General features: G+C 36.7%; 5 protein-coding genes, 1 long non-coding RNA gene and 2 pseudogenes across 8 annotated transcripts; 3 read left to right on the top strand and 5 right to left on the bottom strand.

Moving 5' to 3' along the window:
• Window positions 1–15,428: 15,428 nt before the first annotated feature.
• LOC136071498 (uncharacterized) lies at window positions 15,429–17,399 on the bottom strand. Its single transcript, XM_065782876.1, has 2 exons — window positions 15,986–17,399; window positions 15,429–15,454 (listed from the first exon to the last, which is right to left on the bottom strand). Exons 1-2 carry the CDS (start codon window positions 17,397–17,399, stop codon window positions 15,429–15,431), a joined length of 1,440 nt encoding a protein of 479 aa, XP_065638948.1.
• A 4,790-nt stretch (window positions 17,400–22,189) lies between these two features.
• Window positions 22,190–27,114, bottom strand: LOC112010463 (nitrogen regulatory protein P-II homolog). Its single transcript, XM_024042803.2, has 8 exons — window positions 26,764–27,114; window positions 26,597–26,642; window positions 26,354–26,381; window positions 24,695–24,782; window positions 24,248–24,315; window positions 24,011–24,080; window positions 22,548–22,583; window positions 22,190–22,439 (listed from the first exon to the last, which is right to left on the bottom strand). Exons 1-8 carry the CDS (start codon window positions 26,978–26,980, stop codon window positions 22,375–22,377), a joined length of 618 nt encoding a protein of 205 aa, XP_023898571.2. The 5' UTR covers window positions 26,981–27,114; the 3' UTR covers window positions 22,190–22,374.
• An 8,360-nt stretch (window positions 27,115–35,474) lies between these two features.
• On the bottom strand, window positions 35,475–36,897 carry LOC112010508 (uncharacterized). Its single transcript, XM_065782870.1, has 3 exons — window positions 36,727–36,897; window positions 35,818–35,977; window positions 35,475–35,586 (listed from the first exon to the last, which is right to left on the bottom strand). The coding sequence occupies exons 2-3, from the start codon at window positions 35,968–35,970 to the stop codon at window positions 35,494–35,496; spliced, it is 246 nt and encodes an 81-aa protein (XP_065638942.1). The 5' UTR covers window positions 35,971–35,977; window positions 36,727–36,897; the 3' UTR covers window positions 35,475–35,493.
• Window positions 36,898–38,720: 1,823 nt separating this feature from the next.
• On the bottom strand, window positions 38,721–40,293 carry LOC136071492 (uncharacterized). The gene is made up of 2 exons (XR_010632787.1): window positions 40,202–40,293; window positions 38,721–39,087 (listed from the first exon to the last, which is right to left on the bottom strand). It is a non-coding gene; the product is annotated as an uncharacterized LOC136071492 (long non-coding RNA).
• Window positions 40,294–41,192: 899 nt separating this feature from the next.
• Window positions 41,193–43,404, bottom strand: LOC112010483 (aquaporin TIP4-1-like; annotated as a pseudogene).
• Window positions 43,405–44,031: 627 nt separating this feature from the next.
• On the top strand, window positions 44,032–47,845 carry LOC112010501 (serine racemase). Of its 3 annotated transcripts, none has more exons than XM_024042848.2 (7): window positions 44,032–44,159; window positions 45,679–45,854; window positions 45,997–46,083; window positions 46,176–46,406; window positions 46,901–46,974; window positions 47,073–47,259; window positions 47,456–47,845. In XM_024042848.2, exons 2-7 carry the CDS (start codon window positions 45,679–45,681, stop codon window positions 47,700–47,702), a joined length of 1,002 nt encoding a protein of 333 aa, XP_023898616.2. In that variant the 5' UTR covers window positions 44,032–44,159; the 3' UTR covers window positions 47,703–47,845. The 3 variants fall into 3 exon arrangements, with proteins under 3 accessions (XP_023898616.2, XP_023898617.2, XP_023898618.1); XM_024042849.2 differs by having other exon boundaries at window positions 44,056–44,159; window positions 45,610–45,854; XM_024042850.2 differs by lacking the exon at window positions 44,032–44,159 and having other exon boundaries at window positions 45,696–45,879.
• A 3,009-nt stretch (window positions 47,846–50,854) lies between these two features.
• On the top strand, window positions 50,855–52,937 carry LOC112010484 (protein P21-like; annotated as a pseudogene).
• Window positions 52,938–55,869: 2,932 nt separating this feature from the next.
• On the top strand, window positions 55,870–57,154 carry LOC112010473 (protein P21). The gene has a single exon (XM_024042816.2). The coding sequence runs from the start codon at window positions 56,008–56,010 to the stop codon at window positions 56,689–56,691; it is 684 nt and encodes a 227-aa protein (XP_023898584.1). The 5' UTR covers window positions 55,870–56,007; the 3' UTR covers window positions 56,692–57,154.
• Window positions 57,155–71,525: the final 14,371 nt, after the last annotated feature.

The raw sequence follows: 71,525 nt of genomic DNA, 5'->3' as shown, positions 1-71,525 counted from the left end.
AAACATGGTTCTACTCGCAAAGCTCACAAAAGGAAACATCAAGAACTTTCTAATTACACTGCAAATTATCTTTAGGGGGCAAAATATTCTGGCAAGCTCTCCAAGCAAAGATCTTGACTTTATTCGGACTTGGAGAAATTTTCTTTTAAAATAGTTTTATATATATATATATATTGCCGTGTATATTAAACAATTGTTTTAAAAGACAAACCATTAATGAAAAGTTGATATGAACTATATATTTAATCATTTATTAAGAAACTTTTAATAAAAAAAATTAATAATATAAAGAATTTTTTTTTTTTTGGAGAGAAAGAGAGTTTCAACCTATGCTGTCCGTTTCTAGTGACGTCCGTTTCTGATGATAGTTTTTTTATTATCAGACCAAAACACCAATCGGTTTTTTTTGTAGGCGGAAATTGAACTCTAGATCTCTTATTTAACTATCAAAGGCTTTACCAATTAACCTAACTAGAACCCATATATAATAAAAAATTATATTAAATGAATAATTCAAAAAGGTAATCAAGTTAGGCTTTTTAATCAATTTAGAAGATATAGGAGAATGAGCGAAGAACAAAAAAAATCATATGTAACCATGTACACAAAACTGTATAGATAACATAGTTAATATATAATGTGTGTATAAAATTTTGCTACACGTATAATTGCCACCATGACAACCAAAATAAAAAATTTAAAACCATTCTCATGGATTACATACACAAAAAGAAAGCCATGTGAATTAAACAATGTGTTTTTATATTAGCTAATAGGTCATCTACAGAAGAAAAAGAGTAAGCCCTATTACAACGCTTTTAAAAGCACTATAATAGGCCACTAATAAAAGGAAAATAGTAACCTGTATTACAGTGCTAGGCCATTAATAGAAGGAAAATAGTAACCCCTAATGATAACCCATAGCAATCTGTCATTTAAGATTTATTATGAAAGTGTTGTAAAAATATTGTGAACATAGCATTTTCCAAAAATTACTTCAAGAAAATGGAAAGATTGAAAGTTGTAAAGAGGCTCAATTGATAGTCTGGTTCTTTTTCTTCTAAAAAATGATAATTTAACATAATTGATGTAATGACCATTACTTTAAAAAAATATAATTAAAAAAAAACATATATATTTAGAGAAAATTTGATGTAATCATGAATTAAAGTGACTTAAAAGCCATTAACTTAAAATTTTTTTTTTTTTTTTGAGAAAGTAAAAATATATTTTTTTACTACAAAATATTTAATATAGAAGACACATGGCAGTCTATTATAAAGATACTATATATTTTTTATAAGTTTTTTTTTTATTAATTAGTGGTTTAGTAACCATTCTCTCCTTTTGGATGTTTTTTATTTTTCCTTTAATTATTGGGTAGCCAAGGGACATATATGACATTTATGGGTCATATGCATGGTTATCAATATCCAGATCTGGATCTTAAGATCCCACATACCTAAAACGTCTTCGATCTCACAAGGATCTCTACTAAAGTGAAAATCCATGTGGGATCTCATTTAACACAACCCGATTAATTTATATAACAAATAAATATTCATTTTATTTTAGATTTGTTAAATACCTTTTATATCCAACCTATATTCTAAACTTTATTAAAAAATTATAAATAAAAAAAAGTGAGTAATTTCAAAAGCTTATAAGTGATATAATTTTAAGTTGAAACTTTACAAACACTAAATCTCCAAATTTTAAAATAAATATTTCATTTCCTTTTCTTTTTCTTTTTCTTTTTCTTTTTAATTTCAGCCCATCCTCACTCCATCTCACTCTCAAACCCCAAACCATCACTCTCACTCTTGATGGATGGTACAACATTATGGACATAATATTTATTAAATACTTTGATGTAATTTTGAAACTTTTGGATGATATGTTATAAGTATTTGATGTCATTATTAACTTTCAAATTATATGCTTAATAGGTATTATGATGTTATGAATTTGTATTAAATTTATAACAATATTAATCAAGTGCTTTTTTTGAAGTGGGTTAAATGAATTGAATTTTGGTCAACCCAACCTGTTTAATATTAAGCGGGTTGAAATAAGCCAAGTCACATTCATATCAACACATCACAACCTATTTATTAAGCATGTCAAGTGGGTCATGTCGTGCTGTGTTAACCTACTTCAATAACAGGTCGTGATAGGGATGAAGAGTCATGACATAATTATTAAATGAGTCTAGTTCAGGGTTGAGATATTTAGCCGCATACCCCTATTTCGACACAACACTACCATGACATGCTAACCTGTGTCTTTGTACCTTGTCTGTGCTTGTCCGACCCTTTGGTGCTCCGTTGTTGTGTCCCCTTCTTACCGTCGTTAGCGCCACCCTAGGTGTAGAGTGAATTCCCAGAACCTAACTGTAAGGCCCGTTTGAGCCAAGAGAGGGCGTGTAGGGCATGTGTGTGGTATAGGATTGCTTAGGGTATGTGTTACGAAATGCAACGGTTGTGAGAAAAACATGATAACTGAGTGTTAAAACTAGGATAGTATGGATAAGATGTGGAGATCCAATTCCTCTATCAGCTCCAGGACTGGTTGTCCTCCTGATATTGTAAATGAAGAAGATCACACTGTTGAAGATAATGAGCTTCCTGATTTCTCAAAATGGAACATTCCCAAAGTTGATACAAAAACTGTTTACAAAACTAGTTGGGCTGAAACCACTTTTCATCCCATTTACAAAGTGAGAACTGTTGAACAAACATTTTCTATTTCAAAAATTCATGAAAAATGTTGCTTGTTTTCCAAAAGAAATATTAACGAATTTATTGCTAAAAAACAAAGTTATTTGCATATTGGTATGGTTCAAGTTGCTATTAAACCACTCACCCGAAAGGGTATCAATGCTTCTGTTCTCATGTGTTTACGTAATGCTAGATTTAAGGTGTTTAAAGACAGCATTCTCGGTATGATTACTGCTTCTCTGTATGATGGTCCTGTTTATTTTAATTGTTATCCTGATGTTACTCTTGCTCTGGATGATCCTAATATTATTAAAGCCTTGACTCTGAATATTGCTTCTTCTGGTTATATCATGGATAAAGGTAGTAAACCTTTTGCTTTGATTTATCGCATTTATTACAGATTGTTGGGTACTCAGTTAAATCCTGGTTGTTTAAATCACAGAGGACCTTCTGGAAAAACTATGTTAATCCAATGTTCTACTTCTGATGCTAAAGTTCAAGTTCCAAAAATGATTCAATGGCAAGATGTCAAGCTTCCCAATGAATGGTTGTTGGAACAAGAATCCCCTATTCCAAAACCTGTTTTTGATGAGCTAGATCTCACAAATATTCAACAATATCTTGATGGTACTGTTAAAATAAGTTTTCAGCATATTCAACCACCTTTGAGGATCAACGAAGGAAGACATTCCTTTGCTGGATCTGAAAGTATTTCAAAAAGAGATCAAGATCTCAATGATTTTTTGCAAAACAATTTTGAAAAACCTTCTGATTTAAAATTAAAAGGTATTTCAAGTGATAAATCCCAAATCAGCTCTGTTTACTATTCTACTAAACCAGAATCTTCCTCTCCATATGGCAAACTTGCCAATGAAGACGACGAAGATGCTGGATCTATTTCTCCATCTGGTTCTGATTTTCCTCCTATTGACAACAATAATGTTAACCGTTTGAGAGTGTTGACTGTTTTAAATGAAAATTTTGAAATTGATATGGTTTCTTTGTTCAATGAATTCATGCTTCCAAAAAATAGACCCAAAAGGAAATATTTTCAAAATAATTTTGCTTAGTCTGAAAAAGACCGTGTTAAAAGGAAATGGAAAGAAAAAATGCTTCAATTGAAAAAGCATATTTTGTTTTTTGATTTCCTTGAAAATTATTATGTTTCAAAAGATGAAGTTACAAAAAACTATTTGAATGTGATAAAGAAATCAAATGTTGTTAAAGATGACAAAACCATTGTCAGGTCCAGTCATCCACCTCTTAATACTATTTTGATAACTGCTGAAAAAACTGATGTTAAAGCTACTCCTTTCAAAATTGCTGATGATAAAACTCCTATTGTTAGTATTATTGAACAAAACAATTTTACTAATGAATCTTTGCATATTATTGGTCAACAGCTTGACCGTATTGAAGAAAAAATTGTTGAAAAATCTGCTTCTGTTGAAAAACCTGTTTCAGTAAAAACTGAGAAACCTTTGATTAATCTACCCACTTTTGATAACAAATTCAAGTTTAAAACTTCTCAATCCAAAACTTTGGATACTGTTGAAAAAATGCTTGATTCTTTAAAATCATGAATATGTTGAAGATTTCTTCACAAGATGATTGATTTCTCTATTTGTCTGGCCTGCACAATGGCTAAAATGTTACAATATTCACGTGTTCCTGTTGAGAAATTGCTGAATATTCCCTTGCGTCTGCAGCAATTCACTGTGTTTTCCCATGCTCTTACTATGATATTCCTGTACAAGGCCATGCGTCTGACAAAAATATGATGATTGGTGTTCTTCCCACTTTGGCTAGACAAGGACATCATGCCCCAGGCATACCATATTCCTTACCTATGCTCCTACATGCAACACTAATAATTCTTTTTGCTTTTTGTCACCTCCAAGTCAAAAGCATTTCTATCAACTATGCCAAATTTGCTGAAGACTTCAAGTCAAAAAGTGAGAAAAATCACTGTTCACAAATTACTGTTCACAGATTACTGTTCACGGACTACTGTTCATGGATTACTATTCACGGATTACTGTTCATGACACTGTTCACTCCGAATTTTGCCTATTTAAGGGGGCTGTCCCTTAAGTTAGAATCAGAAGTTTTTGGTAGAACTTTTTGTTAGAATTCTTTCTAGAGAGAGTTTTCCTCCTTAGAAGCCTTCTTTGAGAGAATTCTTTGTTATCTACCTTCTTCACCTACCTTGTTCACCTACTACTACCTTGTTCCTACAAACCTTGTAACTAGGACTAGTTCAAGCTTTGTAACTGTTGATCTGTTCTGAGATCTTGTATTCACTACTACTACTGTAAGTGTTTAACTCTACTTTCAATAAAGAAGTATTTTCAGTTAACTTTATGTTCATTATGTTCATTATACTACTTGTTGCTACCGCCACCTTGGACGGATTACCGCCATACCGGACGGTTTTAAATTGATTTCATTTACTTTGAATTACTTTGTTATATACTGCTTGGCTGGTTCTACCGCCTTATTATTGCTTTCATCTATTTTGCTAACACTACTTTCACCATATATATTACTGTGCTTTCATCTTGTTGGTGCTCCATCTAATGTTTCATCTCGAATTTCTGATTTGCTGAATAATTTAAGATGTCCTACTATGTCTGATTATAGATGGTATCAAGATGTTTTTCTTTCCAGAGTAATGCAGCGGAAAGACTGTTACAAGCCTTATTGGAAAGAAAAGTTTATTGACGGTCTGCCTCCTATCTTTGCTCATAAGGTAAAACAAGAATTAATTGATAAAAATGATTCTATTGACTATGATAATTTAACCTATGGTGATATTTTAAGCACTATTAAAAAACTTGGTATTAATATGTGCAATGATGAAAAACTGTTAAAACACCAATTAAAAAATAAAAGAAAACCTAAATATGAAATGGGTAATTTTTGTGAACAATATGGTTTACCCCCAATTGCTCATTCTCAGCAAAAGGTAAAAACATGATAAAAGTCACAAAAATTATAAAAAACACAAAACTAATTTTGATAATTTTTATAAAAAGAAAAATGTTTCAAAAAAATATGTTAACCAAAAATCTGGAAAAGGTAAATGTTTCAACTGTGGAAAACCTGGTCATTTTAGTAAAGATTGTAAACAAAAACCTGGTAAGTTGAAAAACAAGTTTAACATGTTAAACATTGGAAATAATGATCAAGAAGAATTATTCAAAATCCTTGAATCAAACAATTCGTCTGATCCCTTGGAAGATGATTTTTCTTCTTCAACTGATTTTGTTATCAATCTGTTGATGAATCTTCTGATTCTCTTAATATTAAACTTGGTTGTGGAAGCTCATGTTGTAATGCTACTAAAACTATTAATGTTCTCACTAAATGTGAAGAAAAAACTTTGTAAAGACTTAATAAAAAGAAACCGAAAGATTTAACTGTTAATGATTTCCAACATGAAATTAATGTTGTTAAACAAGAGATAAGTGAATTAAAACATGTATTTAAAAATGGTGAGAAAAATAAGTCTGATAATGAACAAGATGAGCACAAGGATAGAGCTGAATCCAGTCAACAGACTCTTCTTTCTGATAAAGGTAATATTGATAATTCTCAACTTGCTCTTATTAATAAAACACTTCCTCCAAAATGGTTTACTAAGGTGAAAGTTGTTGTTTCTCATGATTATCATTTCTTTGTTATTGCTATGATTGATTCTGGTGCGGATATAAACTGTATCCAAGAAGGATTGATTCCTTCAAAATATTTTGAAAAATCAACTGAGAAATTGGTTTCTGCTAATGGTTCTCACATGAAGATTAAATACGAATTGAATAATGCTTATGTTTGCCATGATAATATATGTTTCAAGATTCCTTCTGTTTTAGTCAAAAATATGACTGATAAAGTGATTATTGTTTGCCTTTTATAAATGCTTTGTATCCTTTTTTGTTGAACATGATGGCATTACTACTGACCCTTTTGGTCAAAAAGTAAAATTCAAATTTGTTTCAAAATCTGAGATTGATACTGATAATGCTTCCAATCTGCTTTATGCTAAAATCAAACATCTTAACTTCCTTCAACAAGAAGTTTTTGGTAGAAGTTTTTTGTTAGAATTCTTTCTAGAGAGAGTTTCCTTTCCTAGAAGCCTTCTTTGAGAGAGTTCTCTATTATCTACTACTACCTTGTTCACCTTGTTCCTACTATTACCTTGTTCCTACAAACCTTGTAACTAGGACTAGTTCAAGCTTTGTAACTGTTGATCTGTTCTGAGATCTTGTATTCACTACTACTACTGTAAGTGTTTAACTCTACTTTCAATAAAGAAGTATTTTCAGTTAACTTTATGTTCATTATACTACTTGTTGCTACCGCCACCTTGGACGGATTACCGCCATACCGGACGGTTCTAAATTGCTTTCATTTACTTTGAATTATTTTGTTATATACTGCTTGGCTAGTTCTACCGCCTTATTATTGCTTTCATCTATTTTGCTAACACTACTTTCACCATATATATTACTGTGCTTCCATCTCCATCTCTGTCTCTTCCCTTCAGCTGTGCGTCTCCTCCCCCTTTATGGTATCAGAGCCACTCTTTTCTGGTCGGTGGTAGTGTTGTTGTGTCTTTGTAGCTTGTCTGTACTTGTCCGAACCTTTGGTGCTCCGTTGTTGTGTCCCCTTCTTACCATCGTTGGCGCCACTCTAGGTGTAAAGTGAATTCCCAGAACCTGACTGTAAGGCCCGTTTGAGCCAAGAGAGGGCGTGTAGGCATGTGTGTGTTACAGGGTTGCTTAGGGTATGTGTTACGAAATGCAACGGTTGTGAGAAAAACATGATAACTGAGTGTTAAAACTAGGATAGTATGGATAAGTTGTGGAGATCCAACTCCACTATCAGCTCCAGGACTGGTTGTCCTCCTGATATTGTAAATAAAGAAGGTCACACTGTTGAAGATAATGAGTTTCATGCTAGATCTAATCACTGTATGGATACTACTTCTGTGAATCATTTTAACTGTTCTCCTGATATTACTCTTACTTTGGATGATTCTAATGTTGCTAAGACTTTGGCCTTGAATACTACTTCATTTGGTTATCATATGAAAGAAGATGATACTAAAATTGTTTCTGATTTTCCTCATGTTGATAATAATGTTAAACGATTAAGAGTCTTGACTGTTTTAAATGAAAATTTTGAAATTGATATGGTTTCTTTGTTCAATGAGTTCATGCTTTCAAAAAATAGACCTAAAAGGAAATATTTCCAAAATAATTTTGCTCAGTCTGAAAAAGACCGTGTTAAAAGAAAATGGAAAGAAAAAATGCTTCAATTGAAAAAGCATATTTTGTTTTTTGATTTCCTTGAAAATTATTATGTTTCAAAAGATGAAGTTACAAAAAATCATTTGAATGTCATAAAGAAATCAAATTTTGTTAAAGATGACAAAACCATTGTCAGGTCTAGTCATCCACCTCTTGACACTATTTTGGTAACTGTTGACAAAACTGATGTTAAAGCTACTCCTTTCAAAATTGCTGATGATAAAACTCCTATTGTTAGTCTTATTGAACAAAACAATTTTACTAATGAGTCTTTGCATATTATTGGTCAACAGCTTGACCGTATTGAAGAATTTTTTTTTGAAAAAACTGTTTCTATTGAAAAGCCTGCTTCTGTTGAAAAATCTATTTCTGTTAAGACTCAGAAGCCTTTGATTAATTTGCCCAGTTTTAATAACAAATTCAAGTTTAAAACTTCTCAATCCAAAACTCTGGACACTGTTGAAAAAATGCTTACTGATTTAAAAGTTAAAACTGAGGGTACTTCCACAAGTACTCATGCTGCTTGCACTATTTCAACAAATGACAAAGAAATTGTTTCTGATGAAAATACAGATTTTGATATTGTTTCTTCTGTTTATGCTAAAAAGGTTTTTGATAATGATTTTCCAGAAATTAAAAGATTTGTTGGAAGTTCTTCCAAACCCATGTTTCTTACAAAAAATTGGTATTCAAAACCTACTCCTCCTGATATTCAGTTTGAAGAAAGACCTTTTCAAACTCAATTTTTTGTTTCTGCTGATAAAATTTATGAATGGAATATTAATAGTTTTTCTGAACAAGAAATTATTAACAAAATGAGACATATGTCCATGGTTGGTATTGCTTATCAAAATAATCATGATTTTGATCAGCCTGAAATTGTTGACTTGCTTGCTACTGGTTTTTCTGGTACTCTTCGTGGTTGGTGGGATTCATATCTCACAGAAGATTCTAGAGACTCTATTAAACATGCTGTTAAAAAGAATGATGAAGGTTTGCCTATTTTTGATGATCATATTGGTCGAGGTATTCCTGATGGTGTTAATACCTTGATTTATACTATTATCAAACATTTTGTTGGTGCTCCATCTAATGTTTCATCTCGAATTTCTAATTTGCTGAATAATTTAGGATGTCCTACTATGTCTGAGTATTGATGGTATCAAGATGTTTTCTTTCCAGAGTAATGCAGCGGAAAGACTGTTACAAGCCTTATTGGAAAGAAAAGTTTATTGACGGTCTGCCTCCTATCTTTGCTCATAAGGTAAAACAAGAATTAATTGGTAAAAATGATTCTATTGACTATGATAATTTAACCTATGGTGTACTTCTAATATATATATATATATATTATAAGTGTTGAAAGAAATATTGAGTTGTTAAAATTAATTCACACAGACCTTAGAGAAAATTTTAAACCGTGAATAAAATAATTTTTATATAATTTTTATTGATAATCTTTTAAAGTATACGTATGTTTATTTAATAAAAAAAAAAATGAAAGTGATTCTTTTCAAAATTTCAAAGAGCTTTTTTTTTTTTGATAAGTTTAAAATCATTTCGGTAGAAAAATGAAAAGATTTATGTGGAATTCAAAAAACTTGTAATAGGAAGTTATTTATAAGAGTGTGAAGTTAGCCGCTTCTAAGAAAGTTTCACGACTAAATTCTTTAAAGCACTTCATGAAAATTCAAGTTGTTCAAGGCCAAAATGAAGACAATCATAAGAATAAATTGCATGAAACTTCTTCAGTGGCTGACTTGCTAGTTAAGACAATCATAAGAATAAAATCGCAATAGCCCTAGAATTTGCTTTGTAAATTGGGATTACACAAGCTATACTTGAAGGTGATTCTGAGATGATTATACATGCACTTGCAGATGAAGCTTTGTCCTTGGCTGGTTTTGGGAATATCGTATGCTAGAGTTTTTTCTAATTCTTTTACTTGGTTAAGTTTTTCTCATAACAGAAGAGAGGGTCATAAGTTAGCTCATAATTTGGCCAAAAATTCTATAAATGTCCCAGATATGTTAGTTTGAATAGAAGATGTTCCATCATAACTCCATATTTTTTAGTCTTATATAGCCAATTTATCTTAATAAAAGTCCTTGTTTTCTTCTTTAAAAAAAAAAAAGTTTGCTATAATTAATTTAAAATCACACAATTTGACATAAATTCAACAGATTTTTATTTTATTTTATTTTTATACAAGATAGAAATTCTCCTCTAACCTAATCTAAGTATATATGTGTGTAAAACTCCTTTCTAGAGACAATTTATTATAGTTTTAACACTAGCCCAATCAATGTGAAACATGATTCCCATTAAAACTTTAGATGATAGGTTTCATTGTAACCATTTTAGACTTCCAAGGCCAATCTATAATAACTCTAATAACGTTTTTAACTACAATATGTGCGTAACTTACCAAATTGACAACATGGCATAATAATTTTGTATATTTGTTAAATATGACTAAATGACATCATCTATATAATATCTAAAAACTGAAATGTAATATTTATTGTTGTTATGCTCCTGTTAAGCCACATCAAAATAATATTTTGGTCCATTTTAATTCACTATGGTCCACTTTGGTCCATTCAGTCAAATTCAATCTATTCAATCCAAATTAATGTTATGCATACCGTTCCGTTCCAGTTGCAATGGCCGAAAAATACCATACCGATGAGCAAACCAGAACAATAACCGCCCTTGTTTCACCTCAGATCAAATTTCGGACTATTCCGAGTCATTTTGGGCATTTTGGATCGTTTCGGTAAATTCCTGCCAAAGTTCAAGATTCGGCCAATATGAAGTTTGGAAAGTCTATTTGAAAATGAATAAATAAATAAACTACATTTCTCTCACTGAACTGCTCTCAAACTCTTTCGTCTTAATATCACGTACTTGTACAGCTTGATGCTAGTGGTGACAGGTTGCTTAGGATGATAACTGGAGAAATGATCACTGGAGAAAAACATTCAGAAAAGAGGAAACAAAGAAAAAATAAATGGGAAGGAAAAAAAGGAAAAAAGAATAGAGAATAAGGAAAATGTTGGGATTTGAAAATGCAGATGGCTTGGGCAGTGTGGTAGCCGAACTCTGCCAACCATTTCCTTTCTTTAAATGAATTGATTAGACATGATATATATATATATATATATATATATTCTGAAACACCCTAAAACGATATGTTGAAATATTCTAATATCAAAATATTTCGTTCTACTAAACAAACCGAAACAGAATTAATAATATTGGTCCAAATGGTATATTTCAATTCACTTTTGTCCAATCGGTCCACTTTGGCCCATTTCAATCCACTTCGGTTTATTTTGATCCACTTCAGTCCACACCTTTCATACTACGTGTTACACATAAACATATGTAAACACACACACACACACACACACACACACACACACTTTAGAGAAATGTTTTATCCTTAACAATTTTACAACAAATCCTAGGTTGCAAGTTATTATTGGTTTTAATTTGGGTTTGTCACTGATGTCATCTTCTTACCCATTACTAATGACTAGTCACCTAAGATTTATAGTGATACTCTTTTGCATCCTTTGTTAGTTGTAAATCTATTACCTTTTCAATTTATGATTCTAGAGTTTGGTACACATTTGAAGTTAAGTATACTTCCTGTATGTTATATATTTTGATAAATATATGTAAGTTGTATGTTGGAAAGGAAGCAAATAATTATTCAATTATAAAATCTAAATAACTAAATGCATTAATTTAATTATTTTTTCCAAATTTATTAGGATATGAAGTCATTTAAGAATTTTTAACTTAATATTAATCAAACAATAATTTTTTTTTAAAAAATATTGACTCGTATGAATTTTTTCTTTTAAATTTTTAATAGAAGAAATAACATTTAAATGGTATCGTTGTTTACTAAAATATTTAGACAAAGAATTAGATTGATTTTTTTTTTTTCAAACTAATGGATTAAAATGATAATAATTTGAACATGAAGAACTAATTTGAAAAATTAAAATGGCAAGCTACTATACATAGAAAAGAATCATGAAATTCATTTCAATCAAGAAAGCACCCTACACTCATCACATCTCACTCAAAATACCCTCAAAAGGTCAGCTCCTCCTTCCTCCATTCAGCCACAATGCGTCCAATTCGCCATGGTTGAATACCAGTACACCCACTACAAGCACAGCTGATAAACTTTCAAATTTCAACACCAAACCTTAATTCGACTTCAGGTTTTCAGTAAAAAACAAGTAGAAAATAGATCTTACCTCTCCAATTTAGCTTACTCTTTTTATGGTTACACTTGCAGTTCCTGCTCCCCTGTTTTGTTTATTCTTAGTTGTCTTAGGCTGTCTAGTATGCAACGCCTAATGATTGAGTTTTTGGCTGTAAGGATTTTCTATTCTTGTTTGCTTAATGAAAGTTACTGATGCATATAAAATAATGTTTTTGTACGTTTTTAGATCCCTTAAACACACACAAATTAAACTAGTTATTTAGCAAAGTGATTAACTTAGGTAAATTATTTAGATCTAAGTTAGCACAAGTAAATCATATCATTGAAATAGTGCGAAAAAATAGAGAACACAACGATATGATAACCTAGGAAAACCAAACCGATAAAAAACCTGGGGAGGATTTAACCTAACTATCCTCAAGGTAAAATAGATCCACTATGAAAGAATTGAAGTTTTACAATAGCGACTTAGACTACTAACATCCTACTACCTCGAATAGAAAACTTATTACTGTGACCACGTGACAGCTCCAAGTTCACATACTACTTCTTTCTTTGGCCTTTGCAAAACAAAACACAAACACTCACGTACATTTGTGACTTTGAGATCCCACTCAAAGGTTTAGCAACACAAACTCTCTTATTTATGAATCCAAGACCACCCTTGAAAGTTTAGATCATTAGCACCTTTGAAGACTAGAGAAGGCAACAACTTCTACAACACTGAATCTTGAGATTCTTCAAGGAATAATATCAGTAGAAGATATGAGAGAGCTTTTCGAGTACAAAACTCTAGATACAAAAAAGGCACACTCTTCTTTTTCTGAAAAGCCTTATAAAAACATGCTTAGGGTTTCCTTTATATACTAGGAGTGTTTTACTTGAAACCCAATACGTTTAAGTAAAGTTTGAGCTGAAATAGAATTCTGTAGAACCGTATTTCAATTGGTCGAGCCTGTTTCTCGATCAGTCAACCCAGACAGTTTCTAAACTCTTCTTTCTGCAGCTTGAATATTCTTGAATCTTGACTTATATTAACTTGAGCATTATCTAATAATACCTATAAACTTTAAGATCTATATTTAGACAAGTTTGTATTCCTGATTTGCCAATTGTTCTAAACTTTTAGAACCTAACAGTTTTCTTTTGGGAGATAAAAGATAGGAAATCATATTAAGAAACAAGAGGAAGTTTTATTCAAATATAGTTGAAACATTCTTTTTTTTTTTTGGATTAAAAAAAAAAGAATTGAATGTTTCAAATACAAAGGAGAATCATGAGCATGTGTATTTATTTGCAATTTGATAGGCTTGTCTTATGTGCTTCTGTTGTTGTTGTTGTTGTTGTTGTTGTTTTTTTTTTTTTTTTTTTTTTTAACCCAAGTCACATCCAGGCAATGAACAAGTCCTACTCCTATCCCTAGAGCCCCACCCTTTTTCCATTGGGCAAGGGATGCCATCATGCTACTCCCCATACACGATCAGAAAATCCTTATTTAGCCCCTTGCTAGACTCTGGGAGACACTGTATGAGACTGATTTTAGGCTTTATTGTTTTCAGGTAGTACCCCTTCCCCTTCAGGTAGTGAAGGCTATAGACCTAATTCACATTGTGATAAGTCAACTGCAGCCCCATTTTTCGTTTGGGGCGCACTGAGTGGGGGCTAGCCTAACAAACCTAAGGTAATTCCTTATTACTAGCCCCAAAGGGATTCTCACGCCACCTTCTATAAAGGCAATCATGGAATCATGGGAATCACCACCTTACCCTCTTTCCTTCGAAAATGCCACTTGCTCTCCTTACAATATCTAGGCCCAGTTGGGTGGAATCCTGTAGTCAGCCTTAAATTTTTCCATCATTTTCTCGGACTCTACCAAAATCGTAAATCTACCATCCCTAGGAAAAATTCAAAGAAGCGAAAGAGAGTTGGAAAAGAGAGGTAAGGAAGAAAGACACAGAGAAAGGAAAGTAAAGAAAGTTTTAAAGGTTTGGAAAAACTTACAAGAATGAGGAAGGTGTTCTGGGCAGGCTTTTAAGGGACACGAGTGAGTGAGAAATATTGACAGATTCAACATATTGCGCAAGAGCTCTTGAATGCAAAGGTAATTTTGGAAAATTGATTTAAATGGGTATTTATACCCAAGTCTAAGTAGCAGCGGGAATTTTCCCGCTTATGAGTTAAAAAAGATCTCTCCACTGTTGGATCACCATCGTGCCATAGAACGTGGGGGAGGGGGGAACCATCCCTAGGAATTTAATGAGGGCGAGCTCCAGATGCTGAAGCGTCAGGAATCTGCCTTGTGCAGTTAAAAAGGCACTGACACCGACAAGACGTGATAAGCCTAAAATAAGCCTGAGGACATCAAAATCCTCCTTTCTATCCGAGGTGCCAGACAGAAGAATTTTGAGGGCAATTGTGGGGTCATAAAGCCCAACGACATACATCTACCACTTGTACTGGGCCACAATCGTATATGAAGAAGGCAGCAGTGATTATGACAACCCTGGAAACCTTGCCAAGGACAACTCTGTCCTTAACTAGCCAAAGTCGAGATAGAAGAAAAGTGATTTACTGGTAAAGACAATCTTCCAATGCACTCCAAGGAAAATGATAAGTACAACAAGTAAGCACACTAGAGCATGGCAGTAGAGCAATTCCAGGAAAAACTGCTGCCTCCACATTAAATGCTCCACAACTAACCCTCTGGCCGCTTTAATGTAGAAATGATACTTGAGCAGTGTCTTTTTAGACTCACAGCTACTATCTAAGAGTTTTGGGAAGAGGTTGATGTGACAAAGACCAGCAACAGCAGATCTGACCTACACGTATATGGTGGAGATGAAGGAGGAAAGTAGTATATAAAGAAGAGGAAGCACCAAGAAAAGGGGATCGTGATTTGGTTAGAGAAAACACTATAGCATTCTGAGCTAACTTTGTAAACATTGTCACCATCACTCAAGAAATAATAAGTTGAAGCTCCTCGGACCAGTGCCGAGGATTGAATCACTTGCCTAAGTCCATATTCGTTTTACTGATTCTTTCTTTAAATCATCTTCAACTGTTGTTACAATTATCAAAGCTCAATATTTCTACCCACTCTCAACAAATTTATTGAATTGGGTTGTTGGGCTTGAGTTCACTTATCCATTACACATAAAGCTCAAACCTAGTCCCTACAATTCATATTTTTAAAATTTCATTAGTTCAATTGAAGTATTTTTTACTTACTTTAGTATAAAATTTGATAATTTGTATCGAAAATAAAACTTTTTAAGAATTTCACAGTAAAAATGAATTTTATTTTATGAAAAATCACCATCAAACATAATTTTGATTAAAAATATTAAGCTTTTTTTTTTTTTTTTTTTGTGAGTGTGTGTATATATAAAACTTATCAGATAAAAAAGTAAGTTTATATAATAATAAAAAGCATGTATGTGTATATATATGAGTGTAGGGATTTGTTATGATAAATAAATTAGTGTCACAACTTGACCTCCTAAATAAAAAATTTTGCCTCTGCCACAAAGAGATAAGGCACAAGCCAGGACCTCCTTACAAAGTGTAAGACAACATGATTCGGCAGAAGGCACTTGTTGACAAATGCCAACGAACACATTCAATCTAAAACAAAGCCTGCACACACACACAAAAAAAAAAATAAGTGCTTATCTCTGGCCGATGTTGAATGGCCATTATCATACACTGCCTAGCCATGTTCTGGTTTCCCAAAATCTCTGAAACCTCGCCCCCTGAGGGATACTTCACTTTCTGATGAAGAGTGGAAGAAACAGCCCCCAAAGCATGCAACCATGGTCTTCCCAAAATAGCCGTATACAGAGAAAAGGCATCCACCACAATAAAATCCACCTCCACCATATCTGAACCAATCTGCACGGGTAATCTAACCATTCCCAACGGGGTGACCGATTTGCCTTCGAAGCCCACCAGCGGGGAACTATATGTTGTCAAGTCTTCAGGTTTCAAATTCAGCCCCCTAAATAAATCAAAGTACATTACCTCGGCGACACTTCCATCATCAACCATCACTCTCTTAACGTCATACCCTCCGATTCTAATCGTAACCACCAAAGCATCAACATGCGGTTGTATGGTTCCTCTCTTGTCCTCTTCTGAGAAGCCTAACACCAACGAGGTGCCTGGTTTGGCTCTCTTCGGCCTCGAACTAGAACCCTCCTCCGAGCACTGAGACACAGACATTACCCTGGAAGGGCAAGATCCGGCTCTCCCCGGGGCAGCGAATATAACGTTTATCGTGCCCAAAGGAGGTCCTCTTAAAGCATCCCCCTGAAACGCCGAGCCTACGTGGCCTCCTCGGCCGCCGGAATGATGCAAAAATTGGGTCAACTTTCCTTCTTGTACCAACTGCTCTAAGTGATCCCACAGATTGTTACAATCTTCGGTGATATGTCCGTGGTCTTGATGGTACTGGCAGTAAAGATTCCGATTACGCTTTGCAGGATCCCCCGCCATCTTATTGGGCCACCTAAAGAACGGCTCGTCCTTTATCTTTTCCAGAACCCACTGCACTGGTTCTCGGAATACTGCGCTAACCACCTGGGAGTTGGCAGGCCCCGACTGCCCCCCAAAGTCCCTCCGAGGTCGGTTGTTGTTGTTATACCGGTCCAGCCTGAAATCCCTCCTCTCTTGAGTTACTGCTTTAGACTTTCCTCTGCCTTGCATCTGATCTTCCTTTACTCTTCTATATTTGTCTATCCGATCCATAAGCTGACGTACACTAGTAACAGGCTTGCCAGTCAGAGACTTCCTCAGACCGTGCTCAGTTGGAAGACCTTCCTTAAAAGTGTTCATGGCCACGTCATCGTGAGCCCCATCCACCTCGTTGAACATTTCCCAGTATCTGTCTGAGTAGGCTTTTAAGGTTTCCCCTTCTCGCATAGACATGGATAGTAGCGACCCCAAGGGTTGAACAACCCTTCTACATGTAATAAAATGAGCACCAAAGGCCTGAGTGAGCTTCTCAAAAGAGTCAATAGTATTAGTTCTCAAGCCATTAAACCATCTCATTACCACTGGGCCCAGGCTAGACGGGAAAACCTTGCACATTAAGGCTTCATCCCTGGCATGAATAGCCATTCTCTGGCTGTAGTGGCTAACATGTTCCACTGGGTCTGTTCGACCATTATAAATGGTGAACACAGGCTGGTGGAATCGCCGAGGAAGACTAGCGTCTTCAATATGTCGCGTGAAAGGCGACTTAGAGACCTGATTCAAAGCCTTGTTCAAGGCATCATTCCCCTGACCTTGGCGAGTCGGGCTCTTATTTCTTCGCCACGGTGGTACTCTTCCTCACACGAAAAAGATTCGCTGGGTGGAGTTCTCGACCTCTGCCTGTAACTGGTGTCATCCGACTCCTCAGAGGAGTGCTTAGAGTTATGAGCCTTACGCCTTCGTCGTTCATATCGCAATTCCCTTTTCAACTTGTTAATCTCACGCTGCAAATTTCCTCCGCTCTTTACAGGGGAAGCATGGCCTTTCCCCCGAAAGCGGCTTCTATCTGTATGGGTCGTTCGGGTACTCCCCTCATGATCCCCCTCGTGTTCGTGGTCTACCAACGGATTACTGTGCTGAGAGCCCCTAGACTCTGCCTGGTGCTGATTAGCATCTGCCTGTTGCGGGCCCGTCAACGGTTGTTGCGGTACTCCCTCTTCCATTGTGAGTATCACACCTGCCCTTCCTTCTCAACAGATCAAGTTCTTCCCACAGACGGCGCCAATTGTAGGGACTCAGTTTGGATTTGACCCTGAGTATGAATGGGTTTTCAGCCCAACAAGCCCAAACAATAAATTTCTAGAGCATGGGTCCAAGAACTAGTGTTGTATGACAGGGAAGGTTATACTCATCAAGTAACAAGGGATACTTTAGGTTCATTCTTTTAGAAAAACTCTCCTCGGCCTTCTCTCAGTCCGTCTCTCTTTGCTTTTTTCTTCCTTTTTTCTAAAAAGACTCCCCCTCACTATTTCATTCGTTTCTCTATTATATACTCCGTTCTCCCCTCCGTTTCCATTGTACACGTGTAGTTCTTATCGTGGGAGCTCCTTTCTGTCTCATCCAGCACCTACCGGAATGTTCTGCTCAGTGGCCATAAAGCTGCTTAGTCACTGTTCTGGTATCACCTCCACATTAATGCGGCCAGAAGGTTAGCTGGAAAGCATTTAATGTGGAGGTGATGGCCTTGGAAGATATTTGATACCTTCCCCGACTCCCCCTTAGGTCTATACCCAATTTCCAGTTCAGATACAACTTTGCGGAGTCTCCTCAATAAAACGAAAGTTACATTCACCTCGGACTTTGGCGTCCTCGGACGTACGTTATGCCTCTGTATACAATATCCACTCCTTTCTCCTATATTATCCATTTAATAATAATAAAACTTTTCTAGGCTATCCTCGGATAACTACGCGTCCTCGGATTGGGCCGTTGGGCCCCGAGCCCACTTCTGAGGATTACTATATCTTTTTAACCAACAGGCCCCACAGATATCATTACTATTGGGTTATCACTTAACCCCCCCTAAGTAATCACTTGAACTCATTGAGATATCCAATTTTGTTGGACTATTTTACCTTCTTTTCTTTTCTTTTCTTTTTTTTTTTTTTTTTGATGAGAGACTATTTTACCTTTGGTTAAGCAATAATGATCTTAATTTCTTGATAAAATCTTTATTACATTTGATTTATCTAGTTTTTGACTAAAAAAAAAAACATTTGATAACTGTAATTTTTTTTTTTTTAATTTAAAAATGAATTAATTTGACCCTTCATCCATCCATTTGTTACATATAGAAAGTCTTTGGGATTTAGATCAACAATTTTGACTAGATTGATAATTTGATACTTTTCTTTTCTTTTCTTTTTTAAGGTTAATTGCAGTTAGTTCCCCGTAGAGGTTAAGTTCAACGTCCCCTAAAAAGTCTAAAACTTTAAAATTGAGCAACAAGCTCTTGAATCATGATTGATTGAAAATAGATAAAAAAAAAAAAAAGATTAAAAAAAATCTTAACTTTAGTTAAATTCAAAAAACAAAAGGTGTTGGATTTTATGAGATACTTTATTTATAATTAATCAATGAGGGGGTGTTTTTTTATATAGTCACAATGGGAGGAGAAATTTAAACCTCAAATGTATTGGAAGGATTAAAAAATTCCAAGTAATTAAGCCACAAAACTTAGAGAGACAAAGTGAAATTTTATGAGACAATAATCATACTTGCATCAAATTGAACGAAGAATATTTTTATTTCAGTCCCATTTCAAAAAAAAATAATAATAATAATAACTTTCGGTGTTCTTTTTAATAAAAAGTTTTCATACCTTTGGTTATTATTATTTAGTAATGACTTTATCTTTCTTTCTTTCCTCCCTTTTTTTTTTTTTTTTGGAGAAAGTAGTAATGACTTGATCTTGTCGGCAATGCGTTGTTAGAGCATTCACATCAGCTCATTTAAAGTCTTCTAAAATACATATACAGTGCAAATTTTACACATTTTGAATAAAAAAACACCCACATCAGTGGGTGTAAAAATATGTAAAGCTGGCCATATTTTTCCATGAGCTATAATACCTATGTAAACCTAATGTATTTCGAAGGAGGTTTCGAAAAGGAAGTTTATTAATATTGTACCCGTGTGGACTTTATTAATATTATTTTAATGTTTACATGAGCTACAGTACCCGTGTATATTTACATGGGTATTGTAGCTCATGTAAACATTAAAATAATATTAATAAAGTCCACATGGGTACAATATTAATAAACTTCCTTTTCGAAACCTCCTTCGAAATACATTAGGAGGATACACTGGTGTTTCAACAAAATAATCATGGAAAAGCCTGTTATGACCTTGCAAAGGATTACGCCAGATAAACTTGCAAGGTTGAGCCGAACAACGTCGTGATGTTGATGCTCCTTCATTGTTTAATTCTTCTATGGCAATAGCTAGAGTAAGTTCCAACTCATCATCATCAGAAGATGAGTCAAATGGAGGCTCATCATTAGGAAAAATAAAATCAATGTCATTATGGAAATCCATTAAGAGAGAACAAAAACCGAATGGAAGAGATAATTTTGTAAAAGTGGATGGAAATTAGAGAGAAAATGGTCATATTTATAGAGCAAGAATATTATTTGAGTTTGAATTTCAAAATTTTGACCTTTAGGTTTGAATTTACCATTGGGTTTAAAGTTAAAAAATATTTACCATTGGGTTTAAAGTTAAAAAAAAAAAAAAAAAAAAAAAAAGAAAAAAAAAAGACTTTTAGGTTTGAATTTACCATTGGGTTTAAAGTTAAAAAAATATGATCTTTTGGTTTGAATTTACCATTGAGTTTAAAGTTAGGTTTGAATTACCGTTTGAATTTCAAAATTATGACCGGTGGATATAATAATAAAAATTATGACCGTTGGGTAAAAAAAAAAAAAAAAACGACCGTTGGTAGGAGACATCGATTTGGTCACCAATTCTAGCAATACTGTGGTCGGAGACATCAATTCGACAGCGGTAGTCGGAGCAACTATTACAACAATCGGCCCATCGATGATGGCGGTACAATGGTCGGATTATCCGGTGGGCGGTCACCAAAGCCACTATTTTGGTAGTTTGGGCATCAGCGGCGTTCGTCGAAGCCACTATTTTAATAATCCACTCACCGGTGGGTCACTATTTGGCGGTACGGTTAGCGGCAAGACCAATCTGGCGGCGTTCATCGGAGCCACTATTTTGGTGGTTCGGCCATCGGACCTCCAACACGAGCGGCTCCGCCAAGCCACCGGTGTTGGTAGTTTACTTAAAATATAAGTTTAAAATTAAAAAAAGTATGACCATTAGAGAAATAATAATAAAAAAATGGAGTATAATGAATATTTTATTGAAATATCTTGTAAAATAAATAAACTGATGTGAGTATTTTGTAAAAGTGAATGTGTAAAATAGAAAAAATAGATTTTTAGTATAAAAATAGATGTGTAAAATACACATACTGATGTGAATGTCCTTAAGACTTATTAAATGATTCTTATGACACCTTTGGCCTGATAGTGCATGGTTGGAACTTGAAAGGAGGCTTTGTTTGGGAGGAGAATGATTGATGTCACTGTCTGGAATAGGAAACCATTGGAAATGACTAACACGCTCTAATCTTGGCCTATATAATTTTATAGTTTTCCAATCATGTAATTTATAATTTTATTTAGTTTAGCCTCTAACTTCTAACAAATTGATTATAAATCTATCTTTGAGTTAACTTTTTCCTTTTTGGGTGATTCTCAATCAAATTATTTCAAGCATGATTGGAAGTAATCCATTGAGATTAACTATAGCCGCTGCTTGATTATTCCTTCTAACTTTCTCCTTAGTTTAGATCTTTACAATGGCAACAAGTTTCAAATAAAAGTTGATTTTAGAATGAGCTCACTTTTCCAAAACAGGAGGGTAGTTAAGAGGCTTATGTTAAGGTAGCCTGAGTGGAATAAAACAGCTGTTATGATTTGTTTGCAGTCTTTTTGCTAGTGTGGGTTTAATTTGGGTTTTGCTTGGACTCAACTCTGCATTGAGAGGGAGATTTTTATGGGAAATTTCTATGCCTGTTGAGAGTTCTTGGACTTGGGAGAAAAATACTTCAACTGAGGACTGAATGTGGGCAATTGATGAGATATGAGGGTGGGGAATGGTAAAGCTTATTTCCACTTGGGATGACTCTTGGCACCCTGTTGGTCCTCTTTGTAGAAGCGCTAGATCAAAGGAGTTAGTCCAAATTCAAACAAAAATTGATTGATATTTCAGTTGGGGAGGTGAGGATGTAGAAGTGTGGCTACCTGCTTCTTGTAAAAAGTATACACCTGCAATGATACTTGGAAGGCCATCAGAAAGAGAGAAGCAATGATACTAGTCTTTTCTTTTATTTCTACTCTTCACAAGAGAACAGTTAACAAACAAGAGTATATTTTTAGCTCTTAAGGAGAATGGACAGAATTGGATTTGGGAATGTTTAAAGCAGGTTGCAGTAAAGAGGCTTAGTCGCTAGTCTGACACTGCTCATTTAAACTCTCACAGGTCAAGCAGGAACGGACGTGTCAGCTCGCCCTCCGGCCATCCTCTCTGCCTGCTCCCCACGTTCGCCTGAAAATCAGATATCAAAGATTACTTGGATACATTCCGCACGGTAATACAAATAAGGAAATGATAAAGTATCACAAAGTTTTGATCACTCAAAAAGCAATGAGTTACCAGTGCGAACTCTTATAACATCTGAGACAGGAACCACTGCACAATCAATGAAAATGCATTACAGGTTTGATTTTAAAAAGCTGAAGCAAACTAATTACTAATAGAATCCACAAACTGATTTGTTTCAAAATTAACTGTAGCTATGATTAAATTACGCAAGCAACAAATAACTTGGTTATAATGGAAGACCCAATTTCAAGCATCTGGGTTTTCTTTCAAAATGGCCAGCCTGATTATCTGGTTTTTACTTTCCAAGTGGCCAGCCTCAACCAACTTGGCTAACCTACCACCCTGTACTTCAAATACAGGTCACTTTTGTTAGACTTTGGCGATGTAATTTGTTATAAAACGTTCCACATGATGTGATAAATACTAATGCAGTTATATAGTCTGATAAGTATACATATTAAAGTATAACTACATCCCTAATTAGCCAACTGACTTTCAATAAAGTATATGTAGGAACTTTGCTAATTGAAGAAAAGATGTTTCACCAAGCATTATATTCAAGTGGATGACATGAATTTCTTAAGTACGTTCCAGATTAGTACATTTTTAGATATCCACTCCTAGTTTACTTGTAGCCAGTGCAGTATGAAAAAAGTAGCATTGCTTCAGATTGTTGTGAAGATGTGCCCAGAAAGAAATGCAGAATCCTAAGCAAGCCATAAAGGCTATAGGTGTCAGAATAAAAGAACTTTTATTTGCAACTGTGCATGTGAGTTTTCTTTCCCCATTCATTGTAGCTATAAGGCTTCAGATTAAGGGGAAATCTACCATGAGATGTGTTCCATGTCCCTAAGAAAATGCAACTTTCATTCATTTGAAAAATTATAGTTTACCTGAAAAAGAAAATTTTATACCTCTGGCTATCCCTAAAACCAAATAGAGGCAGTGTACAATTTTATGAAGACATAGTATGGATGACAAATATAGAAACAAGAAAATCCCTAAAATAATTTATTGGTTCCTCTGCACTTAAGTATTTGAAGAGGACTTGGATTTCAACTAGTAGTTCAAGTGACTTGAATAAAGTATGAAAGGGGATATTTTTCTATTGATGAAATTGATGGATGGATTTAAGCATTATTAATATGTGAATTTGAAATTATTAGGCGTAACCATGTAAGATGTTTTCAAATCCATAAAACTTACAAGTGTTTTTGTTGGAACAAAATCCTCAAAGCTAAAATCTATCATGTGTTTAAAATCATATTAAGTAATTTATACTAACAATTGTTTTTCAAATCCCTTGATTTTAAATCCTCAATCTAAATGGAACCTTACATAAAACATCTACCAAGATCCAAAAAAATAAAGGTGCATATAAATCAACTCTGGCCTAATTTTCCATTAACCTGCTTGTATACTTAGAGTTATGTATTAGCTTTAAAGTTCAACAAAAAGGCTTAAAGGAGTTAAAATCTACTCATCAGAATTGACTAAGAAATTTGAGATCTTACAGAAAATTTTGCCATCACCAATCTCCCCAGTCCTTGCCTCCCTGATTATCTTGTCTATTACTGCTTCAACCTAAGAGAGGATAATATGCAGATATTAACTAGTAAAATTATAGTGACAAAATATACCATGAGATTTTCCCATTTAACGAGCAGAAAAGTGCCACATAGCTTCATGCTAGGGAAGAAAAGTTCAGTCTCTGGTTCAAACAAAAAATACCACTTTTTGACTCTTCATACCTGATCTTTGCTCACCACAATCTCCATTTTAATTTTAGCAACAAACTTGTCTTCAGAAAATTCAGAGCCTACAGGGCAATAAACAAGAACATTAAAAAAAGAAGAAAAAGAAGAAGGCCAAATCAACAACCATATGAGAAAGAGCAGATAAAAAAGGTAAGTGAAAGTATGAAACCAACCAAAAGAGTTCTTTCTTCAATGCCAAAATAGGCAATATCAAAGAAACCCAACAAAGAAAATATCAACGTAAATGAAAGATCCGTATCAAAGTATAATTATTCAGTCAATTAGCCATAAGTGTTTTAAATCTGATAGATTGTAAGTGAGCATTGTGAATAGAGGAGGGGATGCAATCATGCAAAAGGAATTTCTTTCATAAGAGATAAATCAAATTAACTAATCTACTAGGTAAATTTATTTCTAGCCATAATGAACCAACAAACTTACCACCCTGCCTTTCTGTTGAACCACCTTGAGCACCAAAGCCCCGAACATCAGATACCGTAACACCTCGAATTCCCATTTTCAATAGAGCCTTGGTTTTTCAGAAAAGCAGCAAATATTAGTTCCGCATCATTTGATTAATTAGCTTCATCAGAATCATGCTTTGGAGAATTTTAATAATTAGAGAAAAATGTAAAGCTGAATGTTGGCTATACCTGTGATTTTGTACAGCAGTGAAGGCATGTGCCTTTATGCAACTTTTGCATTAAAGTATAAATGATAGTTTGAAATAGTTTGAAAAGGTATTGCCAAATGGAAGCCAAAGAAATCATTATATAGCAATAGCTTCAAGATAAGGTTTTGTTTATGAATATAAGATGTATATAGCCACATGTGGAAGTCACTAATAGGGTCCTTTACTTACCGTTGAAATAACTACCATGAATGGATGTCATAGTTGACTACCAAATAATTCTTGTCTATTAGTGACCACCGCCTCATTCAACCTCTCACAAATAAATGTTACGTGTTGCAATAACAGGCAACAGAAATTTTCAAGCGTTTCATGTGAGGTCACTATTGTGGAACTTTTACACAACTTTGAGAATGGACAAACTATTTCCATTACAGAAATGGGATCAGACAGAATTTTTCACGGTACGGTGATACCAACATTCTAGTTTGTTCGGCTGACAAAACTTTTGGGGAAATTTCGATTTTTTCTCAGTAAAGTAGAATGCAGTTCCCAAGGGAAGTAGTTTATAGGTTATAGCCCTAAATGTTTTAATGATAAATTGTTGTGTCATTTTTGGCGGTCCAGGTGGTGGTAATCATTTCAAGAAAACTAACCCAATTGTGTAGAACCTATTGGGAGCATCTTGTAGCTGCTATAAATTGCAGTAACAAAGAATGGCATTAAAAACCCTGAGAACAGCATGAGCACTGGAAGAGCAGCGAGGATCTTGGCTCTGCTCTAAGGAAATGGCACTGGAGGAAGTATATAACTTGGCCTACAACTTTATAATCACGACAATAGTTACAACAGGACTGACAGAACAGCCTGTGGTTGGTTCTTTTGACATGCAGGGACAAGACATTCTAGTATATGACCACAAAATTCATAGGGTCAATAAATGAGGGCTCTACACGAGATTAAATACGTCTTAACTAAAAATTTATCCATAAATTCTCTTCCTGCTCCAAATCAATCCCATAACTTCCTTCTCTATTCATCTCATGGTGTTATAGTGACATCTTGTAGCCACTGTGTCCAGTGGACCATACTCTCGCCTTTTACATGTAATTCTTGTAGCTTGCAATCTACTTTAACACAACATCATTAACACAAAACACCACTAACTCACTACATTAGATTTTGTGGGCTAGAATAAGCTCGCATATCTCAACTAAATTGGATTGATCATTTCATGACAGTAAAAATATTTCACAAATATTTAAGAAGTTGACAGAAATCTGATAAAAGAGTGATTGTAATTACCATTTAGAGAGGCTAAACTTATCTTGAACTATTCAATTTTGCAACTAATGCTAGATATTTTAATTGAATAGTTTTGAAAATTTTCTATCAGAAACCAAAAAAAAAAAAAAAAAAAATCTATCTGTAATTACACAAAGTCATGGTCACGTTTCATTAAGCCTTACCGAAGAAACCTGCGGGACTCGCCAGGGCCTGTTTCATCCCAAATTCAGCAGCGAAACAAAGATAATGAAAACACAGTTAGACAAATTCAAACTCAATAAGCTCATTTCAATATTAACAAAACAAAACCCATAATATATAATAAATCTTACAAAACAATGTCATAACACACACACGCCTTAAAAAATAATCTAACAAAGAAAAAAAAAACATAGTGAACAAAGCAAGGTGAGAACTATACGCACCTCAAAATAGCTTCCACTTTGTAAAATTTGGAGTCCGGGACATAACCTAAAAGGCAAGCAAAGCAAGAAAATCAACAGCAACAAAAATGATTGACACTGAGTAACATTAACATTTTGATCGAAAACCCATTAATATTATCTAAGAAAAATGGGAGAGAGAGTAGTACCAGGAGAGGTCTGGGTCTGGGCTCTGATAATGGGAAGAATTGAGGGTTTCCTTGAGTGCATAACAGTGACATTGAGGTGATGAGAGAAGTGGGAGTGTGTGAAGTTGGGACGGGCAGAGAAGTCAAAGAGAGTGAGGTCTTTGAGGTGGGTATGGGTATGGGTGTGGAAGGGACTAAGACTAAGGGCTCCACCACCCGGTTTCGCCATTGTAGCCATGAGTGTTGGTGGAGAGCGGAGAAGGTCCAGTCTCCGTCTCAGCAGGTAGCGGAAGAAGTTCCTTTCCTGCCTCGAAGTTACCGCTATGCGTTTTTATTTAGCACCTAAAAGTGGGTTTCGGTTCGGCTTTCAAATGACGCATGGACACTTGGACAGGACCACGCTTGGATTTTTTTTTTTAAATTCTTCTTACAAATTACACCACTTTTATCGCACGAGCAAGGAAGAAAATGTGGTGCGTATATTCCTATACCACTTACAATTAATCATATCATATTGCAAGTTATGATAAAAGTTATATTTTTTTTATTGTAGTTCTAGGATGCATTGTTGATTTATTTTTCCATCTTCCATAAAAGAAAATTATTGGTTTCATGCATTGTATGGAAACAATCAATTTCATAACTTTTTTTTAACTTTTATAATTATTAAGATAATAAATTATAATTAATGTACAATACATATAATGTTAATTGCAATCTCATGAAAATAATGTTACATTAATCACAATCTATTATCTCATATATTGTAAAAATAAATAATTGAAAATTGTGAAAAAATATGTTGAATACATAGCATTGTTAATGTTGAAAAGAAACCAAGGGAGTCAGTTTCAAATATGAATGAGAAAATGTCTTGTCTTGTATGTCTTAAGTGTGTATAAATAAATAAATATATATATATATATATATGATCATTGTTTTTCTCTTAGCCCTCTAACAGCTAGTTTTTATTTTTACTTTTTTATCTTATTAATGTTGAAACCATCTAATTAAAGATGGTAAAATACCTCAAACTCATTACACACCCAACTTACCCCTGCTACTACCCTGGAGAGAGATTAGGACACTTATGATTCAACCTTGACCCAACCTATTACCATAACTAATTTCATGATAAAAATTTAAATAACTTCTAACAATATACACCTTTAAATTATAGAACCTACTTTACAAATAATAATAATAATAATAATAATAATAATAAATTCAAATTTATTGATGATGCAATAAAATTATTTATGTATCACATGATTAATAACAAAAAAATACTAACAAAAGATCTTATTTGTCACAAAACTCTAAGGAATTAATTGCTCAATTGAAAGTGCAAGGATCAAATCTGAGTTGTTGCCAACCTATTCTTTACGCACATGCTAAATTATGTGCTATTCAATTCATAAATTCATCTTTTATGTTTTTTTTTTTTTTTTTTTAAATTTGAAATTTATACATTTTATAGATTAGATAGTTATCGATCTTTGATCATCTTGAAATTTTACAAGCAAAGACAGTGGAAGTAATTATAATCCAACGATCGATTTATCAAAATTTGCATCCAATAAAAAAATTAAGTGGTCTAGCACTACTTAAAATTACATTAGGTGCAATGCTGAAATCTTGAATACTGATAATGCTTCTATTGTGGTTGATTGCAGGCATCTCATTTCCCAATTTTCTCAAGTTAAATGTTCCACTGCTATCGTGAAGTTAACTGGTGTGCTGATACTCTAGCTAGATTAGGATGCTCTCAATCCCTTGATTTTATGTACTTCAATTCCCCTCCCCCTAATATTGTGATTGTGTTTCTCTCTGGTTTGTATGGACTCGCTCAGATTAGGCTTTGCCCTCTATTTGATGTATCTGTTTCTTTTTAGTTGAATGATATTTCCAATTTACCCAAAAAAAAAAATTATAATTAGGTGTAGATTTCTCTCTCTCTCTCTCTCTCTCTCTCTCTCTCTCTATATATATATATATATATATACATAGGTGTAGATTTCTCTCTCTCTCTCTCTCTCTCTCTCTCTCTCTCTATATATATATATATATATATACACACACACATATATAAATATAAATTAATTATAAATTTGAGTACTAAGTACAAAATTTCATTCATCATGATATATATTATTAAATACCTCATAAATGATTGCAAAAAAAAGTTGAGTTTCTCTCCCTTCCAGTCAATCATAAAAACCCAAAATACATGATTGGTAAGTACTGTAAAACTTTAGCCTACAATTGAATTTTTTTTTTTTTTGAAGGCAGCCTACAATTGAATTTAGATCTTGAGTTTTAAAGTGATTGCTTTTAATATATGATAAACTAAAAAATATATATTTTTGTTTGTAACAAATTTAAAGTGTTAACTTTTTAGTGCCTAATGTATTTAATAGATTGATGATGTGTCAATTTTTAGTTTGTTCAAATATTTTTTTAAATGTATAATAAGGAATTTAAATTGTGATTTTCTTAAGGAAGGAAAGTAAATAATATCATTAAATTTCACAAGACTCTAGATTTGACAATGTTATTTTTAAGGGACAAAAAATAATGACTTTCAGAGTTTGACAATGTTATTTTTAAGGGACAAAAAATAATGACTTTCTTTTGTTGAGACAAAAATGATGAATTTAACCTCTTCATGATTTAGAATAACTCATAAAGTAAATATTTAAGGCAAAAACACCATTCTGGTCCCTACATTTTAGAGTTACAGTTAATTTAGTTCCTACATTTTGGTAGCAGTCAATTTAGTCCTACATTTTGGTAGCAGTCAATTTAGTCCTTACTATTTTTAATTTGCAATCAATTTGGTCTCTATCATTAACTCACTAACGGAAAATACTTATGAGACAAACGGTGTACACAGTTGGCACATTTAATGCTAACGTGGCAAAAAAAATATCTATAAAAATTCCACATCAACATTAAATTTCAATTTATAATTTTAAAGATTAAAAAATAAAAGAATCTCAAATTTTCTTTGCATTTTCATGCACTTTCTCAACAACCAAACACAAAAATACAAAAATCAAATTTGATAAATCTAACTGGTTTTTTTTTTTTTTTAGCTATTACACAATCAGTCAATACATCAACACAAACACTCATTTCTTACGCCACACCACAACATTCATAACCCATTAAACCTGTTGCTTGTCCATATCACAATCTCAATCACAAATGAAAACAACCAAAACTATAGCCAACAACCCACACTTCTTAAATCACCAAACCAACCCCAGTTTGTTAATCTTGAACCCACATGTCTCCTTAGTTTACCAAGTTGAAGAGAGATAGAAAAAGCTTAGGATTTGGAAATTGGGTTATAGGTTTTCTAATTGAATTCACTGGTGTTGCGTTCAGCCACCGCCAGCCACACCGTGCCACCAACCGAAGCTCCACCTCATGCCACTATTGCTGATTTGCCTTTGCGTGAGTTTGGTGTTTTGAATTGGGTTTTTGGGGTTTTGATTTTGGTTTTGTTTAGAAATTTGGCCACCCTCACAATTTGGGATTTGTCCCCATCAAAGCCATTGGATTGGACTTAACACAAAGACACCAACTTGACTCATTCTAAGTTTGTTCTTTTTTTCTTTCTGTTTGGTTATCGGGAAAATTTGATAAATCTTTTCGTGTTCTAAAATTTCATGTTCTTATTGGTTATTTATGATCTGCATATTTCTCAATTGTATAGAGGTTTTGTTGAATGTTTTTGTGAATTCAGTGATTTAAGATAGAAAATCAAGAAAGTGCTTTGTGATTGACTGTTAAGAAAATCTAAATCAAAGCCATTGGATTGGACTCAACACAAAGACACCAACTTGACTCATTCTAGGTTTGTTCTTTTTTTCTTTCTGTTTGGTTATCGGGAAAATTTGCTAAATCTTTTTGTGTTCTAAAATTTCATGTTCTTATTGGTTATTTATGATCTGCATATTTCTCAATTGTATAAAGGTGAGATGCTGTTGAATGTTTTTGTGAATTCAGTGATTTAAGATAGAAAATCAAGAAAGTGTTTTGTGATTGACTGTTAAGAAAATCTAGGATTGCAATTTTTTTTTTCATTTTAAAAATTGCGAAATAAAAATAAAAATTAGTTTTTTTTTTAATTAAATGCTAATATGGCATTTAAAAATATTTATTAAATATTATTTTGATTATTTTATTTGCCACATTAGCATTAAATGCACTAACTATGCACACCGTTTGGAACGTAAGCATTTCCATTAGTGAGTTAATGGTAGGAAATAAATTGATTGCAAGTTGAAATAGTAGGGATCAAATTGACCGCTACCAAAATATAGGGACTAAATTGACACTGACCCTAAAATGTAAGGACAAATGGTGTTTTCACCAATATTTAATTTATTGAGATTGTAAATAAAGTAAATATTAAGGATAACACTCATAAGTATAATAGTGTATGGCGTTTGGTATGGGGTAATATTTTAAAATTTCCAGAAATGTTAAAAGATTCCTATGTTTGGTTGCAAATCATACAAGAGAATCAGATGCTAAGGGTATCTAGATTCCCACATAACCCCCTTCTTTTAGGAATGTGGATTCTCTTTGAAACAAGTAGGTATCCAAATTCTTAAGCTTAAAAAAATTACATTTGTTATAAATTGACAATTTTATTATTTTTCACTTATCATTTAACCAATGGAGATAAAACATACTTATAAAAAAAAATGAAATAAAACATAAAACAAATCATTAATATCTATTCCTTTATTTTTATCTCTTTCCACCACAACAATATAAATGCTAAATAAAATAAAATATTTATATCTCTTATTTGGGATTAGTTAGCTAAAATAAAATAAAATATTTATTTTTATTAATAAAACATGATGTTGTGATTTTCATAAAGAACAAGAATTTAAATAGTTATTTTTGTATTATACATGTTGTGGGTACCTAAGGACTGGGGAGGAAGACGTAGGGTCAAACTACCGAGCCAAGGCCCGAAGAGGAATAGGAAAGGCTAGTGTACAGAGTTGAGTGCAACATTAGCAGGGGCTCGAGGAACAGTGATGCCCGAGGAAAGAGTCAGATCGACTGAAGTACCACGCAAACACTGAAGGAGGTAGAGGTTAGTGGCGGACATGAAGCCGCCAAGGCTGTGGCTGCCTGTCACATCCATAATAAATGGTGTACATTAGTTTTGTCAGCCGCATTAAATGAAGAAGTGACCTGAACAGTGTTGGCCACAGCTACAACAACTACCGCTACCACTTGCTGCAAAGAGAGAGAGAAGGCGACAAGTGTTGGAAAGGGGCAAAAGGTAGACAGAGATGAACAGAGAGGATGAAATGAGGATGGGCTATATAAAGAAATGGGGGGATAGATGGGGAGAGAGGAGGAGGTTTTATTCTTGTTGTGCTATTCCATCTCTTACAAATCTTATTGGCTTGGACCAAATTCAAGAAAATCGGTCCACTATATTCTGTGGGCCATTGTATCACAGCCTTTTTGGTCCTTACAATTGGCACCGTTTGTGGGAACAGCAAGCGCTAACGGATCTGCATCAGGTATTCATGGCAAACAAAGGTCAAGGAGAGGGAGGGTCAATTGGTTTCTAGAGGGAAAGCCCCTTTGTTAACCTAGAGCGTAGGAGGAATAGGAGGCAGGCCCCCAGTGCGACGGGAGGGTCGCATCGAACTGGGCGTGCTAAGTGGAATCGCCCCCAGACTGAGAATCAAGCCTCACGTGAGCAAGAGATGCTAGCGTTACAATGAGAGGTTGATCAATGGCATAGGAAGTTGAGGCGAAGGAAGCGTGGCAGGAGGAGCTTGTCCTTCGCATCGAGTGAGGACTCACGGGGGAGCCGGGACTGAACCTACTAGCGCAGGTCCAGAACCCCACCCAGTGAAACCTACTCAGCCTCCTCTTGTGGGGATGGGCCGGAGAAGGACAACCGTAGGCATGAAAGGGGACCCTCCCATCACACTAGGGGAAACGATGCCATGAGCAAGGCCTTGTGACAAATCTCCAAGTCTCATTTCGCCAAGAGGATTGACAAGGCTAAGCTCCCTCATCGTTTCTCCCAGCCAACGTTCACCTTGTATAACGGAAGGACGGACCCCGTAGAGCATGTCGGTCACTTTAATTAGAAGATGGCCTTCCATAATGGCAACGAAGCACTCATGTGCAAGGTCTTCCCTTCCAGCCTCGGACTTGTTACCATGTGTTGGTTCGATGTGCTGGATGAAGGGTCAATAAGGTCCTTTAAAGAGCTGACCATGGCATTTGGGGCTAGGTTTATAACCTGTAGCAAAGCCCCCAAACCATTGGATGCCCTTCTATCCATGGCCATGAGAGAAGGGGAGACCCTTAAGACCTATTCAGACCAGTATTAGGAGATCTACAATGAGGTGGACGGGGATTTCAAAGGCGTGGTAGTGAGAACCTTCAAAGTCGGCCTCCCGACAGAACATGACTTGAGGAAATCGCTGACGATGAAATCCTACTCAAACATGCACCAGCTCATGGATCGCATAGAAACGTACATCCATAATAAATGGTGTACATTAGTTTTGTCAGCCGCATTAAATGAAGAAGTGACCTGAACAGTGTTGGCCACAGCTACAACAACTACCGCTACCACTTGCTGCAAAGAGAGAGAGAAGGCGACAAGTGTTGGAAAGGGGCAAAAGGTAGACAGAGATGAACAGAGAGGATGAAATGAGGATGGGCTATATAAAGAAATGGGGGGATAGATGGGGAGAGAGGAGGAGGTTTTATTCTTGTTGTGCTATTCCATCTCTTACAAATCTTATTGGCTTGGACCAAATTCAAGAAAATCGGTCCACTATATTCTGTGGGCCATTGTATCACAGCCTTTTTGGTCCTTACAATTGGCACCGTTTGTGGGAACAGCAAGCGCTAACGGATCTGCATCAGGTATTCATGGCAAACAAAGGTCAAGGAGAGGGAGGGTCAATTGGTTTCTAGAGGGAAAGCCCCTTTGTTAACCTAGAGCGTAGGAGGAATAGGAGGCAGGCCCCCAGTGCGACGGGAGGGTCGCATCGAACTGGGCGTGCTAAGTGGAATCGCCCCCAGACTGAGAATCAAGCCTCACGTGAGCAAGAGATGCTAGCGTTACAATGAGAGGTTGATCAATGGCATAGGAAGTTGAGGCAAAGGAAGCGTGGCAGGAGGAGCTTGTCCTTCGCATCGAGTGAGGACTCACGGGGGAGCCGGGACTGAACCTACTAGCGCAGGTCCAGAACCCCACCCAGTGAAACCTACTCAGCCTCCTCTTGTGGGGATGGGCCGGAGAAGGACAACCGTAGGCATGAAAGGGGACCCTCCCATCACACTAGGGGAAACGATGCCATGAGCAAGGCCTTGTGACAAATCTCCAAGTCTCATTTCGCCAAGAGGATTGACAAGGCTAAGCTCCCTCATCGTTTCTCCCAGCCAACGTTCACCTTGTATAACGGAAGGACGGACCCCGTAGAGCATGTCGGTCACTTTAATTAGAAGATGGTCTTCCATAATGGCAACGAAGCACTCATGTGCAAGGTCTTCCCTTCCAGCCTCGGACTTGTTACCATGTGTTGGTTCGATGTGCTGGATGAAGGGTCAATAAGGTCCTTTAAAGAGCTGACCATGGCATTTGGGGCTAGGTTTATAACCTGTAGCAAAGCCCCCAGACCATTGGATGCCCTTCTATCCATGGCCATGAGAGAAGGGGAGACCCTTAAGACCTATTCAGACCAGTATTAGGAGATCTACAATGAGGTGGACGGGGATTTCAAAGGCGTGGTAGTGAGAACCTTCAAAGTCGGCCTCCCGACAGAACATGACTTGAGGAAATCGCTGACGATGAAATCCTACTCAAACATGCACCAGCTCATGGATCGCATAGAAACGTACATTTAGATCACTTCTCCCCGATTCAATAAACTCTATATTTGGCCCTCACTATAAGTTGGCACTTGGAACCTCCAAGTTGCAGTAACTTACTAATGAATAGGCTTCTAAGGTGCATCTACAACAAGGATACTTAGTTCCGGGGATATAGATAAAAATGTTCTTTAGTAGCCTAAATACATGTCTCCTTCAAGCATATAAGCATGATAAGTAATTCAGATTACTTCAAGTTTTTAACTAAAGTCTAAAACAATAAAACTTCATTAAGAAAGCTATCTAGAACCACAATCCTTTCAAGTTGGTGCCTTTCAGACACAGCCCAATCCCTTTAACCAGTTTAAATGATCTTGTACAGAAAATGCAGAGAATAAATGAGAAACAAACAGAAACATTCAACAGGTTAAACGTAATACACAGAGAGCCTGTGGGAAAAAAAGATTGATACATTACATCTCATGCTTGGCTAATCATTGTATTAGAATAATGATTAAATGATTAAATTCATCATTTCCTAGTAGCTTAAACTTTTGGAAGAATTGATAATTTAACATCATATCATAGCAAGTGGTCCTGAATCCAAACCCCATTTCCACTTTACTTCCCATTTAAAAAGTTAAAATTCTCACGTGTTAGGCCCCACTTATTAATGAGGAGTCTGAGTCCATGTGCGAGGGAAGTATAAAAATAACAGTTAAATGATTAAATTCACCATTTCTTAATAGTTTAAACTTTAAGACAATTGGCAATTTATCATATAGCTCTTACTTTTTACACTTCTTATTGTTTGTCACCCAATAACATTATCTATACATCACTCAAATTCTCTAAAGCAACACACTTTCAGTTATACATGCATACCTTCTTAGCATCGATTTGAAGCAAGTACAAATCCACCTTAGTGTTCAGGAAAAAGTTCTGTAATGTTGCTTGAACCTGCAGATAAATCGCTACATCAGTTTCAGCTGCAAAGCAAAATAGCATTAGTTAAAAGTAACAGCAAATTAACCACCGGAATTCTTGAGAATGAACCAACTGGGGACTGATTAAAGAATCTTTCTTTCACTCTGCTCTGATTCTCTCCAATAAACAAACAGAGAAAACTGATATATAAACGAAATGAAGCCCTTTCTAGGAAAAGAATATTAGTGAGTGGTGTAAGAAAACCTGATGGAGATTACTGAGATGAATGAAACCAGAAGACTTGTCAAGTTCTCCACCAAAGACAGATCCATTTTTTTGCAACTCTTCCCACTCATTAGCGGTACTGATCCTGTACACAAACTCTTCTGCTTTGCTCACCCCATCTTCTGAATCCATTAGAATGCTACAGATAGTAATTGGGGAGACCAGTTTAATTATCTTTTTGAAGCCATACAAATTCTAACCCTTTCATTCTCTTTTTATAATATGAAATATCAAAGAATGCATTTTGACACATCCACAAAACATTCTAAATTCAACTGGGGAAAAAAACAAGGAACCAAATTCCAGTTTAATTTGATGATAATGCCAATAAGCTCTAGCTCAAACGAAACCTTGTAAGACTCAACACCTACCAGGTGCTTGCGTAACTTACCAATAAAAAAAGTTCAATTTGATAATAATATACAAAATCAAATTTGAAATATTGTGACTACTAAGCATAAAAGGGCTTTCCAACTTGTGTTGAATACAAAATAGAAACACTAGGAATAGTTGTTAACCTCAATTGCTCCATGAATATGTTGTACCAAATACCAAATAAAAAGGTCTACTGTAAACTGTGATGGCCGAAGCTAAGCCGATTCTATTTCTCTGATTCTCTCTCTCTCTCGGTGTCTCTCTTTTTTCCGTTTTTTTCAACCCAAATGATAGAAAAGACCAAATTCCAACAAACCCAATTCCTCAAAACGTTCTACAAATTAATCTCAAACACATTTTTGCATGGGTTCAACGTCAATCAAGTATCAGTAACACAATTTCAATTCGTCTAATTAGAACATACAGTACATATACTCCTATCTAAGTTGTACGTATCACATTGAGATTGAAGTATAGGGAGGACGTTAAAGAGAGGGAGGGAGAGAAGAGAACCTGATGGATGGAGATTGGTGATATGGGATGAACTATGAATCCTGTTTTCTCTGCCACTTCTGTTAACACCAACTCTTTGGGGGCTTCACTGTTCACCCTCTTGCTTTTTTGTCATCTATTTTTAATGGTGAATGGAGATTGAGATTGGCCCAATTTATGGTCAACGGCTATCAGCCAGGCGTGCTTCTTTTTCTTTTATTTATTTATTTATTCACTCTTTATTATACCTTGTTAGAGCATTCTTATAGAGACTTGTAAAATATTTAGCATTTACTCTTTTAAAACCCATTTTTATAACATATAACATACCACTTTATAATACAACCTATATCAAAACTTCTATTTTTGACCATTTCATTTAAATAATATTTCTTTATTATTTTTCAATAATTTTTTATTTTCCTCTCTCTCCTCTATCTCTCTCTTTCTCATAGCACCGTCGGCACCACACTACCACCCACCCACCACCCATACCCATCCAAAACCAAATCACAAACCCACTAAAATATGCCCAAATTGGAACCCCTGTACAAACCCACAACTTGCAAATCGAAACCCAAGGCATGAGAGAGAGATAATCATAAATCTGAACCGGTGAGGGCGAGTGGAAGAGCGAATTGGAGGCAGCGGCCAAAGAGTATAAAGATCGGCGATGAGCTAGCGACATTGCAAACAGAGTAAAGAGATCGAGTGACTGACAGCAGAGAGATTGACGACGAGCAAAAACCGGTGACGAGCACAACAAGCCATGAACCATGGAGAGAGAAGAAAGAACAAAGAACAGAGATGAGAAGTGAGAGAAGAAAGAAAATGAGAAATGAAAGAGTCGTTGGTGAATAAAAAACCATTTTTTATTTTACAATATAACTACAGTGCGCTCTCAAAAATGAGAGTGCACTGTAGTAAGATTGTAAATTTTATACAATATAGCAGTTTTGATGGAGGGTATGTTTTGGGGTTCAGCTGCTAAAAAATAAGATTTTTAGCATATAGGAGCCTTAATGAGGATGCTCTTAGATGGCATTTGGTACGGGATCCGTGGCATCCAAATTATTTTGAAAGGGGATGTCTTGCATCTGAATGTCATGAAATGTAACTATTTTTATATTTAGTTTATTTATAAGAATTTTTAAAGAATTATTTATTTTTCTCATACTATTCTTGGATTTATAAACCCAATATCAATTTTTTTTTAATTTTCCTCTAAATAAATAATAACAAACAAAATATAAACTATAAATTAAGACAAATTCATTAAATCGAACATTTCAAAATGACATGTGTAAGGACCAAAAAGGCTGTGATACAATGGCCCACAGAATATGGTGGACCCAATTTTCTTGAATTTGGTCCAAGTCAATAAGATTTGTAAGAGATGGAATATCACAACAAGCATAGAACCTCCTCCAACCTCTTGTACGTTTCTATGCGATCCATGAGNTTGAGACTCCCAAAATTGAAACAAAAAATAGCAAATATTTTCCTATTTAGGGATCTATTGTTCTTGATGAAAATTTATATTCATATAATTATTTGGAATTATTAGAAACGCTAATGGAAATATGGTACAAATATTCAAATTATGAAATGAAAAAGTCAAGAAACATGAAAGCATGTTGCACAATATTGGAACTTTGGGTCCAATTTAAATAAAATCATTCACAGATTATACATATCAAAAAATAATTTTTTGTTGATAATCTGATAGTATAATGGGGTTAAGGGATTTAAACCATAAATATCTCTATTGGAAACGTTAGGAGATGCTAATTGAACTACAAAACACTTGGCAATATGTATATCAACTGGTTGCAACTTACTAATTTTTTTTTTTTATAAACTTAGTTGCAATCTTAGTTGCCGCCTGTTCCATACTGTGCTTAAAAGATGGCAGTTCTTTTTTTTTTTTTTTTTATTCAACCGTGAAAGGCTTTATTGACAACAAAACAGAATTGCAACTGAAATAGATGGGGTTGCTCGGAGACAATAACATCTTAAAAAACAGAGGGAGCAGTCATTAGATTTATGAATTACAACAACATAGTTTTGAATCATCAACCTTTTAGAAAGGAAGTGGGGGAGTATATTTTTGGATTATTACAAGTAATACATTAAAGTTCCAACATTATTCTCCCTCCCACCACACCAAAAAAAAAAAGTGAAATGACCAAAGAAATCGGAGCCACTTACTTAAAACTGCTTAATCCAGCAAACTACATTTGAAACGGCCATCTAATATAGACAGCTTCTCTGCTTTTGTGACTGCATTTAAGGGAGAGGACTGAAACTACGAGATGGGCCATAGAAATGAGGGTAGCTATTGGCACCGTCCATAACTTCATATACCAATCCATCACCAAGCTACAACAAAATCCACATCAAAAAGGCCACCAAACATAATTAGACGTTGGGATTAGACTTTACACACACACAAACACATACACACCAAAAAATACCAACCAATTAAGGGACCCTTTAGCTTTATTACGTCAATAATTAAGCAATCCAAACAAAGGATCACATTAGCTTTCATATACATTTAATGGACATCATCAATTAGTTAAGTTCTAGAACATGTTCTTGCTCAATATTCCATCCTTCAATTTAGTGAATTTAAGATTTTAGATCACTTCTCCCCGATTCAATAAACTCTATATTTGGCCCTCACTATAAGTTGGCACTTGGAACCTCCAAGTTGCAGTAACTTACTAATGAATAGGCTTCTAAGGTGCATCTACAACAAGGATACTTAGTTCCGGGGATATAGATAAAAATGTTCTTTAGTAGCCTAAATACATGTCTCCTTCAAGCATATAAGCATGATAAGTAATTCAGATTACTTCAAGTTTTTTAACTAAAGTCTAAAACAATAAAACTTCATTAAGAAAGCTATCTAGAACCACAATCCTTTCAAGTTGGTGCCTTTCAGACACAGCCCAATCCCTTTAACCAGTTTAAATGATCTTGTACAGAAAATGCAGAGAATAAATGAGAAACAAACAGAAACATTCAACAGGTTAAACGTAATACACAGAGAGCCTGTGGGAAAAAAAGATTGATACATTACATCTCATGCTTGGCTAATCATTGTATTAGAATAATGATTAAATGATTAAATTCATCATTTCCTAGTAGCTTAAACTTTTGGAAGAATTGATAATTTAACATCATATCATAGCAAGTGGTCCTGAATCCAAACCCCATTTCCACTTTACTTCCCATTTAAAAAGTTAAAATTCTCACGTGTTAGGCCCCACTTATTAATGAGGAGTCTGAGTCCATGTGCGAGGGAAGTATAAAAATAACAGTTAAATGATTAAATTCACCATTTCTTAATAGTTTAAACTTTAAGACAATTGGCAATTTATCATATAGCTCTTACTTTTTACACTTCTTATTGTTTGTCACCCAATAACATTATCTATACATCACTCAAATTCTCTAAAGCAACACACTTTCAGTTATACATGCATACCTTCTTAGCATCGATTTGAAGCAAGTACAAATCCACCTTAGTGTTCAGGAAAAAGTTCTGTAATGTTGCTTGAACCTGCAGATAAATCGCTACATCAGTTTCAGCTGCAAAGCAAAATAGCATTAGTTAAAAGTAACAGCAAATTAACCACCGGAATTCTTGAGAATGAACCAACTGGGGACTGATTAAAGAATCTTTCTTTCACTCTGCTCTGATTCTCTCCAATAAACAAACAGAGAAAACTGATATATAAACGAAATGAAGCCCTAATCAGATAAACAAGCCATAAATTCAGAATCTAGGAAAAAAAAAAAAAAAAAAAAAGAAGATATATTAGTCAATATTGATCAATGGACAATTGACAGACAATCAAAAGTAGAGGTGTGCAGGGGTCGAGTTGAGGAAAATTTTCAACTTAACCCACTATGGCGGGTTAAAAACAAAATCCAATGCAATCCAACTGACATGGAATGGGTTGGACTTGGGTTTGGACATATATTTTTTTTAAATTATTATTATTATTATTACATTGAGCACTAAAACAACACCACTACAAACTATTTTAAATTTTAACAGTGTTTCAAAGTTCAAGCCAACACGTGAGATAAGAAGAAGATTGAAATAAGGAAAACTTAGGGTTTGAGTTTTATTTAGGAAGAGGGGTAAAAAAAAAAAAAAAGTAAATAACAAAATTGTATAATATATTTTAAAATAAATATTAAATATATTTTTTACAATTTAAATGTATATTAAATATAAGTGAGTCGAGATAGATTAGATGGATTTGTGAATTTTATAACCCAAATCTAACTCGACCCAAAAAAATTTTCATAACCCACCAACTCTTAAAAACTGACCCAATCCAACAAGTTGAGTTAAATAGGCTTGTTTTATTTACGTGACTTAAGCTTTTTTACGTGTTAAACATTAGAAAATATGCAAAACATTTCTAGAAAATCATTTTCAATAAAAGCAAACTGACCATATATATACACCCATAGATAATAACACTAGGGAAAATGAATAACAACAAAAACGCTGAACTAAACAAGGATTAGAATACGTCTAAAATAAGAAAAGAAAAGACAAAGAATACATTAAAGAGAAGAACCTCAGAAAGCTTCAGAGGAAACACAGCTCAACCAGCTCACTAAGACCTTTTAGTGAGCATGCAAAACTCGGACAATTAGAAATTATCTTCCTCAGTGGGAATAGGGACATGAGATCTGACGATGAAGAAATTCTCATAGATAAAACCAGCAAGAGCACCACCAGTGAGTGGCCCAACCCAGTATACCCAGTGATCTGTCCAGTCCCAGCTTACCAAAGCTGGTCCAAATGACCTTGCTGGGTTCATTGAAGCCCCTGAGAAAACTCCACCAGCTAAGATGTTGGCCCCAACTACAAACCCAGTTAGGGTTGGGCCTAAGCCATCAAGAGCCCCCTTCTTGGGGTCAACGATTGTAGCATAAACAGTGAACAACAAAGAGAATGTTAGAATAATCTCCCATATCACACCTTGCAAATAGTCCACCCCACTACCAAGTGAATGAATTGGAGTAGTCTGCAAAAAAAAAAAAATAAAAAAAAAAAATAAATAAATAAATACAGAAGTTAATATTATTGTAAGGTTTTATAAATTTATAACCTATTTATGAGAACGTGTCCAAACTATGATTTAACGTGTGCTTTGACTCACCAATCCACCAGTAATATAGTGAAGAATATAACAAGCAGCTGAAGATGCTAATAATTGATCAATCCTAATAATTGATCAATCCAATAGAGAGCAGACCGGAAGACGGTGATGTGTCCACCGGCGAGGAGGCCAAGTGTGACGGCTGGGTTGAGATGACCACCAGATATGTGGCCAGCAGATATCATCACGGCCACAGCAAGTGCATGTGCAATAGCCACAGCGAATATAGCCACAGCGAATATAGCCACCAGTGAATCTGCGTCTAGCTTATCTGTTCATCAAAAGGCACACACAAATATATATATTATATGTGCTTTGGGTATAACTAAAATAGTTTCAACGAAAATGAATTTTATTAAGATGAGAAAGCTATGAACCTTAAAACAGTCGCACCGATCATTTTAACAAAATATTAAGATGAGAGTGGGCAGGGACGGACGCAGGATTTCAAGCTAGGGGGGGCCGGAGATAAGCAAAAAAAAAAAAAAAAAAAAAAATTCAAACGCACATCCATATAGTCACTGGCGGAGCCAGTAAATTTTCTTAGGAGGAGCAAGTTAGTTATGCCTACATTGTGTTAATAGGTTAAGCCTACATTGGCTCAAAATGCAAAAAACTCAAGTTAATTTGGCCCAAATTATGGCCAAAATTAAATTACTTTATTTCACGAACTAACTTTAAGTAAACTTGTGCCTACATTTTTTTCAATGTACTAAATTATTTGTGCTTAGGTTAATAGGTTTGAACTAAACTTTTTACATTTTAGAGCTTTTCTAAGAAGTTACATCTAATGTTTTAGCATTTAGGATAAAAAATTGATTAATAGGTATGAAATTTTGAAGATTTATACAATAATTTTTGTTAAAAAAAAGTGTGAACAATGAGGTGCAAATTACTATTTAAGTGCAATTAGATCAAATCAAACAATTAAAAAATTATTTGTCCTCCTACTATTATCAGATATAAATAGATAATCTAATATTCTAATATAAACCACATTATTATATATTATATTATTATTATTATTATTATTATAATAAATAGATTTATACAATATTTTTTTTAACGTTTTCTTGGGCTTTTGAAAACTTTTGGGCTGGCTGGCTGGGAGGCCTGAGCTAAAAACCAAGGGGGCCCAAGCTAAAAACCAAGAGGCCCAAACCTGTTTTTTTTTTTTTTTTTTTTTTTTTTAATTTTACATACTAAATTTTTTTTTTTTGGACCCGGGGGTCCCGGGCCCCTTTGCCCTGCACCTGGGTCCGTCCTTGGGGATATGTCAGTATTCAGATTGCCCAAATAGGCAATGGCAAAATGTGTTTGTACTTTTATCCATTTCAAAACCTAATATTTCTGCAACAATATTGTTAAGTTTCTTCAGTGCTACACTCCCATTTGCTTGATGGCCCTCATTTGTGAGGCTCAAACTTCGGTTTATTTCGGCACATTTCCATTGAGAGAAGATAAAATCAAATATTTTAATTCCGCACACTTCCATTGACCCCATGTTTTGTTCGAGGAAGATGCCAGAGCATGCTACTAAACCACAAATCTATATGTTATCACTTAAGACATTTGCACTTTTTTTTTTTTTTTTTGGTTAAGGACTACTTTGCATATTAGAAGCAACTAGCTTGATATGAGGATGATTCACTCAACTTAATTTCCACCATTCTATACCTCGTAAAGAAGGACCTCCAAACATCAATCTCGACACTTTGATTAGTCCTTTCTCTACCCTCCACTGCTATGATGTTTCGTTGTCCTCAGAATATGTGAAGCATAAATGACCACAGCTTCATCTTTTCTTTTCTTTTTCTTTTTCCTTTTTATAATTTCAAGTAGTTCTTCCTTAATATTCATCATATCTGATAATAAAACTGATTAGTACAATGATGACATCTGATGTTTGATGATTAATATTTACCGCTAAAACAATAGTCATCTCTAGAGCTTTTTTTTTTTTTTTTAAAAATCAGTTGGATAAGATAATACTCAACAACTCTATGGCAATTCTTTGTCGTTTTTGTGTCGTCTAGAAATATGGGAATATCGCGCAATTTCGTTTAGACAAACGTGTCGTTTTTTTAACTTTTTTACCTTCAACACTGTCGTTTCGTTTTCTTTGCCAAAACAATAAAAATAAAAGGCATGGTGCAAAAAAAAAAAAAAAAAAAAAAACGAAACTAGAACTGGGAGTGGGATAATTGCAAGCCAACCAAAACTTGAAGAAAAAGGTTGTCTTGTCTATTTGGAGAAACTGTAAGTTCTTGAAAAACCTCTGAGGCTCTAAGCTCTTAATATTCGTTATTTCCTGTCTTTGATTGACATGAGTTCTTCATGTACTTTTTATTTTTCATTTACGACTATGGAATTTTTGATATGTAAAAAAGTTACCCATTGAACAACTAGGAAAGAGAAGTAAGCTGTTGAAAACAACCTTGAACAGCTGGTTTTGGGGCTTAATCTTTCACACCCATTTGCCATTTGGGCCAGGTTCACTGATTTGGACCAATACTAGACACATTTCATGGTGTAGTATTTCTTTCATTCAACATGATAAGCTTTCAATAATCTGATAATGGGTTAAATTCATACGAGCTTATTTCGCTTCCAAAGGCTATACACTCCAATTTGTATTCGTCTGGCATGGTTGAATTTGGTTGATTATGGAATCAGTATTAGTGATTTCTTAATTTGTATTCTGTGATATGTTCATGAAATTTATGTTGGATTCAGGTCATGGGATTTTTAGGGAAAATTTCATAATCTAGCTGTGTGTGTTAGTTCAAATATGCATCTAGGGAGGGGCGACTTGGCATGGTTTGCTGAATACATCCTCTCATGCTTTGGTTCCTTTATGTGAAGGGCTTTTGTGCATTGTGTTTGACTCTGGAAAATGTAGATATTGTCATTTGAAGACATTGATTGACTGCAAATAATTGAAAATTCTTATAGAAAGTCCCATATTTATGATATAATCTACTTGGTTATGATATGTTAGCCAATTTGCCTTTTGTCTTTACACCAATCACCTACTTATTCACTTATATACTACAATCCAATGCAAACCCTCGCCAAAACCAAAAAACTTGAATTCTGGAATACTTTAATTTGGCAATATAAGAAATCAATTTCTCCATTTTCAACTCCATGTTGTAAATTCAACAAAGCTAGGTGTACAACAAACTACACAACTTTTGCCACAACTCACAACTCTCCATGTGGTGAGTTGTGAGTTGTGAGTAGTGGAGGTGTGAACCCACCACTTTATCTCCACCACTCACAACTCACCACATGGCAAGTTATGGCAAAAGTTGTATAATTTGCTGTCGTCCTAGCATTTTTCTTATAAATTTCATTTTGGAAAATTATGTTGCTCTGATGTAAAGTATATCAAGAAAGGGGTGAATAACCAATTTTTCCAGCTGAAGATAAACCAACCCCCTTAATAAAGAATTAAGAAACTAGACTAGCAGATGAGAAATTACGCATTTTTTTTTTAGTTCTGTTGGGGTTTCTGACCATGAAACTCTTTGTTCCTTTTATTTATTTCAATACAAGGGACAACATTGAGAAATCCCAACCGTTACTTATATTTCTCCCAACTGTTACTTATCAAAGAAATTAAGAAATCCCAGAGTGTCATGCCATTGCTTCAATGGGGATAAGGATTGTTGTACATGATTAAGATGTTCTTTAATTGTTACAGGAGTTACTGAAGTTATTTAACCTGTCTCCACATAGATTTAGAATCACTAATTTTGTTGGTGGTATAAAGATGGAAGCAGAGAACGAAATCAGGAGGGAAAAATATGTGGCTGATATTTCCTCCATAAGAGAGGCTGAAGTACGCATCAAGTCATTCATTCACAAAGCTCCAGTTCTTTCCTCTGAATCTTTGAATGCTGTTTCAGGGAGACAGTTATTTTTTAAATGTGAATGTTTCCAAAAGGGGTGAGATACTAAACAATTGTGAATGGTAAAAATTTAAACTTATTTTGTTTCTTTAGTATATATTTGGTCTTCTTACCCTTCCCATTGTGTTTAACACTTTAATTACTAAGGACTTGGTTTTTTTTTTTTGTGGCTATTCCAGTGGAGCTTTCAAATTCAGAGGTGCCTGCAATGCTGTTTTTTCTCTAGATAATGATGAAGCTGCTAAAGGGGTAGTAACACACAGCAGGTTTCCTCCTGACTTATTAGTGATAGTTACTCATGGATAATTTCTTTTACTTGTTTGTCCAAATATCCCCTGATCATGTCCTCCAAAATTAGTGGTAACCATGCTGCAGCATTGTCTTTGGCTGCAAAACTTCGGGGAATCCCTGCGTATATTGTTATTCCAAATGGTGCTCCAAAATGCAAAGTTGAGAATGTCATGCGTTACGGTGGTCAGGTTATCTGGAGTGAAGCCACAATGCAGTCAAGGGAGAGTGTTGCAAGTAAGGTGTTGCAAGAAACTGGTGCAGTTCTTGTACATCCATATAATGATGGGCGCATTATAAGGTATAAGATTTACCTTTTAAGTTTACCTACACCCATGTAAAGTTTTTGTTCTAGGCAAGGTACTGGAAGGGTAAAAAGCTCATTTGACAAGTAATATTAGGTTCATTCTGCACGAGTCCAACCACGGAGCAAAGGCTACACAAACTGGTTAGTTTTCAGTGAGAGTTTGCATGGCAATCAAGATGACCAAGCTGAAAATCATACTTGATTTCCTGGCCACTGATTTTCTTAGTTCACTAGCCTTTTATGGAGAAAAAAAAGTTATTAAAAAATTAGAATCCTTTAAATATTCTGAGAAGAAAAGTATATATAGCCTTAAATTATGTGCAAATAAACTATTGTAGTTACTGACTTTAACACCTGTATTTTTTTCATCTTCTCCCTTGCCAAAAGCTCCAATTTCTAAAGAACTAAGGAATTCAAATTCATGGAGAAAATGGGACTTCTAACTTGAATGTCAATTCAATATGACATTTTTAACTGTGTTCTTGCAGTGGGCAGGGTACCATATCATTGGAGTTTCTGGAGCAAGCCCCTCAAATAGACACTCTAATAGTTCCAATAAGTGGTTTGTTCAATTACATTTAAAGCCAAATTGTCAATTTAATCCTTTGAATTTCTTTTTGTGCTGATTTGTTCTGACTTCTAGTCAAAAAAAAAATGTAGGAGGTGGTTTGATATCAGGGGTGGCATTGGCTGCCAAGTCCATCAACCCTACCATTCGCATTTTGGCTGCAGAACCTAGGGGAGCTGATGATGCAGCTCGATCCAAAGCAGCTGGCAGGATAATAACATTGCCTGAGACCAACACTGTAGCTGATGGGCTTCGAGCTTTTCTTGGCAATTTTACCTGGTAAAGAGAAACCTCATGTTATCAAGATGATGCATTTTTTTATAATGAAAAAAAAAGAAATGCATTAAAGATATAGTTTCAGATTGCCAATAATCTTGCCTACCCTAATGTAAATATTGCTTTCATGAATTATATTTTTCCATTTGTGTAGCTAATTGACCTCAGATAAACTCAGACTTTACATTTTGTGGTGCAGGCCCATAGTGCGAGATCTTGTTGAAGACATCGTAACTGTGGAGGACAATGAGATAATAGAAGCCATGAAACTTTGTTACGAGATATTGAAGGTTGTAGTAGAACCTAGTGGAGCAATAGGCCTTGCTGCTGTTTTATCTGATAGTTTCAAGAACAATCCTGCTTTGAAGAATTGCAGCAACATAGGAATTATACTTTCAGGAGGTAATGTTGATCTGGGAAGACTATGGGATTCATATAGAAAATGAAAGTCATATTCTAATGTGGACTAACTCTTTCCCTAGAAACTTATGTTTACCCTCTTGATGATGTAATGAAATTTATGTTAACTTGTTATGTAATATGTACTATACACACTGGTGTCACGAAATAACCTCTGCATTTACTTTCATTTTTTCCCTCCCATTGATGCCAACATAGTTTTAATATGCCCAAGAGTCAAGAGATCACATCTCCTTTGACCTATGCTAATAATAAGAAAGATTTACCCTCTTTTCCTTAAAGGCATTGGTTTACGAAATTCATCAATGTACTGCTTGCACTGAGCTCTCTCCTACATGGACTCGAAACTACCATCTGGAGAAAGCCCAAAACTGTCTTAGGACATAGGAGGTATTGAAGGTTGTAGTAGAACCTAGTAGACAGATAGGCCTTGCTGCTATTTTATCTGGTAGTTTCAGGAAAAATCCTGCTTGGAAGAACTGCAGCAACATTGGAATTTTACTTTCAAGAGGTAATGTTGATCTAGGCAGGCTACGGGATTCCTTTTGAAAGAAAGTAAAAAAATTAGTTTATATTCTAATGTGGACTACCTCTTTCCCTTGAAACTTATGTTTACTCTCTTGATGATATAATGATATTTATTTTAACTTGTTATGTACCATACAAACTGGTGTAGAGGAATAACCTCTGCGTTTGCTTTTTTCTTTTTTCCCCCATTGATGCCGACATATTTTAATATGCTTAAGAGTCAAGAGCCCACATCTCCAGTGAGCTATGGCAATAATAATAAAGATCAACTCTCTTTTCCAGAAAGACATTGATCGACAAAACTCAATAATGTACTCCTGCTTGTACTGAGCTCTCTCCTGTCATCTAGAGAAGCCAAAAACTGTCTTAAAGGCATTGATCGACAAAACTCAATAATGTGCATCTGCTTGTACTGAGCTCTATCCTATCATGTAGAGAAGCCAAAAACTGTCTTAGGACATAGGAGGTCCCGCAAACAATTTTGTGCAACAGTGAAATGTGAGTCCTCTTGCAAATTTCACTGTTGCAAAATATTCCATTTTCTGAAGCGTGAATGAAAAATATACGGGTTTAGCAGTTTAGTGCCCCATTTGGTGATTCTACGTCTAGGACTTATGTAGTGCTAGGCAGTCACTTCCAAGGACAAGACACACTGTCAAGAACCCAAAGGGGCAATCACCAAGACCAATTGGACATAGAGTTACTAGAAGGAGCCTAGCCCATTGCCATCCCTAAATTTCCACATTTGTACTATTTTTTTGGTAACTCCACATTTGTACTATATCGATAAGAGTTACACCACTTGATATTTTTCCTCCTTTAGCACATGGTTTGATAGCAGGTTAATCAATTTTCGATAGCAACAATACATTGGCCGACAATGATCAGAAGCAATAAAGCTTGATAAAGGAAGGCAATATAAACCCAACATTCTCAAAGTATGACTTTTCCAATCGATTTGTTTTACTGGAATACATATTCCCATAATAATAAATTTTATAGGACCTTAATTAAACGCCTATGAAGAGTCTGATTAAATGGGCAAATGTTCATTTCACACAAAAAAATCTAGCATTTTGTTTAATTTCTCAAACTAATTAGAAAAATGTCTATGTTTTGAAACCCAATTTTCTAAAAATCGAGTTTCAAATGTATAACTCGATTTTTGAAATATCGAGTTATAGCAAAAGTGGACTTAGAATTTCTTTTTTTTTTTTTTTAGAATTTGAGTTCCATGAACTCGAGTTCCATTTGAATTTTTTCAAGGAACACGAGTTCCATGAACTCAAGTACTTCACATGGTACTTGAGTTCATGGAACTTGAGTTCCAAAATTTTTATTTTTAAAATTTTCAGTTTGTTATGACTCGATTGTCCAAAAATCGAATTTTAAATTGAAACGCAATTTTTAGAAAATCGAGTTTCAAAATAGAGTAATTTTCCTAATTAATTTGAGAAATTGGGCAAAATGCTGGATTAAAAAAAAAAAAAAAAAAAAAAAAAAAAAAAAAAAAAAGAGGGCAAAAGCCCATTTTCTCCTGATTTTTATACATTTTTCTACAGAGTTTTGTAAAGCGTGAGTTATCAAGTTTCACGTCACACTAATCTCTCCCTCCTCATCCTCTATTACAATAAGGATATATATTAACCAACTAAATATAAGCTTAATGAAAACAAACAACAATTCTTATGAAACACTCAAAATTTGGGATTCCAGTACTGTTCCTAATAAAAACAGCTATGCAAGAAACTGGAACAGCTGAACAAGTATCATATAGAATCTCCCTCTTAGTTGTTGATAACCCCCTTTAGTCAAAACATCAATACTTTGGTTTGCCTCCTTGGATATGTACTTATTAGTGGTTACTTTCAATGGGCTTACCAATATGTTTCTGCAATCAGAAACAAGGTTTAATATCAGAGCTGGTGGAATATGCTTGGTAGTAGATAGCCAAGTTAAAACCAGAAATGAGTTAGTTCCAAGTTTCAACTAATAATTTCTTAAATACCTTACTCTAAGCTATCATTAATCCAAATGGTCCATAATTCCACAATCGCATTATTAGTCCAAGAGAATATCCTAGGATAATTGCATCAAAAAAAAAAAGAAAAAAAAAGTTAATTAGGACTTTGGCAAAGGTGTAAAGGGGCATTGGATATCAAGGATTCGAAGGTGGAAAGTGAAATGTAAATTGTTCTGAAAAGCTACTCTAACTAGGATCCAACACAATGTACGTGATATAAAACAAGTGACTGCATTTTATTTATTGGGAGCTGAGGTCCCATGAACACTATTATTTGACATACCACAAGCAGCTGCACGTCATACTACTCAATTATTTGACTAGTCTTCAAGTCCAGCCAAGACATAATGACATATTCGTATTTCCAAATTTCCTACAAAAAGTTAATTAGGCAAGGATATGATGAAGTACTGAATCTGAAACTTGTCGAAAATAAGTCAAGTGTCCGACATCGCAATAGGTCTAGTGCACAATGCGGATCCAATGCAAGAAGCTTAATTAATCCATTATCCAATCACACTGTAAATTCTCCACACCAGCCAATAGCCAATCCCACACCCCATATAAACCCATACCTATCTCCTCATAAACATAACCACAAACCACTATTTTTTCTCACTTTCCAAAATGAACCTCTTCAAAAACCTACCCAATAACTTCTTTCTTGCATCTCTTTTCATTGCCTTAGCCCATGCAGCCAGATTTGATATAACAAACAATTGCCCTTACACAGTATGGGCTGCAGCCGTGCCTGGTGGTGGTAGGCAGCTCAACTCACGTCAGTCTTGGCCCCTTGATGTGAACGCTGGCACAACAGGGGCTCGCATTTGGGCCCGAACTGGGTGTAGTTTTGATGGTTCTGGTCGTGGCAGATGTCAAACCGGTGACTGTGGTGGGTGGCCTTCTTCAATGTCAAGGCTATGGTGCAGCCCCAAACACCCTTGCCGAATTCGCATTGAACAAATTTCAAAACCTGGATTTCTTTGACATCTCTCTTGTTGATGGGTTTAATGTTCCTATGGATTTTAGTCCTATCTCTGGTGGGTGCACCAGAGGAATACGATGTACAGCTGATATCAATGGGCAATGCCCAGCTACGTTGAGAGCTCAAGGAGGGTGTAACATGTTGGGGAAAAATCCAATCCCCTCTATGTCTATATGTGAATTAAAATTAATGACTACCAAGCAATAGTAATATTATGGAAACAAAAACAATTCCAGCAAGCACCACATAAACACAATCACACAAGAACACCAAATCTTACGTGAAAAACCCTCTAGTGCAGAGGAAAAAACCATGGGGCAGCTCCGAAAAATATCCACTATGAAATAGAGATTACAACTATCAAGTTTATACTAAACTTGAGTCCACAATAAATTGGATACACAATAAATAAATCTCAGGGAGTAAATACAATCTCACCACAAAGCTAGTAGCAAAATATTCCTCTGAATACTCCAACTCTCCATGGTTGTAGCACTCAAAAACTTCATGAGAACTCCACCAATTTATCTTCTTTGTGTGAAACTTGAGTAAAGAAAAATGTCTCCTTTTTCTTTTTCACTCTCTCATACTCTCACTGTTTCTCTCTATTTTCGGACTGCACCTCTCAGCTAAAGCTCTCTCTTTTGTGTTTTGCTCTCACTAGAACTCACACACAAAATGGCCGAAATTGCTCTCTGTTTCTGCTTCAACTCTCCTTACAAGGCCGAATGGCCTTTCTTTCTTTTTCTTCTTTTCACTTCAGCGTGTCCCACACGCTTTGCCACTCTTCTCAATAAGAGAAGTATGGTCTCCACTTCTTAATGGTCAGAACTTGCTTTCTTTACTTCACCCAATTTCTTTCTTCCTTTAGCATGTTAAACATGCTTAAGTCAAGTCTCATGTAAAAGCAATACTGACATGAAGACTTTTGGAACCAAGCTCATAAATGAGCTTTGACAAGGCGAGCAAGTGGGCTGGAAGTAAGGGTGTCACGTGCACCCAACATAACAACCCTTGTACCGTATTCAAAACCGATGAATATTGTTGCAATTCTGGGAGTTGTGGACCTACAAATTATTCCAAGTTTTTCAAGGATCGTTGCCCAGATGCTTACAGTTACCCTAAGGATGATCAAACAAGCACATTTACATGCAAAGGTGGCACTAATTATAAGGTTTGTGTTCTGCCCTTGAATCAGTTCTTTCCTCATGATCTGGTAAGAGGCATAAAACTGTTAGCTAGTATATCCAATAATTGGTGTAATAAAAGCTTGAAACGTTTGGATGGGGGAGGCAAGGGGAGAGGAGAGAAGAGGAGATTAATTGGACCGAAGATAACTAGAATGTACTAAATTTTAGTTTATTTCAGTTACCTTTCCCTCTATTCTCCCTTTATTCTAAACATTGAGGGCTTGTGAGCACATGCAGTATTGTGCACATCCAATTTTATTACGTGGTTAATTTTCTGCCCTTCAATGTTCTTTCTTCTGGTAAGAGGCATGGAACTATCAACCAGTAGTATTAGTGACCGTAGATAATAAAAGCTTGAGGGCTTACATGAGCACATGCAGTATTATGCATGTTGTATTTCTACGTATTCGCGTACGTGAGGTTGTTGTAGCAAAAAACTTTATGAAGAATGGAAGATATATATTAACCTAACGATTATAACCTCCATTTTTGTATTTTGGTAATTTAAAATTTTATTTTGCAGGTTAACCTATAATGATTATATATTGATCATATTTGTTTATAGATTTTCACTGTATAAAATATTTATTATAGTTATTTGAGATTATAGAAAAATATGAACCTAATAAGATTATAATGAGTCATAATTGAGTTCTAAGTTAATTTGTATCTAGATGGTTTTTTGTAATCTTGTACAAATCCTTGAGAAAAAAAATTTTACTTTTCAGTTCAATTACATGTTACGTATCTAGTATATTTTGTAGAAGAATTAATTTTATTTATTAATGTATTGCTTTTATCATTTATATTAATTAATATTTTAAAATTTAATTCTAATTACAATGTCATATCTTAGTCTTATTTTCTAAATAAACATTTTGACGTCCCACTAAATTTCACAAGTATTTATTTGTACATATTCACATAGGAACGGCAAAAATTTTTTGTTACGTCCTACTCATCATATCTTATTGACTTACTTCGCTCTGCATGGGTTTTCCTCATCTCTAAGCGGTGAAGAAGTGAAGATAGATTTTACTTGTCCCACCCTGCCCCACCACAAATTTCTTTGTATGTACTTAAATTTTTTATACATATGAATATCATACTTATTATAATTTATTTTTTATATATTCTATTACTATCTTCTAAACACTTAGGTAATTTCTCTCCTACTTAGCATTTTCACAACTATCAATCCCCTTTTCCTTTCATCTCTATATTTTGAAGTCAGTTTATTAAGAACTATTAGCTAAATACTTCCAATCAGTTCTATCCTTGATTTGACTTGCTCTAGCTTAGGGCCGTCTCTATTATATATGCGAATGAGGCGATCGCCTAAGGTTCCAAGTAGAAAAATGCCCCCATATTTTAATAGGATTATTTCTTTCAATGTAATAGTATTAATTAAACTCAAATATTAGCCAATAAATAAAATAATATATATTATATCAAATAAAAATATGTGAGAGAGAAAGAGAGAGAAATGCCAAGTCGACAACATTTTTTTTACAACAAATCCTAATTTTCAAATTATTACTGATTGTTATTAGTAGAAAAAAAGTACTTTTAGTGGTGAGTTTAAAGTAAAACTAGTAACAACTTAATACTTAAAATTTGTTGTGAAAATTTTGTGAATGTAACTCTTCTAAAAAAAAAAAAAGCAATATACAAAAATTTTGTAAATTGGCAAACTTTTACTAGTTCTTATTTAAGTCCACCACTAACAATTTGTTATATCAACAAATGTGAAAAGTTTTGTCAAATTTTTTGTGTTTATAGACTTTCTCAAAAAAAAAAAAAAAAACTACATAGTTAATTAGTAATTTTGCATCTAAAATAAGAAGATAAAATTTAAGTAATATTAAAAAAAAATTAATTATATTTAATTATATAAAATGTCGTTTTTCAGTTTTTGCCTAAGGCTCCCAAATGCATCAAGCTGCCCTACCCAACTATGTACGAAAAACTCGTCCCAAAGAAAGGATGGTCACACCATTTGAAAATTTTCTTCTTAGCGCATTGTCTGATAGCAAACTAATCAATTTTCGAAAGCAACACTAACCTGACAATTTTCAGAAGCAACAAAGCTTGATAAGCAATATAAACCCAACTTGCTCAAAGTAGGACTTTTCCAATCGATTTGTTTTTACATGAATAAATATTCCCAAAATAATAAATTTATGTAGGACCTTAATTGAACGACAATGAAGATCCTGATTTTTGAACACTTTTCTGGAACCAGGCTAACCCACAGTTTTGAAAAACGTTAACTAACAAGTTTCACGTCGTCACACTAATCTTTCCCTCTTCCACCTCCCTTAAAATAAAAATATATTAACCAACAAAATAAATGAAAACAAACAACAATTCTAATGAAACACTCAAAATTTGGGATTCCAGTATTGTTCCCAATAAAAACAGCCATACAAAAAACTGGATCAAGAGTATCATAAAGAATTTCCCACTTATTTGTTGTTGATAACCCCTTTAGTAAAAACATCAGTACATTGGTTTGCTTCCTTGGATATATGTGCTTAGTGATTAAGTGACAACCAGATTCAAGGTTTAATATCAGATGTGGAATATGCTTGGTAGTAGATAGCCAAGTTGAAACCAGAAATGAGTTAGTTTCAACTTTCAACTAATAATTTGTTAAATCCTCTACTCCAAGATACCATTAATCCAAACCTAAGGTCCACAATTCCGCAATTGCATTATTAGTCCAAGAGAATATCCTAGGATCCATTGGAATAAGAGAAGTGTTCAAGTCAAGCCATGACAAAAAGATAATTAGGACTTTGGCATAGGTGATAAAGGTGTTGGCATGGGTATCAAGGATTTAAAGGTGGGAAGTGAAATGTAAATTGCTTTGAACAGCTCTAAATCCGACACAATGTAAAATAAGTGACTGTATTTTATTTAGTGGGAGGACCTATCAACACTATTATGTGGTCCTCCATCATCCTAGTACGTAGCAAATGATCGATCTCTCATTCCATAAGCAGCTGCACGTCATACTAGCTACTCAATTATTTGACAAGTCTTCAAGTCCCTCCAAGGATTTAAAGGGGGGAAGTGAAATGTAAATTGCTTTGAACAGCTCTAAATCCGACACCATGTAAAACAAGTGACTGTATTTTATTTAGTTGGGAGGAACTATCAACACTATTTTGTGGTCCTCCGTCATCCTAGTACGTAGCAAATGATCTCTCATTCCACAAGCAGCTGCACGTCATACTACCAATTATTTGACAAGTCTTCAAGTCCCTCCCAAGACATATCTGTCTTTCCAATTGTCCAACAAAGAGTCAATTAGGCAAAGATATGATGGAGTACTGAATCTGATACAATACATGCACTTATCCAAAGCAAGTCAAGTGTCCGCATCACATAGGTCCAATCTAATACAATATAAACACTAATAAAAAACAAGTGTCCGCAGTACGTATACGTAGTAGATCCAATGCAAGAAGCTCAACCCGTTAGGCAAACACACAGTAAATTCACCACACCAGGCAATAACCAATCCCAAACTTTATATAAACCCATACCTATCTCTTCATAAACATAACCGCAAACCACTATTTTTCTCACTTACCAAAATGAACCTCTTCAAAAACCTTCCCATTTCCTTCTACTTTCTTGCCACTGTTTTCATTGCCTTAGCCCATGCAGCCAGATTTGACATAACAAACAATTGCCCCTACACAGTATGGGCTGCAGCTGTGCCTGGTGGAGGTAGGCAGCTTAACTCACGTCAGTCTTGGCCCCTTGATGTAAACGCTGGCACAGCAGGGGCTCGCATTTGGGCCCGAACTGGGTGCAGTTTTGATGGCTCTGGGCACGGCAGATGTCAAACTGGTGATTGTGGTGGGCTTCTTCAATGCCAAGCCTACGGTTCACCCCCAAACACCCTTGCCGAATACTCTTTAAACCAATTTCAAAACAAGGATTTCGTTGACATCTCTCTTGTTGATGGATTCAATGTTCCTATGGAATTTAGTGCCACCTCTGGTGGTGGGTGCAATAAGAATGGAATGAGATGTACTGCTGATATCAACGGGCAGTGCCCCACTCAGTTGAAAGCTCCTGGCGGGTGTAACAACCCTTGTACTGTTTTCAAAACTAATGAATATTGTTGCAATTCTGGGAGCTGTGGACCTACAAATTTTTCCAGATTTTTCAAGGATCGGTGCCCCGATGCTTATAGTTATCCTAAGGATGATCCAACAAGCTTATTCGCATGCAACGGTGGGTCTAACTATAGGGTAGTTTTCTGCCCTTGAAGCACTTCTTTCCTCTGGTAAAAGGCATTGAACTAGTAGCTAGTATATCCAAATCCAATAATTGGTGTAATAAAAACTTGAAATGTTTGAATGAAAGGAGACGAAGTGAAGGGATATGGCAAGATAACTAGAATATACTAAATTTTAGTAAATTTCGGTCATCTTTCCCTCTAATCTCCTTCTATTCCAAACATTGAGGGCTTGTGAGCTTTGAGCACCTGTAGTATTGTGTATATTCCATTTTATAAGGCGGTTAAATTTCTGCACCCTCGAAGCAGTTCTTTCTTCTGGTGAGAGACATAGAAATATCAGCCAGTAGTATTAATAACTGGGGTAATAAAAGCTTGAGGGCTTGCATGAGCTGATGAGTATGTGCTGTCTGTATTTTTACGTATTCCCGTGCGGTTGTTGTAGAAAATTCTCTATGAAGAATGGAAAATATTAACATAACGATTATATAGCCTCCTGTTTGTGCTTATTGGTAATTCAAAGTTTTATTTTGCAGCTTAACCTGGCCATTGCTTCGTTTGATTTACTACTATGCTTGCAACTCTATGTTACTACTTCTATGTTTAATTCTTTGGTTGACCATACATCAACTTTTGGTAATAGGAGATAATAAATGAACGTGCAATGCTAAAAAATAACAATTTTTTTAGGTGATAAATTTTATTAAGACAATATTATTTTTACATAGACTTAATATTCACATCATTTTAATTGTATACCAATAATAACTTAATTAACAATTCCACAATTGTAAAAGAAACAATGAAATTTATTGTGCAAGTAGACTTATTGTAAATGAACCTGTAACTCGCATATTGTGGAGCATAAGCCTGTACTACAAAGAGCTACCTTACATGACAAGTACCTTGTCTAAATGAAAAATGCTAAGGTACAAGTATTATAAATTTTACTATATAAATTTTACAAATTTTCATACAATGGATGTGATTAATGAATTGTAAAAACATAGTAAATATTAGCTTTACTTTTAATTATATGATTGGTGACATATTAATTGATTTTTTTTTTAACGTATTAATTTATAAATGATATGTAGCATAATTTGTAGTATTGTTAACATTAGTTGGACATCACCAAATTATGTAGTATCATTAATTGGCATTCCAAAGGAATGTTTGAGTTGCTTTTCTTCGGCCTATCATGAGTTGGGCCTGCTAGGCTCCCCTTTTGGTTTTTGTTTTTGTGCCTTAGGCTGTGTTTGTTTGCCATAAAATATTTTCCGGAAAATAGATATTTTCCGGAAATGGTATTTTCGGGAAAGGAAAATATTTTCTGAGTGTTTGGCTGCATTATGAAAAATTTTCTAGAAAATATTTTCATGTGTTTGGTTGTATACTGAAAATGCTATTTTCCTACACTTTCTCACATTTTCTTTGCCATTTTCTCAGTTTCCAAACAAATTTTATAATAGAAATTTCAATGTATAAACTTCAAAAAACAAAAATCACAACAACTCCATTCGATCAAATCCACATTCGGTCAAACTGAGAGAGCGAGGACGAGAGAGTGATAAAAAATGGATGGAAAGGGAGAGATCGGTCATGGGCGATGAGATCGGTCATGGGAAACGACAAGATCGAGCGGAGGCGAGATCGAGCCGCCAGATCGAGCGGCGCGGTGTGATCGGCGCAGTGCTGCGATCGACGGACTGGAGCTCGGGGTTCGCAGGCGATGTCGAAGAGCGTGATGCGATCTCGGTGGGGTGCGATCGGTCTGGGTGGATCGGTCTTCGGTGGGGTGCGATCGGTCTCGGTCTGGGTCGACGGTCGACGGTCGAAGGTCTGGGTCTGGGTCGAAGATCAGTGGGTCGTGGGTCGTGGGTCGACGTCGAGTGGCAGTGGGTCGTGGATCTTCGTGGGTCGACGGCGAGTGGCGGTGGGTCATGGGTCGACGGCGAGTGGCGGTGGATCGTGGGTCTTCGTGGGTCGACGGCGAGTGGCGGTGGGTCGCCGGAGTTAGGCTCTGGGTTCGTGGCTCTCTCTGCTTCCTCGCTCTCTCTCTCTCTCTCTCTCTCTCTCTCTCTCTCTCTCTCTCTCATTTTCCGGAAGTAAATTGAAGGTAAAATGAGAACGGAAATGATTTTCCGTAAACAGAGGGTATTTTTGAAGGTCAACGGAAATGATTTTCCGTTTGACCGAATTTTCCTTTACACCCAAACAGCCTATTTTACGGAAAATGCTTTCCTGAAATTGTTTTCACCCAAAACAAACGGACCCTTAGTTATAGTTAGGGTCATTTGGTATGGTAGTTTAAGCAATATTTTTCAGTTTTTAAACAATATTACACGTATTTCTACATACTTTTTCATTCACACATATTTTCAAAAAATACAAATAACGCTATTAGAACAACGTTCCCAAAACGGGCCTTAATATGTTTTCTTCCCCTTCTACGTGTTGTTTCAGCACAACTTTTACCTTTTTATACTTTTTTTTTTTTTTTTTACACTTGATTCAATAATACAAATTCTACTATTTATCTCCTAAAAAAGAAAAAATCACTCTTCCTAAAAGGATTAATTAATTTTCTTTCATAAGAAAATGATCATCTATACATATATAGTTAGATTCATGAAATAAAATCTTATCTATAAATTTCTCTCACTCCATTTAAAATGAAATGGAGAAGATCATGTTTCATCACTTTCATCTCGTGTTTCCAAATTTTGCCTATTTTAAAGTCAAATAAGTTTATGGTATAAAATTTTGAGAAAATTAAATTTTAACCCAATAATTTTGGGAAGTTTTAAAAATAATAAATTAAATGTTGAAGTTTTGAAATGCAAATAATTAAGGTGGATCACGCTGAGGGGCTTTAACAAGTGAGACACTGAGACGGCATCATTTGTGGCTGAGTGAACTAAAAACAAAATGACATCCTATCAAAAACAAAAACAAAAACGACGGCGTAAGAGCATCACAATTAGCTGTTTCATAAAAAAATCCATTTTGACACACCAAAAGCCTACTTTATTATTTACCACATAATTTTACAATATCTCATTCATCAAATGTTTTATCATTGAATTCTATACATTAAAATAATATTTACTACACATTAAAATAATATATTATCTCCTCCCTATCATCACCATTAACAACATCAACAACAACAACAATAACGGCACATTCACCACTGTCGCAACAATAGCCACCAACAACCATTGCCGCAACAACATCAACTAGCCACCACCGCCACAAACCCACATCCACCAATGCCACCGTAAAAAAAAAAAAACAACTAGAGAGATCGACACATTAAAAAACACAACCAAATCAAACAAACCCACATCCACTGACACAAACCCACATCCCAAATCAAACAAACCCAAAAGCAAAACACACCACTGCAGGCCGATTAAGAGAAATCCAATGGTGGGAGGTTTCAATGACGTGGTGGATGGCACGACAATCTCGATGGCGTGGCGTGGCATGGTGATCAGGCCATAGGTTGCTGTGGATGTGGTGGGTTGGGTTTGTGTGGCTATGTTGGTGGACGACGATCTGAGAGTGTGGGTCAAGTTCATGTGGCGTGGCATGGCTTGATACTTCGGCCTAGGTTTCATTGGAGAGGGAGATAGTGACGTGGAGAGAGAGAGAGAGAGAGAGAGAGCAAAGAAATGGTTGAACAAGGAAGTGAGAGAGAGAGTAGATAGAATTCGGTGAAGGAAATGAGGAGACAGAGGGATGAACAAGGAGATGAAGAGACAGAGGAAGTGGGCCCATCATGAATAAAAAAGTAGTATAAATTATGAAAAAAATAGAGACATAATGTAGGGAGCTTGATGCCCTTGGCTAATACATAATGTAGGGAATTAACCTAAAATTTCCAACTTGAGAGAAACAAAAATAGAGAAAACACATGCCAAAAACAAAAAAACAAACAAACAATCACACGCACAAGACAATATTTATATGGTTCAGTAATTTGCCTACGTCCAAGAAATTACAGGGATTTTACTATTATCAAGAAAAAATACAAAGTGCGACAGTATAATTTTTCTCACTCTCAAAAACTACAACAATAAAACCATAATCACCAAAGCTACAGCTTGGGCCTGTCGGCCCAAGCCTCCGCTTCATGGACTAAACTTCAGAAAATCTCCCATTAAAAACTACGCAACATTATTCGGGTTGGGTCAGGTCGTCAACCGAATCAAACATAACTAGGCTCCACAAAACCCAACACATAAGACCTACATTAAGTGTAGAATGAAAATTGCACTTTATGTAAGACGTAATCTAAAAAAAAGGATCATTGACCTTCAAAAACATTAATCAAAATAGGTATCTGTAAATTGCGGAGACAACACCACCAAAAATAAAAAGATGCTCACCCAAAGAGGCAATGCGGCATTGCATTACTAAACCCCACAAAGTTTAGACTTCAGAGATTAGTCTTGAGCACAAAAAATGCAAAATACAATCATAGTAAATTCATTGTCTAGTACCCTACAAAGTAAACAAACGGTCATTTTAAACCTCTTCTTCCTCATATGCCTCTTCCTCATACTCGTCTTCCTTATCTGCAGTTCCAACCAATGCAGTTGTAAGTAATCCTATCAATTTTAAGCATTCAATGTTTTTAGCTAAAATTGTTAATAGGAGAGCTTATGGTCTTGAAACATGAGTGATTGACACTAGTGCTAGTGATTATATAGTTTGTTCCATGCAATTGTTGACATCTTATACTAAAATTTCACCTACTATGGTTGAATTGCCTAATGGGGAAGCTGCTATTGTCACCCACATTGGAGCCATACTACTTTCACCTCACATCACTCTTACCAATGTTCTTCGTGTACCTTATTTTACTTTTAATCTCTTATCAGTTAGTGCTTTGACTAAATCACAGCCCATATGCCTCGTTTTTCAATCAAAATTATGTTTTATATAGGACCTTATATGTTGGAGCATGATTGGAATGGGAAAAATGCATGATGGTTTATACTTGTTACAAGATTAAAGCTTGTTTCAAGCCACTGCCTCTCTTACTGATTTTCTTTCCAAGCAAAATTTCAAGTCTTTTACTGGTGTTTGTTCTTCTACTCTTCATAATAATTTGTTCTCTCTTTGGCATTCAAGACTAGGGCACCCTTCTGATGTGAAGGCTCAATCCTTGAGCCATGTTTTACCTTTTCTTAAACATTGTTGTAATAAAACTTGTATTGTTTATCCTTTGGCAAAAAAAAAAAAACAAAAAGAGGCTTCCTTTCCCTTTTGATAATAAAAGATGTTCTTATTCTTTTGATCTTGTATATATGGATGTTTGAGGGCCATTTTTTTGTTTTAACATCTAATGGTCATAGATTCTTTCTCACTATAGTTGATGATGCTTCAAGGGCAACTTGAGTTTTCCTTTTGAAAGCTAAATCTGAAGTTAGGTCTTTAATTGTTTCTTTCTATAATATGGTTCTAACTCAATTTGGAACTAAAATTAAGTCCATCAGGTCTTTTAATGCCTTGGAATTCAATATTTCTTACTTTTATAACTTAAATGGGATTGTTCATCAATTGAGTTATGTTTACACTCCACTACAAAACTCAGTTGTGGAGAGGAAATACCAATATATTATTGCTACTACTAGGGCTTTACAAACCCAATCTAATGTTTTTTTTTATCCTTTTGGGGGTCTGTGTTCTCACTGCAGTTTATTTGATCAATAGATTGCCCTTCCCTCTCCTTGATAATAAGACTCCTTTTGAGCTTCTTTTCAAAAGAATTCCTCCCTACTCTCATCTCAAAACTTTTGATTGCCTTTGTTATGCCACCAATCTCAATCCTCACAAGCATAAGTTCACACCTAGAGCAAGGAAGTCTATATTTTTAGGATATCCTTTCAATGTCAAAGGGTACAAGCTCTTTGATCTTGAATCACATTCTGTTTTCATCTCTAGGGATGTAGTGTTTTATGAAAATATTTTTCCCTTTTCCATGGGTACATCTTTTGAGTCCACTAGTTTGATTCCATTGCTTGTTGTGGGGCCAAAAAAACAGGTGGCCTTGGCCCACTCCAAGCTAGGCCCAATGGCCCACGCCAAGGATGCATGAAGGGTCCGAGGATGAAAGCGCGAGGACCAACCCCCGAGGAACATATCCGAGGATGACCCCATCCTCGGGCGTCCGAGACCTCGGAAGAACACGAGCACCAACCCACCAAAGGAGACTCCTTGAATATCCGAGGAGGAGAGGGCCTAATGCCACGCGTCGGCGACGGGCCCCTGGAATTAATAAGAAAACAAGTGCTTCAGATCAGTGAATAAACCGAAACGAAAGAAGAGACGTTTCTCGCTCGGCGCCTAAAGCGCACTATGCTCCACTTCAACAAATTAGAGTTTTCGGTGGAACCGGTGAACCACGCGAGCTGGTTAGATGCGTGGGACAGAGGGCTCATAGTACCTGCTAGCGCAGCTATGCAGTGGAAGGGAAGGAGCCTAAATCGACCCCCTTCCTTCTTCTTTTTTTTTCAAAAAAAAGCAGTACAAAGAGATTAGACTCTCGGATGAGACTAAGCAGCCACCGACCGTTCCGACGCGCCCCTGACCTATTTTGAGCACGGCGAAGGAGCAAGCCTTAGGCGAGCTGTCACCTCTGCATTGAATGCGCTCACCTAACCCCCTTGGCCGCATTAATGGGGATGTAACCCCTTGACAGGGCAACATCGATCATGGTGAGCCACTTGAGTACAAATAAGACCTGTGATGGGACGGACGGTCAGAGGGAAGGCCAATGGATGATCAATAGAAGGAAGAAGGGGATAGGAGGAAGAGAACTATATAAGAAAGGCGAGCAAAGCAATTTGGGGTGGGTGAAAGAGAATGACAGAGAAGGACTCAGAGGTCATGCTTGTTTCTGGGGAGGGATCTCCTCGAACGAGTGCCGAGGAGCTACCCTTAGTTGTAAACTGGGCTCACTCCCCTTCAAGGGAAGAAGAGGGGGCTTGTATTCTGTTGCTAGTCTGTTAGGGCCTAAACCTTCGATCCATTCTCTAAAAATGTATTGTTGGGGAACCTTTCTAAACTGAGTCCCTACAATTGGCGCCGTCTGTGGGAAGGATTAGTGCACTGGCAGGCGCAACGAGTAGCTGTTCCTAAGTAGTTATTTTACGGAAGGTTAGTAGCGACGCATCAAAAAAAAAAATGCAGAAAAGTAGAAGATTCAACAGAAAAGAAAAGGAACTTCATATTATTTTATTAAACGGAAAGTACAAGATACAAACAGAGGCTTAGGCAAGCGTGTTTTACAACTAACTTTACAAGCTAATTCTACAAACATAAGCCCAGGTAGACCTATTCTAAAACTAGCTAGAGGGAATGGGGCTGAGGCTAGTATGCTCCAAGGCCACCAACAACTCCTTGTCCAGTGCGACGAAGCTGGAACAAAGAGAGGAGCCGACGCAGGTGCTCCAGGAAGCCCTCCTCCATAACGTTCCCTTGATTCTCTCCAATCCTCACGAGCGTTGGCCGTTGGAGACGACAACACTCGGGCACCAGCCATGACATGATTTCGCGCATCTCCTCCGGCGGGGGTGCGCCCCGGGGAGGAGCGTTAGGTACTTCAAGGACATCCCTCCTGGCCACCGCGCATGGCACTATCAGGGTTACGCCAAGGCTCTGCCGCGCTGGAAATCTGGTGGGGGCTGCAGTCACGACGGCTCCTGGCCGGGGCGTTAGGACCTTTGGCCTGTGTGTCCTCACACCAACCCAGGGTCGCCCCATATCTTCTAACTATGGTCACAATCCTGGCAGGGTTATTGAAGGGGCTCGGGGAGCTGAAGGGACGTGTTTCTAGTTGCGTTGGGAAGTTCATAGAGTGTGGAGAAACCTTTCCCCCAGAAAGCCTTATATAAAGGATGAAGACTGGTGGGAATTAATCCACACAGAATTCGAAAAGAGAATTATCAGCAGTATTAATCACGAAGATACCAAATCCCAAGGGGACCGTGGACCACTGGATTTGTATCAATTCACGAGGATATTAATGAAGGCGTGTCTCGCGCATCGAAACGTCAAGCGCGGAGCACGAACGGCCAAGGGACGCCTCGTAAATGAAAAAGATAGGGACTTGAATTGAAGGCGAGGTCAACGCCACGTGTAAGATCGTAGTCCGAGCCGAGGAGGAATCGTCTCCAATAAAGCGGTCCGAGGACAAACCCCTTCATACAGAAGAATGGAAGCGTTAGACAGAACCAAGGCATTAGATGGTCCTCAGACTCAAGCCTATGGGGAAACTAACCGCTCAGCTATACCTGGGTACTAGACAGAATCAAGGTATTGCATAGTCCTCGGACTCAAACCTGTGGGGAAACTAGATACTTACAGAAGAATGGAAGCGTTAGACAGAACCAAGGCATTGCATGGTCCTCGGACTCAAGCCTATGGAGAAACTAACCGCTCAGCTATACTTGGGTATTAGACAGAACCAAGGTATTGCATGGTCCTCAGACTCAAACTTGTGGGGAAACTGGATACTTACAGGATAATGGAAGCGTTAGACAGAACCAAGGCATTGCATAGTCCTCGGACTCAAGCCTATGGGGAAACTAACAGCTCAGCTATACTTTGGTATTAGATAGAACCAAGGTATTGCATGGTTCTCGGACTCAAACCTATGGGGAAACTAGATACTTACAGAAGAATGGAAGCGTTAGACAGAACCAAGGCATTGCATGGTCCTCGGACTCAAGCCTATGGGGAAACTAACCGCTCAGCTATACCTGGGTACTAGACAGAACCAAGGTATTGCATGGTCCTCGGACTCAAACCTGTGAGGAAACTAGATACTTACAGAAGAATGGAAGCGTTAGACAGAACCAAGGCATTGCATGGTCCTCGGACTCAAGCCTATAGGGAAACTAACCGCTCAGCTATACTTGGGTACTAGACAAAACCAAGGTATTGCATGGTCCTCGGACTCAAACCTATGGGGAAACTAGATACTTACAGAAGAATGGGAGTGTTAGACAGAATCAAGGCATTGCATGGTCATCGGACTCAGGCCTACGGGGAAACTAACTACTTCAAAATATCCTAAGTGTTAGACAAAACCAAGGCATTGCATGGTCCTCGGACTCAATCCTATAAGGAAACTAACTACTTCAAAATATCCTAAGTTAGGAAATGATCAAGCCCTACCTAACCCTTAAGACGTAAGAGGGCTGCCCATGCATACATTCTTTCCCCTTATCATTGTTATTGGCACAATTGGCCGACATATAATTCAAGCTAAAATCATGCAAATCAAAAGAAAAGAGGGAAAGTAGGCAGCGTGTAAACAAATAAGCAATTAAAATAAGTAGAAAGGGAAATTAAACTCCCATTACAACAAAGTGTCCATAGAGGTCGTGTGGCAAGAGCCACCTTACATAAAAATAGAAGAGAGAAGAATAACAAAATAAAGTAAAATGACATAAAGGCATAAACAAAGGTCAAGCAAGCGGCAAAAGCAGGATGAACCAAGGCGCCAAGGAATCTACTCCTTCTGCTCAGGCTGGACAAGGGCAACCTCTGGGTCCTCAGAGCCCTGGCCTAAGGGGACGCCCTGCAAGGGCACGGCGAGAACGGCTGCTTCCTCGGTGGTGGGAATCTGAGCATAGGAAGGGACCTCCACTATCTCTTGGGGCACCTCCTCGCTCGGATGCTCCCTTAGTTCAGCAGCCCCCACCTCCTCAACAATCTCCCCAGCCTTAGCGCCATCAGGGGCGACCTCGCGGATAGCAGGGGGGTAGTACACTCTCTCCACCTTCCACAGGTCGAACGAGGCCTCCACCCCAGCTTGTTTGAGGGCCTCAGCCCAAACCTAGGAGCAGTATCACCTACATACCCTCGGGACTTGAGCTTTATAGAGGGCGTCTACCTCAGCCACCCCTTCAGCGTAGGCTGCGGTCTCAACCTCCTCCTTGGCAGTCAGGGCCATCTCCCTGCCAAAATTCGCCTCGTCCTTAGCCCGCCGAGCCTGGTCTCTGGCCCACTCTGCCTCCCTCTAGGCCCCCTCGGCCGCAGTCACCTTAGCCTATAGATCTGCGATCAGATCCCTCGCGATCTGCAACTGCTCCTCTGCCTCGCCCAGGCGCCTTGTCTGCTCTTTGGCCTGGTTCTGGGCACCCTTAAGACCGGACACTGCACTATCCCGAGCCCTGGTCATCGCCTTCAAGTCCTCTCGAGCCTTGGCGAGGTCAGCATCGGAATTCTTCAGAGCCCGAGTGGCCTGAAAGCGCCAATCACGCTCCTAGTCGAAGGCCTTCCCCTGGTCGTTCGCCGCCCCCTCCAACCTATAAATGGCCTGGACAGCCTGCCAAAGTAACTGATGCACTATAAGCCAAACAAAGAAAAAAAGGGGAAAGGGAAAAGAAAGGAAGGAGAGTCGAAGTTATAGCCCTTACCATCCCCATATATCGCTTAAAGCTGAGGAAGACTAGCTTGCTCCTCAAAGAGTTCAGCTCAGCCATGTCTGCCGGGAGCAGCAGGCACCTCTCCAGCGCATCGGCCACGTGCGCACCTTCGTGGGCCTCGAACGAGGTGGTGTCGACCTGCCTGTCCTGGCTCTTGCCGCCTATCTTAAGCTGCTTGGGCGGCCGCAGAGTGTTGTCCTCCTTCTGCAAGGACACCGTCTTATCCTCCATAGGCCTTTTGCCCTTATCCTTCTTCTTCTTAAGGTCGGCAAGCATGGTCCCAAAAGGCAGGCCCGTCTTGGAAGGAGGAGGATGAGGAGAGGGAAGCTTCTGCTAAGCGGAAGTCGACCTAGTCTTCAGAAGAGGAGGGGGAAGCTTCTGCTGGGACTTCCCCGGTTGGCCTTTAATCAGGTCCAACAAGCTGGTGGTGGGCTTCCTCTTGTAACCCATCGCTGGTAGAGGAGGGGCTTCTGAAGCAAGGAGGTCTGCTACGGTCAAACAAGGGTCGCCCAAGTCCCCGGGAGGGTCTTCGGACTGATCAAGCTGTGCGAAAACATCGAATGCGTCCTCCTCTCTCTCTGGATCCTCCTCGGCAGCCTCGGCGAATGCTTGGGAAGAAGAAGGGACGGCTACAGTAACAACTTCTGATTCTGAGGGCTCCTCGGGGAGCTGAAACTCGTCCTCGGTCACAGTAATCCTCTGAAGCCGAGGATCGTTGGCTCGGATTACGTGCTTTGGAACCGAGAATGATTTCTGGACAGGTTTATACCCCAAGATTTTGTGGGCGGCCCTAACTTGATTGTCGTCCTCATTTATATAAATCGACGCCCTCAGCACCTTCTGCAAATCTTCCCGGTTGACCAAATGGAAGTGGGGCTCAAAAGCGTGCGGGTCTGCAAACAGAAAGCACTACCGCGTTAATAAAAAAAAAGGGGAAGAAAAAAGACGAGAACTTGAAACCCCTCATATTTCCCACTGCCCCACCTAGTATTCCCTCTGTTGTTGGGCAGTGAAGGCCACCATGCCACTCCCCTGACACGATGAGGAAATCCTCGTTTAGCCCCTTGCTGGACTCGGGGAGGCACTGGATGAGCCGCACCCTGTCGTCTCTCGTCTTCAGGTAATAAGACTTGCCCTTAAGGAGCTGAAGGTTGTAGCATCAGTTCACGGCATGGTGGGTCAACCTTAGCCCCATCTTCTCGTTCAAGGCATCCACACAGCCCAGAATCCTAAAGACGTTTATCCCACACTTAGTAGGGGCCAACCGGAAGTGCGTGAGGTAGTCCCTCATCACCGACCCCGTGGGGATCGTCATCCCCCCTTTAAGGAAGGCGACAATGGGAATTACCACCTCGCTCTCTCGTCTGTGTAAGCGCCAATCCCCGTCCTCACAATATCTCAGACCTACATTGCCGGGAATTTTGTAGTCGGCGATGAATTTCTCCATCGCCTCCCCAGTATCGACGTATTTCTTAAACCTACCCATCCTAGTTGACGCCTGAAAGAACAAAGAAAGAACAAGCGAAGTAGAAGAAGGGGTAAAGAGGGAGAGAGCTCAGAGAGGGATAGAGCGACTTACTGGGAAGAGAAGGAGCTCCTCGGACAGGCTTTTTGTGCTGGAGATGTAAATGAGAGTGTGTCTGAACTCAGGAAGGCCGCGCGGGAATTCTGAAATTACAAATAAAGAACAGGAAGAAGTGATTCGTATGGGTATTTATACCCCAAATCGAAGAGCCATGCGGGTTTTCCCGCCCATAAATGCGAGACAAACTTCCATCGTTGGATTGGTAACGCCTCATTAGACGTGGGGAGCACAGAACCGCCTGAATTTAATGATGGGCACGTTACGCGCTCCGAAACGTCAGCGATGTGCCTAAGGCAGATGAATAAACCCCAGTGCTGACGGGGGGTAAGGCCGAGGATGTCAAAATCCTTCTCCTCGCCCGAGGATGCGTGCAGCAAGATTTTGAGAGGCTATTGTGGGGCCAAAAAAACAGGTGGCCTTGGCCCACTCCAACCCAGGCCCAATGGCCCACGCCGAGGATGCATGAAGGGTCCGAGGATGAAAGCGCGAGAACCAACCCCCGAGGAACATATCCGAGGATGACCCCGTCCTCGGGCGTCCGAGACCTCGAAAGAACACGAGCACCAACCCATCAAAGGAGACTCCTTGAATATCTGAGGAGGAGAGGGCCCAGTGCCACGCGTCGACAACGGGAGCACGGCGAAGGAGCAAGCCTTAGGCGAGCTGTCACCTCTGCATTGAATGCGCTCACCTAACCCCCCTGGCCGCATTAATGGAGATGTAACCCCTTGACAGGACAACATCGATCATGGTGAGCCACTTGAGTACAGATAAGACCTGTAATGGGACGGACGGTCAGAAGGAAGGCCAATGGATGATCAACAGAAAGAAGAAGGGGATAGGAGGAAGAGAACTATATAAGAAAGGCGAACAAAGCAATTTGGGGGGGGGGGTGAAAGAGAATGACAGAGAAGGACTCAGAGGTCATGCCTGTTTCTGGGGAGGGATCTCCTTGGACGAGTGCCGAGGAGCTACCCTTAGTTGTAAACTGGGCTCACTCCCCTTCAAGGGAAGAAGGGGGGGCTTGTATTCCGTTGCTAGTCTGTTAGGGCCTAAACCATCGATCCACTCTCTAAAAATGTATTGTTGGGGAACCTTTCTAAACTGAGTCCCTACACCTGTCATTCCTACTGTCCCTTCATCTAGTTTTACTAATTTTTCTTTGTCCACCGCTACTTCATCTTCCACATCACTTTCTGATGATACTATTATCCAAATCCATCACAATTTTTGATGAGTATATTCAAAAATTTCCTGATGCAATTGATCCTTCTATTCCATCCACTGCACTTGATGCACCTAGTCAGTCTTCTAGTGCACCTGGTCAGCCTTCTTTTGTCCCTAGAAAATCCACAAGGCCTTCTAGACCACTTTCATATCTTGAGGCCTATCATTGTAATCAAGTAACATCGGCTCCCATTCCAGTTCAATCCAATTCAGCCTCAGGTACATTTCATCTCCTTCGTGCTTATCTCTCTTATGTTAACATTTCCCCTGCATACAAGACTTTTTGTTGTTCTATTTCCACAATCACAAAACCCACATGCTATCACTAAGCAGTTGGCAACCCCAAATGGCAAGAAGCCATGGATGCTGAAATCAAAGCATTGGAAGCTAACAATACTTGGACACTTCCATTCCACCTAGTAAGAAGCCTATAGGTTGTAAATGGGTGTATAGGGCGATGTACAAATCAGATGGCCTAGTTGAGAAGTATAAAGCTAGGTTGGTTGCCCAAAATGAGGGACTAGATTACTTTAACACCTTTTCCGCTATGGCAAAAATGGTTTCTATGAAAGGTGTGCTTGTTGTGGTTGAAGGAAAATAAGTATGTGCGTAGCAGAAAGTTAACAGATCTCTTTAATTGCAATCTATAACATGCACTATGTAAATTTCAGAATTCAACTATAAGAGAGCATACCTTGAAGCGGTGAATTTCAAAACAAAGATCAAAGCACTTGGAAATACTTTTAATCTTAACTCTAATTCCACTAACGCCCAAGAAGTGTAGACTCTCAATCAGTTACAAAGGGATAATTAGAGAGTGACATACACTCATATACACACCATTTCACTCCTTATGAGAATTCTCATGAAAAGTCACATGAAAAAGCCCTTAATGAAATTCTGTATGTTACTCTCCTTATATACAACTGATTATCTAATTGGGCTAGCCTTTTGGGCCATTCCAAGTGGGCTCTAGTATGTGGCTTGGAGTGGGACCAAAAGAGACCCACAAGACTCTAGATCTAATGGGCCTTGGACTTTTCTGTCAACTCTTGACAAGTCCAAAGTTACCATTAACTATATTTAATACCACTATATAAATATAGTTGTACTCTAAGCTTTATCTATAAATTATATCCCAAGATTTTATTATATATGCAACTCCTTCATTAAAATATTCGTAGTAATACAAAGTCATGAATGTTGACTGCCACTTTGTAGATTACTACATCTTAATTTTTGAGTACCCGGTTTAATCATTTATGTTATTCAATATATATTTATGAAATCCAATTCCATAAATATATACTTTAGTAATTCCTTACTAAAGTGGTTGGGCCCAACACTCTGAATAACCAAACTCATTAAACTTATTTCAAGGGAATATTTTATATCTCTATCAAGAGACTATGAATTCCATCTTGAGAACATATATTCTATCAACATTAAATGCAGTTGCCCAACATACTGAGGTTTTGACCGTTACTTATAGATCTCACTCCTGACATATCAAGGCAACCTACATCTCATGATCAGGTCCATTATTCTCTCAAGATTTAGAATTGATGTAAATAGAAGTCGTGAGATTTATTATTTACTTGA

The sequence above is a fragment of the Quercus suber genome, unplaced genomic scaffold (assembly GCF_002906115.3).
Source record: "Quercus suber isolate HL8 unplaced genomic scaffold, Cork oak 2.0 scaffold_318, whole genome shotgun sequence".
In the NCBI taxonomy this organism is placed as follows: domain Eukaryota; kingdom Viridiplantae; phylum Streptophyta; class Magnoliopsida; order Fagales; family Fagaceae; genus Quercus; species Quercus suber.
The sequence above is the reverse complement of the archived record's forward strand: the minus strand, read 5'-3'. Positions and strand labels throughout refer to the sequence as shown.

What these genes read in the sequence shown, in the direction of transcription:
- LOC112010473 (XM_024042816.2), top strand. Translation starts at nt 56,008, where the DNA reads ATGAACCTCTTCAAAAACCTTCCCATTTCCTTCTACTTTCTTGCCACT.
- LOC112010501 (XM_024042848.2), top strand. Translation starts at nt 45,679, where the DNA reads ATGGAAGCAGAGAACGAAATCAGGAGGGAAAAATATGTGGCTGATATT. An exon ending in TGTGAATGTTTCCAAAAGGG is followed by an intron (nt 45,855 to 45,996) that starts GTGAGATACTAA and finishes TGGCTATTCCAG; the next exon opens with TGGAGCTTTCAAATTCAGAG. An exon ending in AATGATGGGCGCATTATAAG is followed by an intron (nt 46,407 to 46,900) that starts GTATAAGATTTA and finishes GTGTTCTTGCAG; the next exon opens with TGGGCAGGGTACCATATCAT.
- LOC112010463 (XM_024042803.2), bottom strand. Translation starts at nt 26,980, where the DNA reads ATGGCTACAATGGCGAAACCGGGTGGTGGAGCCCTTAGTCTTAGTCCC. An exon ending in TTCAACAGAAAGGCAGGGTG is followed by an intron (nt 24,316 to 24,694) that starts GTAAGTTTGTTG and finishes ATTGCCCTGTAG; the next exon opens with GCTCTGAATTTTCTGAAGAC. An exon ending in TGGTGATGGCAAAATTTTCT is followed by an intron (nt 22,584 to 24,010) that starts GTAAGATCTCAA and finishes TTGATTGTGCAG; the next exon opens with TGGTTCCTGTCTCAGATGTT.
- LOC136071498 (XM_065782876.1), bottom strand. Translation starts at nt 17,399, where the DNA reads ATGGCTATTCATGCCAGGGATGAAGCCTTAATGTGCAAGGTTTTCCCG. An exon ending in CCAGAACATGGCTAGGCAGT is followed by an intron (nt 15,455 to 15,985) that starts GTATGATAATGG and finishes TATGAATTGTAG; the next exon opens with GGACTAGGTTTGAGCTTTAT.
- LOC112010508 (XM_065782870.1), bottom strand. Translation starts at nt 35,970, where the DNA reads ATGGATTCAGAAGATGGGGTGAGCAAAGCAGAAGAGTTTGTGTACAGG. An exon ending in ATCTCAGTAATCTCCATCAG is followed by an intron (nt 35,587 to 35,817) that starts GTTTTCTTACAC and finishes ATTTATCTGCAG; the next exon opens with GTTCAAGCAACATTACAGAA.